This window comes from Macaca nemestrina, chromosome 18 (genome assembly GCF_043159975.1).
Source record: "Macaca nemestrina isolate mMacNem1 chromosome 18, mMacNem.hap1, whole genome shotgun sequence".
Taxonomy (NCBI): Eukaryota; Metazoa; Chordata; class Mammalia; order Primates; family Cercopithecidae; genus Macaca; species Macaca nemestrina.
This window is the reverse complement of record NC_092142.1, coordinates 8,180,574-8,252,662: the sequence shown is the minus strand read 5'-3', so window position 1 is coordinate 8,252,662 and position 72,089 is coordinate 8,180,574.

The following is a 72,089-nucleotide window of genomic DNA, read 5'->3' as shown; positions in this document are numbered from 1 at the left end:
ATAGATGCTGGATATTAGACCTTTTCAGATACACAGTTTGCAAATATTTTCTTCCAGTCTGTAGGTTGCCTGTCTATTCTATTGATAGTATCGTTGCGGCACTATTCACAATAGCAAGGACATAGAATCAACCTAAATGTCCATCAATGACAGATGAGGAAGATAAGGAAGATAATGACAGATGAGGACAGATAAGGAAAATGAGGTACATATACACTGTGGAATATTATGCAGCCATAAAAAAGAATGAGATTATGTCTTTTGCGGGAACATGGATGGAGCCAGAGATCATTATCCTAAGCAAACTAATGCAAGAACAGAAAACCAAATACCACATGTTCTCACTTATAAGTGGAAGCTAAACTGTGAGAACTCATGAACACAAAGAAGGGAACGATAGACACTGGAGTCTACATAAGGGTGGAGGGTGGGAGCAGGGAGAGAAAGGAGAAGAGCAGGAAAAATAAGTATGAAGTACTAGGCTTAGTACCTGGGTGATGAAATAATCTGTACAACAAACCCCCGTAACATGAGTTTATCTACATAACGAACCTGCATATATACCTCCAAACCTAAAATAAAAGTGGGGGGGGAAAAAAAGCAACATCTCCAGGACTGTGCTCAGGATTTAGTGTATTTTAAAAGTACCCTTCAGTTAATTCTAACACATATTCAGAGGCACTGGTTAAAAAGAAAAATCTTAGAAGGACAACCTCAGCTGAGTATCACATGAGTGAAAGAAACCAAGAGAAGGAAAGGTGGCAGGTAAAGAATATTCCCATTTACAAGACAAGAATGAAGACATTCCTGGATTATAAACCATCCAGTTCTCACACTTCTCTCTAGTAAGGTACACAATACTAATGTAGAGAAACATGGCTTGCCATCTTCGTGCAAGTTTTCTGGACAAACATAAATAAGCCGTTAAACTTCTATTGTCTTAAAATTCTCGTCTGTGAAATGCAGCCAGCACATGATCGGCCTGACTGACAGTGAGGCAGTGAGAGTGAAAGAAATCAACAAATGGGTGGGTTCTTTGCAAAGGCTAATGAGAGTCATGGCAAAACAAGGCACAGTTACTAATAACACTTTACCCTTGGGCAGGACAAGCTCTGCCAACCTGGAGAAGACTCCAAGGCAATTGCTGTAATTAAGGTTCAATTCTAAACACCTGTAATATGTAGTTTAGTTAAAAGCAAAACATTCATCAGATTTTATTTTTCTTATAAAGTAGGATAATTAAGAGAGACCTCAGACTATATTTGAGTATAGTGTTTTCCAGAATGTGACATTTACTTTTGATAAACAGAATGATTAGGGGTGATCTATCGATAAACTTAAAATTAATCATGTTTCAATATACATGAGACAAACATTGGTTTTTGGCGATTACATAAAATTGTGTTTGGGGATGCATTTATTTAAGTGAAAAGAGTGAAACAACTTAAACACCTTTATAATGCACTTTCTGTACTGTAACTTGAGTAGCAAATATAATTTAAGACATAAGTAATAAGTTGAGGAAGATGGATTGTAAATTGTTGCTTGTAGCTGGTGGAACATTGTTCCAATCCAGCATCTACAGTGGCCCAAGCACGCCCTCTCTACTTGGCTCCTTCCTCCAAATGTTGGACACAAATGCCCATACTTGCCTTCACGAGATCTGCACTTTTGGCAAGAAGATGTGATGTTTTTATGATTTTAGGACTAATACAGCAGAGGCTGGAAGGATGCACATCTGTTTTAAGAGGTGACTTTGGAAGGAGGTGTCCGTGGTGCTGCTTGTGAGTCCCAGCTCGGAACAAATTATCCTGCTTCAGGAACAGCTTCTTTTCTACAGTGAGCACGGGCAGATGCCTTCCAGTGCTAAAATGTGATGGTCCTTCCTTAGGACTGGGATTTATCCTTAGAGTTAGCAAGTCCAGTTTCAGAAACTTGCCCTAAGGAAAGAACCAATGAAACATGTAAACCCTAGCTACAAGAATGCACATTGACATTATTCTTATAGTAAGTATTTTATTAGGTTCAGGTGGGAGCAAGTGTGTTATTAAGTTGAACTGTATAAAACTGCCATGTTTGTAAATAAAAAATGGGTGAATATTAGCAGTCAGACGTGTAACAATAGGAGAGCTGTTACGCAAATTGGGGTATATTCTATGTACTAATACATTCTGCAACCATCTGCAATAACGCTATATTTAATGTATTTAATGACAGTGATTTTGCTCAAAATATAGTCTTTTGGATACAAGAGACAAACAAAAGAAATACGTTGGCAAACCGTATAAACAAGGTTATTTGTTTAGAATTTACTCCTGCAGAGAGAAAGGGTGTAACACTATGTCTTAGCCTTGTGTGCTTTCTAATTTGTAATCACTGGCTGTGACGGCTTCTTCTTCATTGAGTAAGATTTTTAAAGTTAATTTTAAGTAAAGTTCTGTTTTGTTTTGGAGATGACAACTTGCTCTCTCTCCCAGGCTGGAGTGCAGTGGCGCGATCTCGGCTCCCTGCAAACTCTGCCTCCTGAGTTCAAGTGATTCTCCTGCCTCAGCCTCCCAAGTAGCTAGGACTACAAGCGTGTGCCACCATGCCCAGCTAATTCTTAGTAGAGTTGGGGTTTCTCCATATTGGTCAGGCTGGTCTCGAACTCCTGACAACTACATCCAGTTCTTAGTTCTCCTTCTCTATCTCTCTTAACCATGTCAGGATACTAAGTAGTGCACTCACTGCTATCATTTTCTTTTACTCCATGAAGTTTATTATTCATGTTTTTGTTGTTGTTGTTCTCAAGTAGCCTCAGAATCCTTCTCAACAGATAGTTCCAGGCAGTCATTTCCAGTCAGTCAGAATTGTCATAAAAGGTATGCGAATTTTCTTACATTGCTCTAGACTCAGACAGTTAGATATTTACCCCCTGCTACAGCCTTACCTCTCAGTACAAATGGTTCTCTGTCTTTCTTGCCCATTAATTTCCCCCTCTGAGCCTTGCCTAGACTTACACAGCTACCATCTGAATTTCTTTCTTAGTCACTAGTGATAATTGAGGATCACCAGTGTGACCAGTGCATCCTGGTTTGTTGGGAATTCACTAGATTTAAAAACTTGAAAGTCTCATGAACCAGGAAGTCCATCAGTCTCAGGCAAGCTACGGTCTGGTTTCTCCAGTACTGATATGATTTAGGTAGGGTCATTGCAGACAAGAGGATGATTCACCTGCCAAGCTGCTTGTCACATAACTGAGCTGAGTCCAGGGGGATGATCTCCAGCTTACAGTCTATAGAAGGCTTTTGAGAAAAGAACTTGACTACTCTTACCTACAGGAATTCAGGCCACCTAGCTCAGAGCAAGTCCTTCAGCCTCCGGTCAGGTTACTTGGGACCTTTTGGTGATTATATAAAATTGTGTTTGGGGATGAATTTATTTAAATGAAAACAGTGAAACAACTTAGAGACCTTGGGACCTCTTAGCATGTCAATTCCAAGGAATCTCAGGCTTGCAAGTGTGATGTGAAACTGAACTCCTACACTCTGGAATGGTTTCTCTTGGCTCTCCTTCTTTGCAGTTTGGTTTTAACCTTCAGTCACTATCAAGCCATTCCTTTCCTCTATGAATTCAGGGCACTTTCTTTTGCAGAGAAGTAAGTAAGCACCAAAGTGAATGATGATTACATTGTAAGTTAATGATACTTTCCTCTATTCCGTATGCAAAAAATGAGAACTCTATGATCTCTTCTTCTGAGAGGCCATTAATAGAAATCTTGTAAAAGACAGTTTCTTCGCACTGGAAATATTAAGCTGTTATTATAGCAAATGAGCTTATTTTTACTTTCAAATGAAAATATAAATAAGTAATAAGTAAATATTAGCAATTTTGGTTCCATAATGAATAAGGACAGAACTGAGAGCTGAAAGAGTGTGTACCCATTAGAGAGGCTGGGAAATTAACAATTGTTGACATTTTCCTTCTCTTAGCTTTAATGTAAACTAGAAGCAGTTAAGTGATATTCAACATATTTCTCTTGTAAATATTTTCTGTTTCTCAATATAGTAACCAAGATGTCTTACAACAGTGCCATATTTGCAGGCCCCAAACTAGGGGGAAGCCTCACCTGTCATCTGCCAGTGTAAAAATAGAAAGCCCAAATGCTTGAATAATTCAGTATTCCTCCTCTTCTATTTCTTACCCACGTCATAACTATGCCATCCACCATTTGGCGATGATTTCTCTTATTTATTTTTGTACACAATTGATAGCTAGGTAGATCTATATATCCCCACACCGAAAAACATGAATTATCCAATGCTTGAGTGAAATGAAGACAAAAACAAGCTTGAATATTTAAACTTGCAGCAAGTATCTTTGATGATAGATCCTTTCCGACTCCAACTCATTTTTTTCTTTGATATCTACTACTGCTATAAAGTCCCAGTTTATCATATAACATTACAATTTATGGTGTAACCAGCTTGTGTACTGACTATAAACCCTTCATCAATGCCACTGTAAAGGGTTTATGCTCCATAAATAGAAGAGCAAGACTGTCTTTCCTCCTTGTTTTGGCCACGACACAGCACTTCAGACATGTCAGCCTAGTTATTTGTTTTACATGCTGGGTGAGTTACGGGAACATAAGTGGATGCACTGTTGTGCCTCTCCAAAATCCAGAGACAATTCAGGGTCACAGCGGAGATTAACCATGTAAGCCTGGCTGAAAGATGGAAGAGAACAAGTCTGTTCTTATTATATCATTAATCTGTAGGTAGGAAAGAAAAGAAAAGAAATCTCCAAATTTCAGAATTAGGAACATGCTCTTTCTTTTGGAACCAAGCACCCATGTAGTAATGTCACATCTGAAATTAATAACACATAATTCTACCCTATTTACTGTTTTTCAGTCACCTGTTTCATATGCTCTTCACTCCGTTTCAACTCTTTTTATAGGGAGAGCACACGTTAAAAGGTTGTTTCAAATTTAACTCTGGTTCTGATTGACTGTGTGTTACTGAGACAAGTCTCTGTGTCTGATCAATGCTTTTCTCACCTATAATTAATTAATTCATGCCAATGTAATTTTAATATTCTCAGTCTTCATTATTCTATGGAACTAATACTGATGTGATGGTGATAATCAGGGTGATCATGGTAATGATGATTGCGATGATAATGCTGATAACTAATAATTGTGATAACTAACGATAACTAACGGTTATATTGGCTTTATAACCAGGCACTTTTAAGTGCGTTTTGTACATTGTCTCATTTAATCACAACCTCATTTTACATATGAGTATGCTGAGACTCAGAATGACTAAATGGCTTGCCCGTAGCCACATAACTTGTGTTTTAAGTTGGAATTTGAACACAGTATTCTGCCTCGTTTGTGCTGTTCTAAACATGTCATATCACCTTTAATAAAGGCAGGGTTCAAATTAATGGTAATGATTCCAATTCTGTTTGCATTTCCCCTACTTGGATAATGACATTGTCAATCCCTCCAAAATCTTCCTAAAAATAATTTCAGGAGTCCAGAACACAGAATTTCTTCTCATTTGTATCTATTTAGCCTTGCTGCCTGCAAAGCCAGTGATCACGGTGCCTTGTGCCTAGAGCTGGAGCCTAGGATGAACTATTGATGTTTCCCTGCTAACAGGCAAGAACTGCAGCCCTCTTGAGACTGCAAATCCCTAAGGTTACAAAGCAAGGCTGTTCCCCGCATTCCTCACAATACCAAAGTCACAATGCAGCCTTAGCAAAAGTTAAGGAGAATGCCTTTCAGACCCAACTTAGTTTCCTAGACCCCAAATCCATACTTCTTATGTGTTCCAGTCTCACAGTGCTTTGTACCAATTGTTTCACTGGCTTCTGGCTAGAGTTCTTCTCTTCTGAGACCACAGGCACATTCACGGGACCACATCCAGGATAAAGCTAGGCCCTCCTCTGTCATGCAATCACTGTTCCATCTTTGCTATGATGAGTGGCATTGGGGCTTGAGATAGCCAAATATGTTACTGGCAGGAATTTAGAGTTTTGGAAGGTCTTTGAGTAACATTCCAGAATATTTCAGAATTAACAGAATTCAGAGAAAATCCCTTCTGGTCAATGGAAAGGCTCAGTGGGAAGCATCCTTGCATCATGAGATGCCAAAGGAGGGAGAAGGGACCAACTTTAATTATCAACACATTTGAATATCTTCATTCTGAACAAGACACAAGGAGGCTCAGGTGAACCCTGAGGGATTTCCAGCCAAAAGCTGGCTAATCTCCAGTTAAACAGGGCCATTATCTCTCACTCCCCGTGAGAAAGTCAAGCAGAACTGATTTGATTAACAGCAGATTAACCTCTGTAACACAGCCATCCTGGGTTTTACACCTGTCACTTTAGTATGACAAAGCCATGAGACAGTAAATTAAACATTGCCCTAATTAGAAAAGTGTCATATGTTACAGTGGGGAAGCCACCTGATCTAATTTTCCAACAGGCCCTGCGCAAAGAACATGTCATAGTGGCGTTAGTGAAAGCCCTGTAAACACCAACACTCTTGGGAGGAGAAAAATCTGGGCCACTGATGTTACATTTTCGTTTGTGAGAGGAGAGATTCAGCATTCAATCCAACAAGCATTGATTGCACCCCTGCAAAGCACCTGGCAATGTACTGTTAGATGGGGCTCAGCTGGAAACCAGAAGGGGCCCCAGCCCTGGAGAACCTCAGAATCTAGTAGGAGAGAAACTAGAACACAGGCAATTTTTATTCAGCTTGGGTGAGAAGTAAATATTCAGTGCTGAGAGGGCACAAAAGAGGTACACCTGATGAATGCAGTCTTGGGGCCAGGGTGACAGAGATTGTCTTACAAGGTAATTTTGTCTAAAGTGGCACATGAAGATGATGGCATATTTTTCCAGGCTGTAAGGAGCAGTGAGGAGGAGATGGGATGTGCAAAATTCTGATAGTGAGATAATACCTGATATATTCAAGCACTTACTGGTTAGTTTAGCAACATGTGAGCATTGAGGGAAGTAGTGTCAGCTCATGGAAAACCATGATGACCTACAAAAAGCACACTTAAAAATTAAGATGCAGCTTACAAACAGGAAACGGTATAAACCTAAGTGCATGGTTTGGTGCATTTGTATATATGGGTGCCTCCATAGAAATAACCCCTATATCATTGTATGGAATAATTCTACATACTTATTCTTGCTCTGGGTTATTCAGTATTGCCCCTATTGCCCCACCAAGGTAACTCATCTCATTTCTGTCACCAAGTATCATATTTGCCTATTTTTGAACTTTATATATGAAATAATGCAACACACACATTTTTATGTGTTTGACTTCTTTGCTTCAATATTTTCCATGTGATAATATGTTCTTGTTGTGTTTAGTTTTAATGCTTTGGAAGAGTAGCATCCCACTGTTAAATGCATCACAATTTATTGACCACATGCTAATGTTGATGAATATTACAGGTAAGAATTGGTTCAGACATGATGAATAAAGCTATGATTAACTTCCTTGAACACGTCTTTTGGAGGATATTGGTGTTCAATTCTGCTGAGTATATATTCGGGAGTGGAATTGTTGTATCAGAGGGTATTCTCAGCCTTAGTAAATACTTCCAATTTTCCGAAGTGGTTATATCACCAGCAATGTAAGAGGATTCCAGTTGTTTCATATACTTGCCAGTATTTAGCATTGCCAGTCTTTTAAATTTTAGCTATTCTGATGGGTATGTATTAATATCTTCTTACGGTAGTTTTTTTTTCTTTTGAGACAGGGTCTCAGTTTTTCACCCAGGCTGGAGTGCAGTGGCATGATCTCAGCTCATTGCAGCCTCAATCTCCTGGGCTCAAGTGATCCTCCCACCTCAGCCCCCAAGTAGCTGGGAATACAGGTGTGTGTCGCCATGCCCAGCTAATTTTTTTTTTTTTTTGTAGAGACAGGGTTTCAGCATATTGCCCAGGCTGCTCTCAAACTCCCGAGCTCAAGCGTTCTGCCCGCCTCAGCCTCCCAAAGTGCTAGGATTACAGGCGTGAGCCATCATGCCCAGCCCCTCATGGTATTATCTTGTGTTTATCTGATGACTAATGATGTTGACCATCTTTCCGTATGTTTACCGGCCATTTTGATATGCTATTTGGCGACACGTCTATTCAAATAGTTCGACCAGTTGTAACTGGATCTCCTTTTTTTTGTAATTGTACTTTTTTCTTACAGATTTGTAGTTCTTTATAGATTGTGCATGCAAGTTTTTTGTCAGAAAAGCATTTTGCTAAATATCTCCTTCCAGTCTGTGATTTGTCCCTTTTTTCTCTTCATGTGTCTTTTTATAAACTAAGAAGAAAGTTTCCAGTAGAACTACAGTGGATAAATCTGAGTTTAGAAAAGTCGCTTTGCTACAGTGTGGACTGGGGGATGTTTAGCTCACATTTACCACTTGCTCACCATGTTCCATGCCCTCATGTAAGCATCATATATTCAATTTGTAATTTAACCCATGAAACAACCATACGAGCAGAATAATACTGTTTTCCCCACCGTGCAATAAGAAAACGGAACCATAGGCCATGCGCGGTGGGTCATGCCTGTAATCCCAGCACTTTGGGAGGCCGAGGCGGGCGGATCATGAGGTCAGGAGATCGAGATCATCCTGGCTAACATGGTAAAGCTTCATCTCTACTAAAAAAAAAAGTTAGCCAGGCGTGGTGGTGGGCACCTGTAGTCCCAGCTACTCAGGAGGCTGAGGCAGGAGAATTGCTTGAACCCGAGAGGCGGAGGTTGCAGTGAGCCAAGATGGCACCACTGCACTCCAGCTTGGGTGACAGAGTGAGACTCTGTCTCAAAAAAAAAAAAAAATAAGGAACCATAGAGAAGGTAACTGAGGGGGCTGAAGTCACACAGTCACTATGGAAGCCAGAACTGGAGCCCAGAGCTGACTCTGATGTCCATGCTCTTAGTGACTGCATCTCGTGGCCTCTCAGCAAATGAGAGCTCCATGGGGCTTCTGCTGCTATTCAAGATTTTTTCTTTCTTTTATCAATCACTCCTGCTTTCAAGTTGTGCAAATTATTCTACAAAGTATCAGAGTCCAGGCAATGCTTCTCCTCAATCAATACATTGTAAATGGCTTAGAAAAATGATATGGGGATGAGTTTCACACTCCAAGAATGAAAAGGTGTCTCCGATGCGCAAAAACCGTTTGCAGCTAATAGACCAGCACACTTGTTTATTCCATGAAACACTTTGATTTAAAAAGAATAGGGCTGATGTGACCCCATAAAAGAACAAATTGGTAAATTGGACTTCATCGAAATTAAGAAATGAAAACACAAGCTACAGAACTAGGAGAAAATATTTGCATATCCCATGTCTGATGACAGCTTGTATCTAAACTGTGTCAACAATTTTTAAAACTCAACAATTAGAAAATAAACAATCTAACAGAGAATAGGCAGCTGATGACCCAACCCTGGAATTGCCTAACTCTTGATTTCTTGCTATAAAGGATTGTAAATTGCTAGTATTTAAGCCCTTTTCAGGCAGTTTTTCTTTTTTGTTCTAAAGCATCTCAACTTATGCCTTTCTCTCTGTGGTAAATAACCAATAAGCAGAAGCTGCCTCATTGTGGACCAAACTGTTATTATACTAAACCCGAACCACCTTGTTGTATTTGGAGAGAGAGAGATTGAGAACCTATTATAGACCAGATCTTCCTATAGAGAACATATTGAGGACATATGTATGAGTAAAACAGCCTGTTTTCAAAAGCTTACTTTCTAGTGATAGATATGGACAAACACATAAAATAGCAATGTGGTAGATACTCCAGTAGAGTCTACTGGTCTACTAGAGTAATGGAGGGTCTAAGTAATGGAGCACTGGAGGACCTAAAGGAAAGAAGTATTTTAACTCTGCCTGGAAGATCCAGGGAAAGTTTATTGGAGCAAGAACCCACTACATTTTGAAGGCTGAACAGCAGGTCAGTAGAGACACTAGTGCATCAGGACAGAGGACGTGGTGTGGGTAGCGGTGCTGCTACAAACAGATCCTAAGCTTTTCCAGGAAACTACAGGTGCATCTTGGGGTTAGAGGTCCATTGAGGTTGTGCTCACATATAGAAGTGAGGAGGAGAACACCAGCAGTCCTCCTGGCATGAGGCAATGAGGTAGAAATGTAGACAAAGGCCATGTCAAGAACGGCAGTGGTTTTGAATTTAGGGAACCATCGACAATTGGTAAGTCATGGAAGTAGTATTGTGTTTTTCCCCCTAAATGGAAGAAATAAGAAGATTCCTCCCCACTCTCAATAAAATAACCCAACCCCTCTCAACCTCTCGTAATAGATTATCTGGGTTCAACAAAATAAATAGTTTGAAATGAAGCAAAACACCTGGAAAATTTATTTTGTAGCTAATCAAAATAGAAATTCACTAAATACTGGTGAAGAGATTTCACTTGAAGCAAGATTAAGATTAAGTTCCATTACTAGTAAGAGGCCTACGGTGGTCACACCCAGGGCTGTGAGCTTCAGGTGGAGTGGTATAGTTGTTTGGGGGGATGATATTTCTGTGGAAAGTAGCAGCTTAGGATTTGCTTGACCCCATGAGCTACAGAAATGAATTGTTACTTGCCCAACTATTTCTGCAGAAAAAAGGGTTTTTTTTTTCATCTCCCACTTCCGATGGGCTCCTTTCACTGGAAGAGCGGACATCAGTGACATATCTTCAAAGATCGGTGTTTTCATGCAGTGTGTTCAGTAACTCCAGAGTTAAGGGATACTGAAGACCAGGAGAGTAGGCTTGACTTTTTTACATTGCAAGTGTGTGTGTGTGTGTGCGCGCGCGTGTATGTGTGTGTGTGTTTAGTTTGCTGACTTAATTTTTTTAAATTTATTTTTATTGACATATAATTTACATATCATAAAATCCACTACTTTAAGTGTATAAGTCAGCGTCTTTTAGTATAATCACAGAGTTATGCAAGCATCACCTTTATCTAATTCTAGAATACTTACTGGTTTACTTTTTTTCTACAAGCCTTTAGTATTTTCATGTTGTCCAATTTATTTGGTATTAAGAGGTGGAGGAGAATTATAAAGAAAATGGAGTAGAAGAAAGGTGCAGTGTTAGGTATTCATGAATTCAAGGTACTTTGCACATCTATCTCAGTTGATCATGTCTTCCAACAAGGGTGATAGCTGTTACTGTCCCACTTGACATATGACAAGAATCCAGGTGTCAGAGGTGTTTTGTGACGTACCCAAGGACACTAGCTCGTAAAGGCCAGAATCCAATCCAGGGTTTGTCTGACTGCAGAGTCAAAGCTTTGTTCACCATGAGGATCTTTCTTCTTTTTCCCTTTCAAAAATATCATGACCCCTTAGGACATGGCATGGACGATGTAGTCTCGTTTATATCCTGGAATGTGTCAGCCAAAAGTGGCTCTGGAGATGATCTTGCCCACAGGTCTTCCTTTCCACCTCCGTGATCTTGGAACTCATTAGCAATGGGTGAGTGGGTGGAAGGTGGAGACAAGAGAGGAAGTGGGAATAAAAAGGAAGGGCTTTGAGCCCCCAATCCAGTTTCAACCACAACAAAATAATGGCTCTCCAAATATGGCATGTCCTAATCCCATGAATCTGTGAATGTTGTGTAACAGGGCGAAAGGAACTCTGCAAAACTGAGTCGGTTGAGTCTTGAGATAGAAGAGTTATCTTGGATTATCCAGGTTAGCCCAATATAATCACAAGCGTCTTTAAAAGAGGAAGGTAGATGGCAGGTAGGTCAAATACACAGGTGATGTGATTACAGAAGGAGAGAGAGAAACACAAAGAGAAATTGGATGATGGAGGAAGGGGCTATCAGCCAAAGAATGCAGGTGGCCCTTGAAAACTGGAAAATACATTTTATCTTAGAACAAGGGTCCCCAGATCCCGTGTCATGGACTGGTACTTGTGCATGGCCTGTTAGAAACCGAGCCACACAGCAGGAGGTGAGTGGTGAGAAGGTGAGTGAAGCTTCATCTGTATTTACAGCTGCTCCCTATTGCTCACATTACTATTGCCTGAGCTCTGCCTTCTGTAAGATCAGCTGTAGCATTAGTTTCTTATAGGGGGGCAAACCCTACTGTGAACTGTATGTGGAAGGGATCTAGGGTGCGTGCTCTTTATGAGAATCTAAAGTCTGATGATCTGTCACTGTTTCCCATCACCCCCAGATAGGACCATCTAGTTGCAGGAAAACAAGCTCAGAGATCCCACTGATTCCGCATTATGGCAAGTTGTATAATTATTTCATTATATATTACAATGTAATCATAACAGAAGCAAAGTGCACAATAAAGGTAATGCACTTGAATCATCCCAAAACCACCCACCGCTCCCTGTCCATGGAAAAATTGTCTTCCACGAAACTAGTCCCTGGTGCAAAAAAGGTTGAGGACCACTGCCCTAGAACCTCCAGATGGGGCGCAGCTCTGTATTCCATTTTGGACTTCTGACTTCCAGAACTATTCAATAATTAGCATGTATTGTTTTAAGCCATTGGGTTTGTGGTAATTTGTTACCATAGCAATAAGAAAATACAATGGAGCATATATGTAATATTTGTTTTAAGGAAAAAATACGCTTCAAAATATGACTTTATGTCCAATGTTCTTTTCAGTAGTAATGATAATTATAGACAACTGTGGCGGCTAGCGCTGTGTTAAGGCTACTAAGAAACTTCACATGCTTTGTCTGATTCACTTGACATTTCTGGAATGCCCACCACATGCTGCGGGCACAGCAGTAGCCAGCACAAGGTGCTACCTACCCTCTAGGCATTTTCTTTCTGGGCTTTCTGTTATAACTTCACTGGACTATGTATGCCCTGAATCAGAGCTGAGGTAAATGTGCATCAGGGTGACTTCAAGAGTGGGAGAATGACAAAGAAAATTCTTGCAACTGACATTATGCCACCATCTGCCTGCCTGAACTATTTTTTTTTTTTTTTTTTTTTGAGAAGGCATCTCGCTCTGTCACCCAGGCTGGAGTGCAGTGGCACGATCTCGGCTCACTGCAACCTCTGCCTCCCAGGTTTAAGTGATTCTCCTGTCTCAGCCTCCTGAGTAGCTGGGAGTACAGGCATGAGCCACAACACCCAGCTAATTTTGCATTTTTAGTAGAGATGGGGTTTCACCATGTTGGTCAGGCTGGTCTCGAACTCCTGACTTCGGGTGATCTACTGGCCTCAGCCTCTCAAAGTGCTGGGATTACAGGCATGAGCCACTAAGCCTGGCCACCTGAACTCTTCAAGAAAAGTAAAGGAATGGAGAGATGAAGATTTATTACTAAACAATAGGAAGGAAAGACTTCAGTGGAAACATACTGCCCACCACCCTGCCCGTGGATTTGATGTGCAAATGGGCCAGCATGGCAGGAAGGGTGGCATCTGGTCCTCTCCTGATGGCTCAGCCACCTCAGTTGGGTGCAGCAGCTTCTCTTCGTATTGTCTCTCTTTTGTTCCCAGGCTGAAATCATCTTAGGGAGGCAGGACACTGGGCCAAGCCTAGGTCCTTATCCCTGAAGAAGGAGCTGGTTCTTCCAGTGTGCTTAGCACCCTGCCTGCATCCACCTAAAAGCGCACTCAACAAATCCTGATATTGAAGCTATTTTATCAGTTTTTGAAGGCTATTTCTATGCCTTGAAAATCAGCACAGATCAATGAGGGAAAGGAGAAATAATATCCTTGCTATTTAAAATAGAAAAACCAAAACAAGTTTATTTACATAATAAGCCAAATAAGAGCTTCCAAAGAGGTCTCCTAAATGTTAAGGGCTATGTAGGAACTTAAGAAAACTCTAAGCTTTTTGGCATTTCAGGAAAAGTCTAACTTATCACCACCCTTGACCTCCATCCATCAGAAAAATGGAGCAAAAACTAAAGTTATTCACCACAAACACCTTAATGATGCACTGAGAAACTGAAACATCTTTTACACTTTGATCTAATAATTCTACTTCTAAGATGTGTAAATATATAAAGATATTCACTGTAGCATTATTTATCATAGAAATAAATCCGGGGAGAATTATGTGTACACAAGAGGTGAATGGTTAAATAAATTATAATGTGTTAACATGATGGTATCTTACAGACCATTAAAATTATTTCATGAAGACTGTTTAATACATACGTATAATATAATTTTAATTGATGAAAAAGTAATATGCAGAACTTTATACACCAAGCATGGCAAATCAATTTCATTCTTCATGCCATCACCAATTGGTTGGTAACAGCTGCTCAGAATTCTGTGCTGAAAAGCATTTCTCAGGTCTTGTGTGCACCCAGCAGAAATGATTAGCAAGGTCTTTGTGGGCATAAGAAGGAGAACCATCACACCTGTGCTAGTAACTTGCCATGCCAGGTGTATTCAGAATAATTTCTACTATGACACATACAATATGTATTTATACACTTGAGTATTATAATGAAGCGGAGAGGGGAAATAAAAGAACTGAGTAAAACACAAAACTCTGTTCCAGCCAGGTGCAGTGGTTTGTGCCTGTAATTCTAGCATTTTGGGAGGCCGAGGCGGGCGGATCGCCTGAGGTCAGGGGTTCAAGACCAACCTGGCCAACACAGCAAAACTCCATCTCTACTAAAAATACAAAAATTAGCCGGGTGTGGTGGCACATGCCTGTAATCCCAACTACTCGGGAGGCTGAGGCAGGAAGATCACTTGAACACAGGAGGCAGAGGTTGCAGTGAGCCAAGATCGTGCCACTGCACTACAGGCTGGGTGACAGAGTGAGACCCATCGCAAAAAACAAAGGAACAAAAAACAACTCTGTTGCTATCATAAGCAAAAAAGCATGACTTGTTTCATTATGACTAAGGATTTCCGAGGCTTCCATCTAAATGGATTCCTTGGATTAAATGAGGTCACTTAAAGACACATATAGATTTCACACCCACTACAACAGCTATAATCCGCAAGGCAGACAATAACAAGTATTGGCGAGAAGGTGGAGAAACAGGAACCATCATACATTGCTGGTGGGAACGTAAAATAATTTAGCCACTTTGCAAAACAGTTTGATAATTTCCTAACAAGGTAAACATCAATGTATCCGATGACTCAGCAATTCCTAGGTATTTACTCCGGTGTATTTTAATCTAGAGAAATGAAAACACATGTCTGCACAAAGACTAACACATGAATAATCTCAGCAGCATAATTCATAACTCAAAATTGGAAATAACCCTGATGTCCATCAGTGGATCAACTAATAAGCAAAATATGGTACTGCCATACAATGGATTATTATTCAGCCATGAAAGGGAAGTAAGTTCTGGTACACGAACCCTAGTAACATTGTGCAAAGTAACCCAGACACAAAAGACCACTACTGTATTATACCATTTACATAAAATTCCTCATAAAAGACAATCAGAAATAGAAAATAGAGGAGTGGTTACCTGAAGCTAGAATGGAAGTGGGGATTAACAGAAGGATCTTATTGGGGTGATGAAAATGCTCTGAAACGGAATTATGGTGATGATTGTAAAATTCACTAAATTTTCTAAAAGCTATTGAGCTAGACAGCTTAAAAAGGTTATTTAACGGTATATAAGTATACCTCGATAAAGTTGTCAAAATATCTAAATGGGCCAGCTATGGTGGCTCACACCTGTAACCTCAGCACCTTGGGAGGCCGAGGCTAGGAGTTCAAGACCAGCCTGATTAACATGGTGAAACCCCTCTCTACTAAAAATACAAAAATTAGCCAAGTGTGATTTTGCATGCCTGTAATCCCAGCTACTCGGGAGGCTGAGGCAGGAGCATCCCTTGAACCCAGGAGTCGGAAGTTGCAGTGACCTGAAATCATGAGTGAGATCATGTCACTGTACTCCAGCCTGGGCAGCAGAACGAGACTACAATTCAAAAAACCAAACAAACAACAAATATATATATATATATGTGTGTGTGTGTGTGTGTGTGTGTGTACGGAGGGAGAAAGGGACAGAGAGAGAACACAACAGAATGTTGTTAATGCCTGTCAGTGACTGTTTCTTGGTGGTAGACCAGTGAAATGGGATTATAGAAGATCATTTCTTCTTTGTTTTCCTTGTTTCTATTTGAACATACTTTTTTTTTTAACTTTATTTTAAGTCCAGGGACACATGTGTAGGTTTGTTATACAGGTAAACTTGTGTCACAAGGATTTGTTGTACAGATTTATTTCAGCACCCAGGTATTAAACTTAATACCCATTAGTTATTTTTCCTGATCCTCTCCCTCCTCACACCTCTCATCCTCCAAAAGACCCCAGGGTGTGTTGTTCCCTCTCTATGTATCCGTGTGTTCTCATCATTTAACTCCCATTTATAAGTGAGAACATGCGGTATTTGGTTTTCTTGAACGCACTTTTTTTTTTTTTAATAGTCAGAGGGAAAACTGACATCATCTTCTATACCCCATCAAACCTCTGTTAGAATCAGCAAATCTCTGTGATAAGAATAATAACTTCCTACCCTCATCTTCATTCCCAAAGGGTGATACAATTAGACCAACCAGCCAAGGACACTTTGGTGTATGCCCTCAGTACATGCAAGTGAAGTTGAAGGTCCTATTCCTGGCATGTATCTCTCGCGACTCCCCTAATAATCAGATGAAGCATTTCACCTTTTGAATGCTTATTTTCCAAGCTTCCAATTTTCTAAGGCCATGGCCTCCAGGTCTTATACGAAGCGTGTAGTCATGCTTCATGCTTGAGAAAAATTGTGCTGTTGCTATGTAAGGTCAAGACTGTGCACCTGTTCGAATCCTCTAGAGCCCCCAGAGAAATAGCCCTGCCAAGGTTTTCTCGACATCTCAGACTTCATGTGTTAGAATTGCTCGTAGTGTCTGGCACAATATTTTAAAGCTGTTCTGAAGGTGAAGGCCCTTACTTAGAAAGAGGCCATTTTTCTACTTGCATTGGAAAAATGTCACACAATACGCTAGTTTCTCACCTTATTACATTTTCTGGAAACTGTAGAGAGGAGTTACATATCAATGAGGTGGGTGAAACTTAGGCCATTGAATAATAAAGCAAATAATAATAAGTGTTATCACTGAGTGCTTACTGCATGTCAGGCACTGTGTTAAATGTTTTACATGCTGTATCTTGCTTCATCTAACCCTCATTATAATTCATTATTAAGGAAATGGGCTCAGTCAGAAGAAACGACTCAGTGAGTAAAGTGCAGAGATGCCAAGTTTAGCATCTAGATCTCTTATCGTAAAGTCAGTGCTTTTGTTTTTATTTTAACCCTGCACTGCCATTATTATTTGCACTTAGACACATAGGCAGGGACTCACCTAAGTTAGAAATCAGATAAAATCAAGATAAGTAATAATCAACACAAAAATGTTAATTTAAATTCCTTTTGAGAAAATGACTCGAGGGATTATCTGCAAATGTGTGGTTAGCAGGAATTGAGAATGTTCTCATCCTAAGTGATCAGGTTTGCAAGACTTTTCTAGTGGAAAGCTTTTCATCAGAGTAAAACATCAACACTACATCCTGGTATGAAGGGTGGTCAAGGCCAGCAAGAGAAGGTTTATAAGGATATTGATGCTCTGGTATGAAAAAACCTAGAAGATTCTGGAATTCATGTATATGTGTGATTGTCCAGTGGTCACATAGTGAAATCATTCTTCAACGTCTTAACTTCTGATCTTTTGTTTGCTGAAATTAATGTTTGTTCCATTGTTTCGATACCCTTTGTTTACAGTAGACCAGATCTCCACTCCTGAGGAGAGAAAGCTCACCAAGAAAAAAATATTTGGGGATTTCATTCTATGCTTTGCAAAAGGAAAAGAATTCTTAGACCCCTAAAATCACTAAGGCAAAGGGAAGTCAAGCAGGGAACTGACTCAAGTAAACCTGCCTCCATTTTATTGCTAAATAAGATAGCCACAAAGCTACATACCTCCCTCACAATTTGCCCACAAGGAAATTCTGTTTGGACAAAAGACAGACAGAACTCAAAGTCATCCCTCTGCTCACCTGAACCAAATGCACATCTGATTGTTTCCTCTGCCCTGTTTTTTCACTAACCCAGACTAAGGCATAAGTGACTATTCCTCTACCTTCCTCTCACAGTTAAATTGTGTATTCAGTAAAACGTTCATCAGAGACTCAAAGGAATGCAACCATTTATCCCTTATTTACCTATGACCTGGAAACCCCTTCCCTGCCTTGAGTTGTCCCGCCCTTCCGGACCCAACTAATGGACATCATGTATTGATTGATGTCTCGTGTCTCCCTAAAATGTCTAAATCCAAGCTGTGACCCAACCATCTGTGCCTCAACCCAGACAGAGGAGGGGATTTGTTACAGGAAAAGGGTCCCGATCCAGACACCAAGTGAGAGTTCTTGGATATTGCACAAGAAAGAACTCAGGGTGAGTCCATAAAGTGAAGGCAAGCTTATTAGGAAAGTAAAGGAATAAGATAATGGCAACTCCATAGACAGAGCAGCCCTGAGGGCTGCTGGTTGCCCATTTTTAGTTATTTCTTGATGATATGCTAAAAAAGGGGTGGATTATTCATGCCTCCCCTTTTGGACCATATAGGGTAACTTCCTAATGTTGCCATGGCATCTGTAAAATGTCATGGTCCTGGTGGGAGTGTAGCGGTGAGGACGACCAGAGGTCATTCTTGTGGCTGTCTTGGTTTTGGTGGGTTCAGGCCAGCTTCTTTATTGCAACCTGTTTTATCAGCAAAGCCTTTATGACCTGTATCTTGTGCAGACCTCCTATCTCAGCCTGTGCCTTAAAATGCTTTAACTGTCTGGGAATGCAGCCCAATAGGTCTCAGCCTCATTGTACTCAGCCTCATTCAACAAGTTGTTCTGGTTCACATGCCTCTGATAGATTCAAGGGCAGAGACCACCTGGGGATTATTTCCTCGGTGAAACTGGGTGAGGTAGCTGGCCTCACACAGAGGTTCATATCATGGCCTCCTTTGACATCAGGAGAGGAGGAAATACACCAGAAAGGCTAAGAGAAGCCTATTGAGCTTGCTGTGGTCCCAAGAGAAGAGCAGAAAGAGCTGGGAGACAGATGCTCTAAGAGGCAGCAACTTTGGGACAGTCAAGGCACAAAGTAACCTGAAGCCTGTGGACCAGGTGGAAAATATCTACAGCGCAATTTCCAATTAAGGTCAGTGCATACAGGTGGCACTGGTAGGAGATGCATACAGTTGGTCAGTAGTAGTAACAATCATCCCAGCAAATTCTAGAGTGGATAGACAATGATAAATGCACAAGAAAAGTTATCTTTCCTAAGCAGTGTTAAAAATACCCTTTGCGACGTATATGAAACTCTATCAAGAACACATAGGAGCAATCCCTGAGTGAGTCTGAAAAAAAAATTGATTTAACTGAGGTTATCTTAAAGTGATTTACTTACTTGTTTATTTATTATTTATTTTTCAAGACAGGGTCTCACTCTGTCACCCAATCCTAGCTCACAGCAGTCTTAACCTCCTGGGCTCAAGCGATCCTACCATCTCAGCCTCCTGAGTAGATGGGACTACGAGTGCCCACTACCTTGCCCAGCTAATTAAAAAAAAAATTCTTTTGTATAGACGAAGCCTCTTTACATTGCTCAGTCTGGTCTCAAACTCTCGGGCTCAAGCAATCCTCCTGTCTTGGCTTCCCAAAGTGTAGGGCTTACGGGGTGAGCCACTACGCCCAGCTATCTTAAAGTGATTTACATTAAGATTCTGCTGCAAGGCAATTTGGAGACTTTTGACAAAAATTAATTTCCATTATTAGAAAAATTGAGATGTATATATTTCCTGCAAATGAATGTGCACTGACAATATTTAATTGTTAAACCTGTGAGATGATTTTCTTTCGGGTAAAAGGCTCTCCTTGGATGAACTTCCAGACAAATGACCACAATGAATGGGGTTTCTAGGAGGAAGGCAGCTCTTGCAGGGATCCTGGGGGAAATGGGGTTTCAAAATTGGGGTGACAATGAAGGCCCAATTTTGAGTTGTGGCCGTTTTTCTGAGACCTTATCTCCACCTCCTATACATTCCGGGAAGGAAGGCGGTAAGAAACCAGCTCTCTCCCACATTTGCCGTCATGTCTCTCCCTTTGCAACACCAGACAAATGGGCCAAGGCTGCATTTGAGACATTAGAAGGATTTTTCTCTTTGGATTTCTGCTTTGCTCTCTTGTATACAAGAAGGATAAATAATGTTGGAACATAATAAAAATGCTTTCAGTCCCCTGAAGCTAAGAAAGCATTTTAATGTAGTGAGTGATGTTGCAAAACCTTCTTTATCAAGAAACATGAAGAAAAAGCTTTTCAGATCTGGCTGCTTACCGGATCTCTGTGTTAGAGACACCTCCCCAGAGATGGCTGGGGAGAGGCTTGATTGGAAGGTACTGCTCTCATGCCATTTAGCAGCTGAGAGCTCAGGACACAGAGGCACCTGGCTTTTCATGAGCTGCTCCCATTCCCTCTTAAGCCTCATCTCTTGCCACAAATTTACCAGGCCCTCCCACCCCCTGCCCATACAGGCTAATAAAATTTCTGGTCCCCAAACACACTGTGCTTCTAATCTCCTCTGTATGTTGTCCATTTGGCTTTCTCTGCCTGATATTCCTTTCTCTTTTTTTTTCCATTTCTGATTTATATGTATGCTTCAAGACTCCTTTTAGATGTTGTCTTCCAGAGAAGTAATTCTCTGAACCCACAGTCTCAGAGTATGCCCCCTTTGTGTGTGTGTGTGTGTGTGTGTGTGTGTGTGTGTGATGGAGTTTTGCTCTTGTCGCCCAGGCTGGAGTGCAATGGCGTGATGTCCGCTCACTGCAACCTCCACCTCCTGGGTTCAAGTGATTCTCCTGCCTCAGCCTCCTGAGTAGTTGGGATTATAGGCATGCGCCACTTTACCCCTGGCTAATTTTTGCATTTTTAGTAGAGACGGGGTTTCACCATGTTGGCCAAGATGGTCTGGAACTCCTGACCTCAGGTGATCTGCCCGGCTCGGCCTCCCAAAGTGCTGGGATTACAGGCGTGAGGCACCACGCCTGGAGCCCTTTTCTAATATGTGTCCACAAGCACCTTGCTGAAAAAATATTATATATTCCTTTTTAAAGAACTCTCTACACTTCTCGCCTTTTCCCTGGGTAAGACCAGGAGCAATCCATATAAACTAAGATAAGGTGGAGAATTTTTACCTAAAATTATACCTTAATGAGAAAAGATACAGATATAAGTTGGATGACCCAAGCCAAGAAGTTTTCAGAAAATTCAAGCTGATTCTGATACGGCTCCAATCAGCGGAGCAACATCAGGGTCCTTAGTCTCCCGCGGAAATGGTAAGATGACACGTGGAGGCACGTGGAGTGGTGTTAAGGAGCGGAGAGTTTAATAGGCAAGAAAGAAGGAAGCAGTTCCCCTGTACAGAGACAGAGGGAGGGGTGCTCCAAAGCCAGAGAGGAAACCCCGTTTGCTTGTATAAGGAGGCTGGAGGAGGTGGTGTCTGGTTTGCATAGGGCTCAGGGGATTGGTTTGACCGTGTACCATTCACGTAGCCTGCGAAAAAACTGGCTCTCCCACCCCAGCCTTTTAATATGCAAATGCAGGGTGCCACGATGTTCCACACACGTGGGGAGACGTGGGGGCGGCCATGATGCTAGACACATGTTGGGGCAAGGGCAAGTAGAGGAGGGTGGGAATTGCCATGTTTGGGTGGACCCAGTTTCTAATGGCCAGTATTTACTTATCAAAGCTTGCTGCCAGGCTCCAAGTGCGGGGCTTTCCTGCTAGACAAGAAACGTTTCTGGAGCTGCTTTAAAAGAAAGAAAAACTTCCCAAGGACCCCTTTTCCTCTCTCTCTATCTACAATAATTTCTTAATAACCCCTATAACAATTCCAGCCCAAGCTTCTGATTTCAGAAACCAGATCTAGCATTCCAGAAGTCAGGTGATCACAGTGGAGCTTTAGGTGCTGGATGCCTTTACCTCTACTGGTGATAGGAATGACACATCCCCTAAGCCCTAGTTATGTGGGGATGTCATTTTGCTCTTCTTTCATGTTTAAAGAAAATAACATCTAACTTCCCATTCAGTGTAAGTTAGAAAACAGCACCCAATATTTCTCAGAATTCAGAGACTGGGTGTTGCAAACTTTTTCTTAAAAGTTTCTCATGTAAGCCCCATTTTTCCAATTAAATATCAAGCTTAACTACTGTCAATTCTCTTTTCATGGCTGTTGTCAGGAGGTCAAATAGTAACATGAAAAGAGAATGGGTTTTTGAAGTCAAAGTACTGAATCCAAGGCCGGGCAAATTAGGTCGTATGTTGGCTCTCCAAACTGAATGAGAAGTCAAGAAACAAAATGAAAAAGGAGCAAAATGATCATAGAATTGTACCTGTCCTCTAATGTGGTTGTGAAGATTAAATGAATTAATATACATGAAGTATTTAGAGCTGTGCTTGGGCATAGCATGCATTTAATATATATTATCTATGGGCACTATAGCTCAGTGCCAAGTATGGGGCTGGGCACAGGAGAACTCATGGAAAAAACATTATTAGAATATTGGGGATAATGGAGTTATATTTACTATTCCAGTATTTAAAGCTCAGCCCAAAGTACTATTGATGAAGTGACTCCCACGTAATGAGAATAATAAATACTAAAAAGAAAATGAGTTCAGAACATTCCTCCAAAAGAAAGGCAATTGCTTATTCAATTACTTTTAATTGCTTATCCAGTTTCTATAGATTATGAATGAAGTCTACTTTTCCAAGCAGAGTGTTATTCTCATGTTTGCACACATACAGAAGTATACGCGTTTGTATTGTTTTATTTTTAACTGAAGGTAATGATAGGGATAGTAATGTTCCTTGAATTAAGACTCTATTTCTTGATTAAGTGAAGAAAACTTCATGACTTGAAATACAGCAGAACTAGACACCTACCATCACAAAAAAACAGAGACAAGGATGACTTTTAACAGGTAGGTGATCTACCACCACAAATAACACTAGTAGGGTAAGTAAAGTCAGTGACTAGAGTCATTGTAGTAGTTGACTTTCACACGGCTATAAAGATACTACCAGAGACTGGGTAATTTATAAAGAAAAGAGGTTTAATTGACTCATAGTTTCGCATGGCTGGGGAGGCCTCAGGAAACTTACAATCATGGTGGAAGGCAAAGAGGAAGCAAGGCACATCTTACATGGCAGGAGGAGGGAGAGAAAGAGAGAGAGAGAGAGAGAGAGCAAGAGAGAGAGAGAGAACAGGGGAAACTGCCAAACACTTTCTAAGCATCAGGTCTCAGTGAGAACTCACTCACTATCATGAGAACACCATAGGGGAAACCACCCCCATGATCCAATCACCTCCCACCAGGTCCCTCCCTCAACATATGGGGATCACAATTCAGATTACAATTCAAGATGAGATTTGGGTGGGGACATGGAGTCAAACCATATTAGTCATCCAAGTCCTAAACTGAGTATAACCTGGCACTTAAACTAATCTGTTAATATAAAAAGTAATGACAATGACATAATTATGTTTAGTGAAAGTTGAGGAATTTTATTATTATTTCGAATTATGAAAACAACACCATTTTAAATCAAATGCATAAAATAAAAATAAGAAAGATTTTAAAAGAAAGAAATTTTTCCAAATCCTGTCACCCATGCAAAATAAGTTTTAATATTTGGTTCTGGATTATTTCTTTTCAGTTCTAACTTTAATTGTGTGTTTATGTGTATGTGTGTTTATGCATATGTGTAGTTATAGGTGCGTTTACTATGCATGAGATCAAATTTTGCATTATTTCAAATTCTGCTTCACTATGGATTGCTGAGCCATCATTCTGCATATCATGTTTATTCTTTGGGATGGAATTTACATGCATAAAATGCACCCATCTTAAGCTTACATTTCACGAGTTTTGCCTGTAACAACTACAATCTGTAGCAAGACATTTTTCATAAGCACAAAAATTCCATTGTGACTTTGCTCAGTAAACTCCCCTATTCCCACTCTCTGTCTCAGGCAACCACTGATCTACTTTCTGTCAGAAGAGATTGTCTGTTTTGGAGTTTTCTATAAATGAATTCATATAGTCGTAGTCTTTTTTGTCTTGATTGTTTCATTCAGGATAATATTTCTTTGTGTGCCAACAGTTCATTTCATTTTTATAGATGTGTAGTATTCCATTCCATGATATATCACTATTTATGTATCCATATACCTGTTGCTAGATCACTGGGTTGTTTCTAGTTTTAAGGTGTTATGATGAAGGTGTTACAAACATTCACATGCACAAGTCTTTTCATTTTTTCCTTTATCTCTCATTTCTTTTGAATGATTTTCCAGGAGTGGAGTTGTTGAGTCATATGGCAAGTTTATGTTTAATTTTATAAAAAACCTTAAAAATGTTTTCCAAATGTACCATTTTACATTATCTGGGAGTTCCAGTTGCTCCATATCCTTGCCATTGGTGTTATCCATCTTCTTAATTTTAGCCATTCTAACTGGTATGTAATGGTATTTTATTGTGGTTTGATTTTTTATTTCCCTAATAGCTAATGATCTTGAACATTTTTCATGTGCTTATTGGTAATTCTTACATCTTCTTCAGTGAAGGGTCAAATCTTACTAATATCTGTATATGTATTCTCTCTCTTTACACACACACACACATACATATCTGTATAGCTTATGACTATGTACTATACATGTTGGATGTATATATTTCAAATACTTTTCTGTTTGTAACTTGCCTTTTTATTCTGTTAACATTGTCTGTTAAAGAGCAGAATAATTCCATTTTTATTGTCTGATTTATCATTGTTTTGCATTTATAGTTCATGCTTTTTGTGTCCTAAAAAAATTCTGTCTACCCTAAAACTTTAAAATATTTTACCATTGAGTATAATGCTAGCTGTATTTGTTGACGGTCTTTATATGGTTATAGAAATCTTCTATTCCTAGTGTGTTAATAGTTCTTTTATTATGAATAAATGTAAAACTTTACCAGATGCTTTTATGAATCTACCAAGATGATTGTATAGGTTGATTACACTGATTAAATTCTGAATGCTCATTCTACCCTGCATCTTAGGATGAGACACACTTGGTCATGATGAATTATACTTTTATATAGTGCTGCATTTGATTTTCTGAAATTTTGTTAAGGTTTTTGCATTTATGTTCGTGACGGATACTGATAATCTATGGTTTTCTTTCCTTGTTTTATATAAGAGTAATGTTCAGCTCCTAGAATGAGTTGGAAAGTGTTCCATTCGCCTCCATTTTCAGAGGAAAAAAATGTGTAAGGTCAGTATTTTTTTTTCCTTAAATATTTTGTATTATTCACCAGTAAAAAGTTTTAAATTATGAATCCAACATTTTTATTAGAGATAGTACTATTATCTATTTATTCTTGAATCTGTTTTGATGATTTGTGTCTTTCAAACACAGTCCATTTCATCTGAGTGGTGAAATTTATAAATTGTTCATAATATATTCCTTTATTATAGTACTTGAATCTGTTTTGATGATTTGTGTCTTTCAAACACAGTCCATTTCATCTGAGTGGTGAAATTTATAAATTGTTCATAATATATTCCTTTATTATAGTACTACTATAGTAATATAGTAGGATATTTAGTATATCCCTTTTTTCCCATCTTGATGTTAGCAATTTGTTCCCTATCTATTTTTTTTTCTTGATTGTCTAGCTAAATGTTTAATCAGTTTTAGTGCTTTTTTTCCCAAAGAACCAGATTTTGGTTTCACTATTTCTCTTTATTATTTGCCTTGTTTGCAGTTTCATTAATTTCTGCTCTTATTTTTGATATCCTCCTCAAGTATTTCACTTACTGTGGGATTAATTTGTTCTTCTTTCCCTTTTTAAGATGAAAGCTAAGACATTTTTTCTTTCATAATATAAGCACATAAAACTACATATTTTCCTCTAAACACTAATTTAACTGCATCCTACAATATATGATAAGCTGTGTTTTTATGACTCAGATTATTTCAAAGTATGTTGTTTAATTTCAAAGTATTTGGGCATTTTCCAAATATCTTTCTGCTATTGATTTATAACCTAATTCCTTTATGGTTAGGAAACATTTTCTATATAATTGAAATCCCTTTAAATGTGTTGAGACTTGTTTTATCATTTAGCTTTTCTTGGGCAAATCTTGGAAAATCTTAACGTCAGAGGTACTTCAGCTTTATTCCTAAGTCAAGAGCATTTCAGAATCTCCACTGAATGCCCCCAGATCGTCCCCAAAGATTCTCAGTATTCTCTGACCACAGCTCAAGCACCTTCCCACCCTATATTATATTATATCCCACCCTATATTATATTAATTCTGAAAATTGTTTTGCTTACAATTAGCCTGGTATTCTTCAGCTCATCTTGAGGGCTTTCTCCTCTGCATAGGCAGTCTTGTGCTCAGCAAAGACCCAAAGGGATCCCTAGGAAGATTTGTGACTTTCTTTTCCAGTGCAGCTCCTTTCTTTCCAAACATGTCCTTTACAACCTCTAGGCTCATCAGCCTCCGCAGACATTTGATGATCTCCATCTGCTCTACTGGGGTATTTCTGGTTTTTCTCTCTCATGCACCTGATCTACATATTTCTTCCCTGGAGAAAGCTAGAACTCAATCATATTTTGTCCTTCTGTCAAAAATCCCAGATCTGTATAACCTGTTGTTTGACATCTGAACATGCTTGTGATATGTTCACACACATACACAGACACACGTGCACACGCACACACAATCATATTATAGTTTTCTTGTTGCTTCCAGTACAGTGGGAGGTTAAAGCTAGTTCTTGTTATATTCTCCTGTTCATAAAAGTAGAAGACGGTTTATTTTTACCATGTGATAAGATATTTAGGTTTATGCAGTCTGGGGCTAATATAACATGTCCCCAGTGTCATTAGGAGTAAGGCTACCTCTGCATTTCTCTTGTGCTTCCTTAGACTGTGGCTTTCCTCCTCTTGGTCATGAAACAACTGCTCTACCTCGAAGCATTCCAGCAGCATTGCAGAAAGGAAGAAATATGGTCCATATCACAAATATTGTTAAAAGCTCTAGAAGAGCTATGGAGTAAACTATGGAATATGTGTACCTTATTTTCATATATTTAGATAGGTCTCAATATTTCGTTATTTGTGAATTTCTTAAAAACTTCGATCCTTAAAATATCTTTTTCTAAATAGAATTCTTGCTATATCCCTTCTCCAAATAGATTATTTTTCCATCGAAGGGATAAGAGCATCCCCAAGATGTCATCAAGAAATTTAAATTACAACTTCTGAAAGGAGAACTTGACCTAGTTGTTTACATATTATTTTATTTTTATTTTTTTATTTTATTGCAGTAGTTTTGGGGGAACAAGTCGTTTTTTGTTTCATGGAAAAGTTCTTTAGTGGGGATTTCTGAGATTTTCGTGCACCCATCACCTGAGCAGTGTACGCTGTACCCAGTGTGTGGTCTTTTATCCCTCACCCGCCTCCCATCCTTCCCCCATAAAAAGGAACAAATATTATCTTAATGCAAGTAAATGTTCCTTAGAGTTTTTGTTTAAAAAGAAGACTCAAGGGATTCTTTCTCTTTCCCCCTCTTTTTCTGCTCAATTTGTTTTCTCTTTCAATTTTTTACTCGGTTATTTTCCTTTTAAAATTTTTCTTTTCTTTCCGTCTTCTAGCTCCTCCTGAGTTTTTTTCTCTTTCTTCTTCTTCCCTTTACTCTCTTTCTTTCCTCTTTTCCATCTTTCTCTTTTACCCTGTATCCATTTTTTCTTTACTGTACCACAGCATCGTATGACATTTCTAGATGGTCATAGTTCTTAAACTGAAAACATTTAAAAATTTTTAAATTTCATTTATCCTTTAATTTTGACTTTGGTTAAATGAAAATATTAAGGTCTTTAAACATATAATCTCTTAAAAAAACCCTAAAATATTTTTTCATAAATGTTTCTTCTGATTCTCAAAATATGTATTATGTTCATAAGAATGTAGCTGTTAAGACTACCTTGTGATTTTAATTTGGTATTGATCTGTATAACGTCAAAACTCGAAATAGATGACAGCGTTATTGATATACCATTTCAAAATGAAGGTGTGTGTATATTACATCACACCCAGGTGTTCTTTGCATGGTCCCCTGGGGGACTAATAATTTCATAAAACAAGTTCTCTTTTGGAGCCTGGCTTTCTTAAATAAAATTTTGCTGTTATTCTCATGTCAAGAGAAGAAGATAGATTTTCATTATGATAGCATGGAATCATTCATAACAAAGGGGTGGGGGGGGGAAATCCAGGAGATATAAATTAGTGGAAGGTGACCAATCAACCAGGTTTGCCCAGGACTATCCCAGTTTGAGTATGAACATCCCAAATCTGGAGATACCCCCTAGTCTTGGGCAAACTGGGATGGTTTGCCCAAGGTTGTTTGTTATCACTACATGTCCATGTCCCTTGGAACATTTCCATCTTAGACCAGCTAGGACAGCTGGTCACTCTAAAACAGTGGTCCCCAACCCTTTTGGCACCAGGGACCCATTTCATGGAAGACAGTTTTTCCACCCATGGGGGCTGGGGGATGGTTTTGGGATGATTTAAATGCATTACATTTATTATGTATTTTATTTCTACTAATATTACATTGTAACATGTAATGAAATTATTATACGACTCACCATAATATAGAATCAGTGGGAGCCCTGAGTTTGTTTTCCTGCAGCTAGACAGTCCCATCTGGGGGTGATGGGAGACAGTGGCAGATCTTCAGGTATTAGATTCTCATAAGGAGCACACAACCTAGGTTTTTTGCAGGCATAGTTCACAATAGGGTTCATGCTCCTATGAGAATCGAATGCTGCCACTGATGTGACAGGAGGCGGAGCTCAGGTGGTAATGTAAGCGATGGGGAGCGGCTGTAAATAGAGATGAAGCTTCACTCACTCACCCGCCACTCACCTTCTGCTGTGCAGCTGGGTTTCTAACAGGCCACGGAAAATACCAGTCCATGGCCCAGGGGTTGGGGACCCCTGTTTAATGAGTGCGAAAAAGAAGTCTAGTTGGCCGGGCGCGGTGGCTCACGCCTGTAATCCCAGCACTTTGGGAGGCTGAGGTGGGTGGATCACGAGGTCAGGAGATCGACACCATCCTGGCTAACATGGTGAAACCCCATCTCTACTAAAAATACAAAAAATTAGCTGGGCATGGTGGCGGGCGCCTGTAGTCTCAGCTACTGGGGAGGCTGAGGCAGGAGAATGGCGTGAACCCAGGAGGTGGAGCTTGCAGTGAGCGGAGATTGCACCACTGCACTCCAGCCCGGGCAATAGAGCAAAACCCCATCTCAAAAAAAAAAAAAAAAAAAGAGGTCTAGCAGGCCCAAAGTGTACGTAAAGTGTGTGAGAGCTGGGTTGTTTCAGCATAGGTAAAATTTTGTGTTGAGTATTTCACAGCTTTTTATGTCATTTAATCATCACAGTTATCTTACATTCTTTTTCTTCTCTTTTATAATATTCATTCTTAGCCCCACAAGAATGCTCAAAAAAGAGCATATTTACCCAAGCAGGGTTCACCCTCCCTGGTTCACCCTCACCAAACCTTCCTGGGAACATATCTGATGCTTTTAGAGGAAAGCAGCTTTTTGTCTTCTTGGTGCCCCAAAGCTCTGATATTATAAGCCTGGACCTCTCTTCAGCTCTTTGTAGAAGCCCTTTTAAAGCACAAGAAAGGAAAGACAGGACCGAGTGAGACACTCACCTGGGTAGAGGACAGGAAAGGACCAGAGTAGATGGGAAAAGAAGGAAGGAAACAGGAGAAAAGAAACTGATGAGACTGAATCTCTGAACTCCCTGAAGTCAGGGGCATGTCTGGAATTCCAATCACTCTCCCAGCTGATGTTGTCATTATGGCTTCCAGTTAGATTGAGTTGTTGTTTTTTTTTTCTGTTTTATCTTAGAGATCAATATTTCCCAAACAATTCACTATCTTTTTTGGGAGGAGATACGAGGTCTGCATCCCAAATCTCTCGTGTCTCATAAGTAGAATTTAAAGATACTGGCAACACTCTTGCGCATACGTGTGCATGTGCTTAACATTTCCATTCTGTTTAATCTATAATGATAATAATAATTGAGTATGGACATCAGAGGGGGCTGCTGTTAAGGTCTGGGATAAGCTTAGCAAGAGATTTGGCTTTCAAAACTTCACCCCAGCCCTTCTTCAGATTCGAGCCAAGCAGGCATGGTCTTTCCCTCGGATCTTTCTGTCTGAGTGGAGTGTTGGCAGAAGGGCCTCCAATTTGTTTGTTTTTGAGATTTGTTGTCTTGCCTGAGTAAGCGTTACACAGAAGGAAACCTCTCTCTCAAGGTGAAAAATTACTTTTAAATTTTCCACTTAGGAAAGCGCGTCTGGGCGCTTCCGCCGGAGAATAGCACCAAGGCTAACCTCGGGGCCTCTGTATGAAGCTAAGACAGCTTTGGGTTGGGCCTGTCTGCAGACAGACATGTCCCTCGTGTTTCTGCTACCTCTCCAACTTACCTCGTTTTTATCTCCCCCGCCCCCCGCCCTACCGCCCCCCTGAAGGTCTAAATGACTTTGAAAGCCTTGGGATAAACAGATATCCACTGCGATGCCAATTTGCACGGTCCTTTCCTATTGATTTAGCTTGTAATTTATTTCTTTATTTCTGACACATTTCACTTACATTCCCAGGTAAGGGCGAAGTGCTGAAGCTAGAGAAGCGTAATTAAATAATCAGGTGGTCTGGCAGGCCCAGGGAGGCTGCAGAGCTGCTGTGTGTTTCCCTCTTCCTGCGCGGAGTTATCCCTAAGAAGACAGAGATGGGAGTGGCAAGAGATGGGGAGGTAAAGTACTTCTCTTAGAGGCATGGGCAGGCTTTATTTCTGTAAATAATAATCAAAGCAGCTTTTCTTGCTGAATTATGGCAGTTCCCTCAAAGTGCCATGAAATGGTCTATTATTACTCCTTGCATGAGCGCTTCCCTCAGCTGGGAGCTGGGGAGAAACAGGCCCACTGTGTCATCCATAGCAAAGTCTTTAATGAGATGATGGGACATGCAAACTGCACATTGCGCAATATTTTTCTTCCCGACTCAATCTATATTAAGTCGATAGCCCGCTGAAACCCGAGGTTTGGTGCATTTTTTCAATTTAGTTGCTGTCGATGTCTCTGAAAGTGCTGATTCCATCAAACCACCCCTCTCCCACACAGATTTCAATAACTGGAGAAAGAGAAATTCCATTAGCAGGCGATGGCGCTTTAAACAAACAGCATGGCTTTCCTTTTCATCCACTTTACCTCTGATCAGCCTGTCTGCTTGTCAGGAATTATAACAATATGTGAAGCCACCTTCCCAAGGAAAGCTGTGAGAGGGCCTTTATGCACTCATGAAACAGTGGGTGGAATAATTGATGACAGTGATTATTTATGAAGCAGATAAGTTGTGTTGTAAAAACAAAATACAAAAATATCCCCTAACAGACAAATAACAACGACAAAAAAAAAAAAAAAAAAAAAAAAAAAAAGACAGAAGAGTGGGTTGCCTTGGGTAACACCAAGTCAGGGGTCCTAAAACTTTTCCTGTAAAGGGCCAGATAGCAAAGATTTTTTTGCAGGCAGGATCAATTACATGTTTGTTAGATATTCTTTTCTGTTCTTTTTGTTGTTATTCTTGCTGTTATTTTACAATCCCTTAAACACATAAAAAACAAAGCATTCTTAGCTCAAGGACCATCAGAAAAAAAAAATGGCTGTGATTCTGTTTGTCCTTCTCCAAATGACGTTTGGTTGGACTTGAGCCTTGCCATTAAGTTTCAGGGCGGTGTAAAAAGTGGTTGTGTGTCATTGAGAAATCCCCAGGTTTAAAGGTAGTCTGCTCTGAGCTCAAACTCAACTCTGAGTGTTATTGGTAGGATCATCTTGGATTCGTTATTGACTTCTCTGAACTATATTTTTCTCATCTAAAATATGCAAATAACACCACTTTAGTGGATGGCAATTAGTCTTAAAGGCAGTAATCTTGTGTATGTGTGTGCGTGTTTTAGTTCAAAGCTACAATCTTAATGCTTACACCAGTAGACATTCAATAAATGCTTAAGGAATAAGAGGGATGCTAATAAAACATTACCTATGGAGAGAAACATGGGAAAAAATCATTACATACAATTTAGAAAATGTGGACAATTAAAACAATAGAAGAAGCAAAGGCATTGCTTAGGCCAGGGCAAAAAGAGGGCATTTGTTTCAAGAAGTTACAGAAATAATGTCATAAGAATATAACAATGACTGAATCCCCAGAAAGATTAAATGGTAGCCACAAAGGGCATTTGAATGTTGCCAGTCTTTCTGGTTTGATTCAACCTGGGTTTTCAGAATGCTGTGAGCAGAGGGCATTTTCTTCATTCCTGAAAAATGAGATGTAGAATAAATGGGAGTAAATAAATGGGAATAAGAGGAAAGGATGAAGCTGGCTGGACATGCGTTGGGTAGACCAAGAGCCTACCCTTGGTCTAATATAACTACGTGCACATACATACATTCTGGAGTGCAGTTATTTTATACACACACACACACACACACACACACACACAGATTCAGAAGTAATTTTTTTTTTTTTTTTTTCCTGAGATGGAGTTTTGCTCTCGTTGCCCGGGCTGGAGTGTAATGGTGTGATCTTGGCTCACTGCAAGCTCTGCCTCCCGGGTTCAAGCGATTCTCCTGCCTTAGCCTCCCTTGTAGCTGGGATTACAGGCACACGCCACCATGCCTGGCTAATTTTGTATTTTTAGTAGAGACGGGGTTTCTCCATGTTGGTCAGGCTGGTCTCGAACTCCCAACCTCAGGTGATCTGCCCACCTCAGCCTCCCAAAGCGCTGGGATTACAGGCATGAGCCCCCATGCCCGGCCTAGAAGTAAGTTTTAAATTCCTTTTTGGTCTTCTCTATAGGAAGGTGACTTCTTTGAGGCCAGAAGTATCTGTATCACTGTATCATCATATACACATAACAAGTACTCAGTTAATGCTTAAGGAATTAAAAGATGGTGACACTTTTATTTCTTCTTGTTAAGAAAAAAATTGATTTATGAAAAAATAGCGAATGAAGCTTCAGTTGACCTTATAGATAGTAAAACAGGTTATATTAGAGAGGAAGGAGCAACAGAAGTATCATGTATAATGACCAAATGGACAGAAACAGAAACAGTGAAAGGACTGTGGTCATGTTTACATTAGTTACGTTATTTTAAAGATGCTGAGAGGCCGGGTGTGGTGGCTTATGCCTGTAATGCCAGCACTTGGGAAGGCCGAGGCAGGTGGTTCACCTGAGGTTGGGAGTTTAAGACTAGCCTGGCCAACATGATAAAACCACATCTCTACTAAAAATATAAAAATAGCTGGGCATTGGGAGGCTGAGGCGGGTGGATCATAAAGTCAGGAGTTTGAGATCAGCCTGGCCAAGAGACCAGCCTGGCCAATATGGTGAAACCCCATCTCTACTGAAAATACAAAAATTAGCCGGGTGTGGTGGTGCATGCCTCTAATCCCAGCTACTCGGGAGACTGACGCAGAAGAATTGCTTGAACCTGGGAGGCGGAGGTTGCGGTGAGCTGAGATTGCACCACTGCAGTCCAGGCTGGATGACAGAGAGAGACTCCATATAATAAAATAAAAAATAAATAAAAAATAAAGATGCTGACAAAGCTCTGCATATTTCTGAAAGCACCAGAATTATACAAACAGCTATCTGACTTGATGACATGCGCAAAAGCCTTATTAATAGTAAATCTTTTTGTTTGGGTGTGGTAGAAAGAATATGGAATTTATAGCTCCTAATATGTGTTTCATCCTCTAGTGCTAGGATAAAGCAATTGTGAGAAAATATTTATTATAGAATCTAGGTGATACACACATAAAATTCACTGTGCAATTCTTTTTAACTTTATCATGCACTTTACATTTTTCTCATTAAATGTATAAAAAAAACTTCCTCCTCTACTTTTAACCGTGTGTATTGTTTTCTCTAAAACTTAATTTCATCACTTATGAAATGGAATAACGAGACCTATCTGGCAGGGTCCTCATGAGGATCATCTAAACATTCCACCTTCATGTTCTTGTAAAGGGAAAATCCCTGTGCAAATACTGTTCACAAAATCTGCACTTAGGCAAATCTTTTGTATTAGCTCTACTTTGTAATAGAGAATGCACACACTTAACAGTACAAAAAGGATCTTCTTTTATATTAACTCTATTTTTTAATAGAAAATGTACACATTTGAGAGTACAAAAAGGTTTACAGTAAAGAGAAATTCTCCCTCTGCCTCCAGACTCCCACCATTTCCCTTCCTAGGGGTGATCATAATCTCTCCAAATAGTAGTATAGTAAACTCCTCTTGCGTCTGTAGTGATGTCTCTTTTCTTTTAATTTCTAGTATTATGTACTTGTAATGTGGTTTTTTCTTTCTTCTTAATCAGTTTTGCACGAGTTTTTATTAGTCTTTCTTAAAAACATCAGTTTTTATCTTTGTGATCCTCTCTACTGTAATTTTGATTTCTATTTCTTTAATTTTGGCTTTTATCTTATTTATCTCCTTTTTGTATATCTTCTTTGGGATTATTCTGTTGATGTAGAGTACATTTATTTTATTTACATACACATATACACACATGCATACATATACAGGTTTAGAAGTGATTTTTAAAATTTCTAAATCTGTATTTATTTTAACCAAGTTTAGTAACAGATTTGTAATTTAATTACATTGTAGTTTGAAAAATGTGGTCTGTACAACACCCATTACTTTAAATGTAGTAATGCTGGCTTCATAGCCAGCGCCTAATTACTTACATTGTACCTGTTTCCTGTGTGTCAAGATATAGTACATATTCTCCAGTTGCTCTATATATCATTAGGTCAAAAGCCTCATCTAGGAATATGGACATGATGACACCTATTGTCTCAGATCTTCACCTAAGAATAAGACGAAACTGTTTAACATCTTGTTACGCATGCAATGGCTCTTAACACAGAGATGAGTGAAAAACACATATGCAATAAATGCTTGCTGTGATCTTTTTTTGGATGTGATTTTGATGAATTGATTACTTTTTAGACTTCTCCATTGGAAGGTGCCTGCTTTGAGGTCCGGAGTGTCAGTATCACTGTGTCATCATATATACATGACAAGTGCTCAGTCAATGCTTGAGGAATTAAAGGAGGGTGACACTTTTATTTCTTCCTGATAAGAAAAAAATTGATTTGTGGAAAAAGAGAGATTGAAGCTTTAGCTGACTTTATAGGTGGTAAAATAGGTTATATTAGAATGATCCTAAAATTCTCTTTTACTGAATTTCTTTACATATCGTAATGAATGGCCCACTCTCAGGTTTGATATATATGAGAACTCCCTGGGATTTTTGTGAGTGGAAAAGATGTTGGTGGGAAGACCCGATATCCTCTGGATGTGTCTGTAAGTTGTGCCAGTACTTTTTGTAGAGATGGGGGCATGGAAATATGTTAGGTCTTCAGCAGAATAGAATAAAGCATTTTACTACCCATTGGTTGTGAAATGTCTTAACCTACTGATTAATGAATCAGGTTATCAGAATAAATAAGAGTAGGGGGTCTCTGAGATCTGGAAACCTTATGGCACCCATGGATTTCCCTGCCCACTCAGCTGATGTCACATCTGAGGGTAAACCCAGCCATAAAACCTCATCCTTCCACAACTCAGAGCTACTGCGATAGGGAATAGTGAGGGATGGAAAAAGACACCATGTGTTCTGCCTGTATCTGCCCTTCAGTGGAGGAAAAAGAATACAGGATTTGGAATGAGATTACTCTCAGTTTTCCATGCTTCTCATGTGAAATGTTTTAATATAATACAGATAATTGCCTAGGTGCCGTGGCTCACGCCTGTAATCCCAGTGCTTTGGGAGGCCAGACTGGAAAAATTACTTAAGGCTAAGAGTTTAAGAAAAATCTGCACAAATAGAAAGATCCCATCTCTACAAAAAGTAAACATAAAAATAAATAAAAATTATTAGTCAGGGGAGTTGGTGCGCACCTGTAGGGTCAGCTATTTGGGAGGCTGAAGTGGGAGGATCACTTGAGCCCAGTAATTAGAGGCTGCAATTAGCTATGATCACATCACTGCCACTGCATTTCAGCCTAGGCAAAAGAGCAAGGCCCTGGCTCAAGAAAGAAAGAAAAAAAAGGATAATAGCTGAAATATACAGTATTACATATATCAACTTATTTAATCCTATTAATAACCTCATGCAGTAAGTATTGTCATTTGCCCTAGTTGGTATGTGAAATAAATGAACACAGAGATGTCGAGTGATTTGCCAACGGATATCGCAGGTGTTGAATAAACTTTAGCTATTGTCACTACAATTGTAACAACTCTGATATAACATCCCTGCTGAAGAGAGGTCTCTTTAATATTTAGTGGGTCGGGGGAGCAGGGGAGACTCTGTCCATGGTATGCAAATAGTTCTGTAGCTGAAGATGCTATCTTCCACAGCAGAGTTAACCCAAGGTGGAACTCATCACATTTTGGGGCTGAGTTACTCCTCTTCATTTTATTGGTTGTCTTGGGAAGTGTGCTGGGATCTTGCATGGTTCCTCTTTCCTTACAAAACAATGTGCTCACAGACTTGTCGACTGGAAGGGAACTTAGAGACTGGCAGTTACGGGGTTCTGAAATCGTGGCTGACCAGTGCCCTATTCATTATAAATGCAGATTCTCTTCGAGGTTGGAGAACATAAGGGTCTCTGCAGAGGAGAAGCAGAGAAAAATCGTGGCTCTATTACAACCCAAATCCCATTTAAAACATGCACCAATTGAGGCCCAAGTGGGGGAAATTGTTTTCTCAAGGTCGTTTAGTTTGCACTGGCTGATACCAGAATTGCAGCTGACACCTAATGAAAGCTGAATTTATACTTGAAGTACAAATCCTCAATTCACCCATCAATTTCAATGGTGCATCCCAATAAATTATGAATTTAAAACTTCTAAAGATAAAAGCCACAGTAAAGTAGTTGCTGCTAACTTTGCTTCCTAACTAACTTCTGTTATATGCAGGTTTGTTTTAAAATATTTAGAAGTACAAAAAGAGAGAGAGAAAAAGTTTGTTCTATGTAACGTATTTTCAAAAGGAACCTTGAGAAGACTATCGGGTGAGAAAAAAAGAATTAGACAAACCCAAACTCAAGGAAAAAAGCGGGTGATGAAGACCCAAATAGGAACTGAAATTATTTTCACACTTATTTATAATCATGAGGTGGTTAAGTGCCATGCACCGAGTAAACAACAACAAAAAAGTCATGTGGAATAAAATTATGTGGCAGAGAGGATTTCTCTGTGTTGACTTTGTGCTGTGCAAGATGAGATATAAAACTGAGAAATAGGCCGGGCACAGTGGCTCATGCCTATAATCCCAGCAGTTTGGGAGGCCGAGGTAGGTGGATCACCTGAGGTCAGGAGTTCAAGACCAGCCTGGCCAACATGGTGAAACCCCGTCTCTACTAAAAATATAAAATTTAGCTGGATGTGGTGGCATGTGCCTGTAATCCCAGCTCCTCAGGAGGCTGAGGCAGGAGAATCGCTTGAACCCTGGGGGCAGATGTTGCAGTGAGCTTACATCGTGCCACTATATTCCAGCCTGAGCAACAGAGCAAGACTCCATTTCAAAAAAGTGATCTTCCCACCTCAACCCCCCAGGTAGCTAGGACTACAGGTGCATACCACCATAGCCAGCTAATTTTTATTCTTTTTTTTGTGTAGAGACAGGGTCTCATTATACTGCCCAGGCTGCTCTAGAACTACTGAGCTCAAGCAATCCTCCTGCCTCGGCCTCCCAAAGTGCTAGGATAACAGGTGTGAGCCACTGTGCCCAGCCTAATTCCTTTTTTTTCTAGTGACTACAGTATACCATTCAAGGTCCTAAGCGCTTTATGTATTTTTACTGATTTAATTAGCCCAATAACCCTGGGGTAGGTATTATGATAATTCCCATGTTAAAGATGAGGCCACTGAGGCATAGAAGCTGAGTAAGCTGTTTAAGGTCACACAGCTCATAAGGGCTGTGCCGGGAAGGCAATGGTGGCAGCCTAGCTCTGTAACCCATGTTCTCAATCACTAATTGAAATATTTGGATGTGTATCATGAAAATGAGCAGCAAAAACATGAAAATCAACATCAATGACTGCTAATATTTATACTCAGTACTATTCCGTGGAATGCACCATACTAGTTCCTATCTATTGTCTTTAATTCAAGACAATCCTATAAGGATTTTTTTTATTTTTGTTTATTATTTTTATTTTACAGAAGAGAACGAGAAAACTCAAGAGAAAGTAGTAGATCATCCATCATCACTCAGACTCTGGCAGAGAGAGGATATCGTATCAGTTATCTGTTGCTGAGCAATAAACCACCCAACACTTATTAATTTGGAACAACAGCCATTAATTTAGCTCATTACTGTGAGTCAAGTTAGGCTGAGTTCAGTGGGGTGGTTCTTCAAACATTTGCTGGGCTTCCGCATGAGTCTGTCATGAGCTCCATTAGCATTGGTGGCTCTGCATGTGAGGGATGACTGGCTGCTGGGTGGAGCACTTTGGTTCTCCTCCACAAGGTGTCATTCTCCAAGAGGCTAGCTTGGACTTGTTCTCATGGTGGAGGCACAGGTCCAAGACCAAGACCCATGTAAAGCATCTCTTTTACCACATTCTATTAGCCAAAAGCCAATCACGAGGCCAGCCCAGATTCAAGGAGTGAAGACTCAAACTCCATCTCTTGATAAGAGAATCGGAAAAGTAACACAGTAAATAGAGTGCCTTTAGCAAAAGGAAGAAGAATGGGACCATTTTTGCAATGAAGCTACCAAAAGCACAAAACCAGCTTTGAGTAATTTGAGAGAGATTGCATACCTTTCCATCATTTTCATTTCTAATGCAGATTTAGCTTACTTTCTTTTTTACCAACTTGGTCTGAACTTATCTAAATCAGAATTCTCCATCCAGCTAAATTTTAAGTGCTGAGCCAGTGAGTACTAGAGCAAGATACCAAAGGTTTGCTGCTGTGACTTGCCAGAGGATAGAATTACACCCTAGGACAGCAGTAGACTGGATGTCATGGGAAGGAAGAGCATCAGCCAAAAGCCCCAGTTACCAGGTAATGAGAGATTTTGACAAGTAACAACAGCCATGCAGCCATAATAGAATTTCAATGAGATAAATTCCACTTTCTGCCCAAGTTTAGCCACTCAGGGAAGAAACAATTACCTTGTGAAAATGGAGCACTCTCCTTATATTATCCCTTCATTAAAATATTCAAATGAAGGTAACAACACCGTTATAAGCTCATTTATAAAGAAAAATAACATTAATGCATTTAACACTAATGCTTTTACCTCAGAGTGTTTTCCAGAGATGTTAAAATGTGAAGTTTATAAAATGTTCAGTGATGTTGAACTTGAATTGCAACCTAATGCTTGAATTGCTATGTTTAACATTAAAAACATGTTATTAATCTTCAATTTAGGGAAGAATAATTTTCGCTCACTGTGTAGGGAAAAAAAGTCATGATGGGATTTCATTCAGATCAAATTTGCTTTAATTGCAATTCTATTAAATTAGAAATAAACGTTTTATCCTGATATGATTCTTTGATGTCTTTAGTCTTAATGCTAATAAAAAGCATTATCACCACAGGTGTAGCTGCATTCTGTACAATAATTAGTGCTTAAATTAAAGATGTGTCAAGCTACCCAAAAGTAATTTGAAAAACTAATGCAAAAGAAGTAAAACAGGTGAAATTCTGGGGGTATTTTAGTTTCCCACACCTTTGCCAACATCAGTGTCTCATTATTTCATTTTATGTTAATAACAATAATATCATTAAGAATAATACCTCCAAGCCATGGTTAAATAAAGTAGTGTAAAGCAACTGAGTGAAACAATTTATAGACAAAAAAGGCATTGTAGAGGAATATCTAATAAAATGAAAAAATATAAACATGCATATTAAGTAAAGAAAAAGCTGTAAATTTGTGTGTATATTCATCACATTTGCAAAATATATATAGAAAAATCTCGGAGGAAATGCAACCAAATGTTAACCAGTTATTATTAATCTTTACGAGGGAAATTATAGTGGATTTTTATTTTAATGTTTTGACTCTATTTTATAATCATCTTTTCAATTAGCAATATTGTTTTCTTTTAGGAGAAAGTCATATGAAAGAACAAAATGTATTCAGCATGACTGAGCTTGTCATAATCAAAGACTGTGCTGTGTTTCTTTGTCAGATTTAAGTAGTGAGATGAGTTCAGGCAGAAAACTATCTGGAGGATGAATGAATGAATGAATTCGTGAATGGATATACGAATTAATGATTGAATGAATTCTAGGAGTTGGTATTTAATATATAGCTAACAACAAGGTAGCCAGGAATTATGGCTTTGCATTTTGTTTTTCCTCTGAAGATCTCTCTTTGGGATCTAAATCTCTTTATTTTACATAGTAGAGGAAAGACAACCATTATGACCCAATAATGCTGTTCTCTGAAGTAAGCCAAATTTGGGGACAGAACTAGAAAATGTAAACTCAGCCTCAATACCTTAGGTTAGAGATAAAAATGTCCCTCTGTTCACACAAAAATGAACTGACCTAGATATGGCAATGCAACATTAGACTTTTGAATTTCTTTCTTTGCTAACCTTTGTTAAATATTTTATCAATGTTCACACCCACTGTGTGTCAGGAAAGAGACCATATGCTGTTGGAAAGGCAAAGATAAATGAAGACATGTTTTCTGCCCTTGGGGTAGCTGGAGTAGAGGAAAGAAAATCGGCTTTTTAATCCAACATTCCTCGGGCCCAGTCCAAGTGCCACCATTGACTGGCTGAGTGGTGAGTCCCTTGTCCTCCTTAAACTCCAAGATCTCTTCTCTAAAATGAAAAAAATAATAGCAGTCCATTAGGTTTTATGAAAATTAAACCAGATAATCTCTAAATGAGCTGGCGCATAGTAAGTTCTCAAAAAAAAGGTAGCCATCCTCATGAATAAAGATATACAATAAAACATGACGAAAATGCAAACTAAGTATTTGTAACATACAGTGCACTTGATTTAGGTTCGATTGAACTGATTTTCACATCTATCTGGTCTTGTCTTCCCTAATTTCTGGAGCAAAAAAAGAGCTTCTGTGCTTATAGTATTTTGATTATCTCAAGAGTAGTTTACAATTGCTGGAAGTGAGATGTTGGTGCAATTGTGATCATATTATGCCAGAGATTCAGAAATTTCTAACTGTTGTCGTGCCAATAAGCCTTATTCTGTCTGCATCTTTAAAATAATTCTCTAATAGAGAAGGGTATATTAGTTATCTATTGCTGCATAACAAGTTATTCAATACTTGAGGTTCAAAACAACCCACATTTATTGGCTGACAGTTTCTGTGGGTCAGGAATTAGGGGCTAGCTAACCTGGGTCCTCTTACTCAGTTCTTTTTTTTAATTTTTTATTTCTAAAGGTTTTGGGGGAACAGGTGGTATTTAGTTACATGAGTAAGCCCTTTAGTGGTGATTTGTGAGATTTTGGTGCACCCATCTTCTGAGCAGTATACGCTGCACCCAATTTGTAGTCTTTTATCCCTCACCCCCTTGCCACCCTTTCCCCCAAAGTCCATTGTGTCATTCTTATGCCTTTGCATCTTCATAGCTATTATTCTAAGTGAACTAACTCAGGAATGGCAAACCAAACATCATATGTTCTCACTTTTACTCGGTTCTTGCAGACTGCAAGGAAAGCATTAGCCAGGGACTGGGGTCTCCTCTCAAGGTTCAACTAGGGAGGCATCCACTTTCAAGCTCACTTACTCACTCAGAGTTCTGGGCAGGATTCAGCTCCTTGTGGGTTTTGGGTGGCAGGCCACCTTCAGTTTCTTATCATGTGGGCTCTCCATAAGGCAGCTCACAACAGGGCAATTGGCCTTATCAGAGTGAGAGAGAGAGAAAACCAGAGAGAGATGTCACACTCTCTTCGCAACCTAAGCTTAGAAGTGACATGTATCATGTTGTTATATTTTGTGCAATAGAAGCAGGCCGGGTGCGGTGGCTCACTCCTGTAATCTCAGCACTTTGGGAAGCCAAGGCAGGTGGATCACCAGAGGTCAGGAGTTCGTGACCAGTCTGGCCAACATGGTGAAACCCCATCTCTACTAAAAATACAACAATTAGTCAGGTGTGGTGGCGTATGCCTGTAATTACAGCTGCTCAAGAGGCTGAGGCATGAGAATTGCTCGAACCCAGGAGGCGGAGGTTGCAGTGAGCTGAGATTGCACTACTGCACTCCAGCCTGGGTGACAGAACGAGACCCCATCTCAAAACAAACAAACAAAAAAAGCCCAGCCCACCCTTGGGAGTGAGATTGGGCAGGCAGTGAAAGAGCAGATTTCACAAGGACATAAATACTTGTAAGCAAATATCACTGGGGGGCATCTTAGATAGCTGCCTTCCACAAAGGGGGCCCAAAGAATTACTCAGCTAATATTTGAGCCTATGCCTTAAAGCCTTAGTGTTGTAACCTTAAGAAAAGTGTAGGTTGGATTCTGAGGTATAAACAGTGACTCTATATTCATTCTTGTGATCCCTCAGGCATACTGAAGGAAAAAGAAGAGAGAAATAAGTCTAGATCATCCAGGATGACTTTGACAGGTCAACCCACCAACTACATGTTCAGCAAACGGTGGAAAAGTGTGAAGAGCTGATCTTGACTCAGTATTCTCAGTGTTCACAGAATGCAGGAACACACACGTGCACACACACATACATACACACATACACACACACGTTTACTGTGGCCATTTCTATGTGCTTTACAGCAATTCTATGAAGCCATTTATATTATTATCATCACCCCTATCTTACAGATGAGGAAACTGCTACAGTAGCAGATTGACTTGTATGATCCAAACTCACACTGCTAATAAATTATAGAATTAGGATATAAACTGAGACCCTTTATTGATTGATATGGCATAAAAATTCCTTAAAACCCAGTAATTCTACCCAACATTCAGTAAATGTGCTGAACTCTGACTCATAAAATTCGTAGCTTTCAGAGAACTAAAAAGTGACCAGGGAGGGACAGAGGCACCGGGGGAAGAGGGAGATACTATCTATGCCTGCAACCTGCCACCACTTGTATTGCCCTTAAAATATTTGAGGACTATACAATAGGATTCTTTTGTCTTTTTCTTGCCTCATAATATCTTGCACAGTACGTAGGACACAGAAAGCTCAATATGTGACAATTCACTGAATACACTTTTTTTTTAACTTACGTTGGCTAGTAGTTTAGACCCTACAACCTTGCATGTCTGAGCTGGGCAGTCATGATGAGTATCAACTTTGGTATCAGATATACCTGAGTTCAGATTCTGGCATTCCTACTTAATTTGTATTACCTTGACCTTTCCTATCAGGTTCTGAGCTTCCCCATGATAAGAATGAGATAAGAATATCTTCTTGTGCAGTTGTCGTGAGGATTGCATAAAATTGTGTGCCAAGTGTCTACAAAGGCACCATGCATCCCACAAATGGTAGCTGGTTTTTTTTATGATCGACTGTTATCCAATTTCTAAACAGAGAACTTTGCTTTCCCTTCAAATCCAACCTTTGAGGTATGATCTACAAAATGTCACTATCTCCCATGTTAAAATGGGCTGGCCATAGTGACTTATGCCTATCATCCCAGCACTTTGGGAGGCTGAGGTGGGAGGACTGTCTGAGGCAAGCAGTTAGAGGCCGCAGTGAGCTATGATCACATCACTGTATTCCAGCCTGGGTGACAGAGCATGACCTTGTCTCCAAAAATAATAAAAAAGAAAAAAAAAGGAAAAGAAAAGGAACTACAATATATTAGTCAAAGTAAGTGTACTAGTCCGTTTTCACACTGCTGATAAACACATACCCGAGACTGGGCAATTTACAAAAGAAAGAGGTTTATTAGACTTGCAGTTCCACATGGCTTGGGAGGCCTCGCAATCATGGTGGAAGGCAAGGAGGAGCAAGTCACATCTTACGTGGATGGCAGCAGGCAAAGAGAGAGCTTGTGCTGAGAAATTCCCATTTTAAAAACTATTGGATCTCATGAGACCCATTCACTAACACAAGAACAGCATGGGAACAACACTGACCCCATAATTAAATCATTTCCCACCCAGTCCCGTGCACAACACGTGGGAATTACATGAGTGACAACATGGGAATTGGGTGGTGACACAGCCAAACCATATCCGTAAGTAAACATTCACTACTTCAATAACCTCCCTTACCCCAAATCTCAGTACTTAATGCAACATTCTTTTAAAGTTTCCTGGCCGTGCACAGCAGCTCATGCCTGTAATCCTAGCTCTTCGGGAGGCTGAGGCGGGTGGATCACCTGAGGTCAGGAGTTTGAGACCAGCCCGGCCAAAATGGTGAAACCGTATCTCTACTAGAAATACAAAAATTTAGCTGGGTGTGGTGATGCATGCCTGTAATCCCAGCTACCCAGGAGGCTGAGGCAGGAGAATTGCTGGAACCCGGGAGGCAGAGGCTGCAGTGAGTTGAGGTCGTGCCATTGCACTCCAGCCTGGGCTGGAGTGCAATTCATCTCCAAAAAAAAAAAAAAAAAAAAAAAAAAAAAAAATTCTTGTATATCAGAAATACAAAGAAGGCCTTTCTGAGCAACTGTCTGGTCAATAGCCACACAGGAACCCAGCTTCCTTCCAGGCTGTGGCTTCCTCACTGTGGGGTTTCTTGCTTCTGGCCACGTGGATGGGAAAGAGCGGACTCAGCAGATCACATCAGATGTTTTAGCAGCCAGGCCTCAAAGTCATTTACAGTCATTCTGCTCATATTTCTTCCATGAAAACTAGTCACATGGTCTTACTTAGATGCAAGGGGGCTAAGAAACACGGTTTTTATGGATGGCTAGTGTATTAGGGTTCTCTAGAGGGACAGAACTAATGGAATCGATATATATATAGAGGGGAGTTTATTTAGTATTAACTCACACAATCACAAGGTCCCACAGTAGGCCATCTGCAGGCTGAGGAATAAGGAGAGCCAGTCTGAGTTCCAAAACTGAAGAACTTGGAGTCCAATGTTCGAGGGCAGGAAACATCTAGCATGGGAGAAAGATGTAGGCAGGGAGTCTAGGCCTGTCTCTCCTTTCACATTTTTCTGCCTGCTTATATTTTAGCTATGCTGGCAACTGTTCAGATGGTATCCACCCAGATTAGGGGTGGGTCTGCCTTTCCCAGCCCACTGACTCAAATGTTAATCTTTTTTGGCAACACCCTCACAGACACACCAAGGATCAATACTTTGTATCCTTGAAACCAATCAAGATGACATTTAGTATTAACCATCACACCTAGGAACCAAATAAAGATGGCATTGTCCCTAGCATCCTACACTGGGCCCTAACTGGGTGGATAGAAGGTATGAAAAAGTACAAAGGACTATTACCTTAACATTTAGACTGTGTGCAAACAGCCACATTTAGCGTTTCTTTTTTCATTCTTAGTATGTGGTCTTATGACCATCATTTTAAATGCTACATAAATAATCTAGGCTGTTGTATGATTTTTCTTAATCATGCCCCTCTCATTGCGCAAATATTTAGGATTATTCTAATTCTCTTCCCCAGTATATTACAACTTCATACAACAAACACTGATCATGTTGAAGTGCTTACCGTCAACTTAGGTCCATTGCCGGGAAGTTACGAGCTGAATGCCACAATCAGCCAATGTAACTCTCATGCTTCCTTAAGCAAAGGAATATTCACAGTCCCAGAGACCAGCCTGACAGCTCTTACCCTAGGTTCATTGCCTCTGCATTAGAAGGGGGGAGTTAGATATGTGCCTGAGTCAAATTAGACTTGACTTGGATTATATTTTCTCCCAAAGAAGCGAACCATCTATATCATAATGTTCAGTGGCCATTGTCAGGAGAGAACAGCCACAGTTTCAAATGATTGCATGGCTGAAAATCAAAGTATGATAATGCTTCCCAGCAAAAGTCTCCCTTTTCGGCAGTGTTGCTTTGCACAGAACGTAACTGCAGTGTGGATGGTATGGAATTGCAGAGAGAGTGCAAATAAAATGCAGATTTGTTTCCATTTCATTCCATCCCAACAGCAGTTATTCATAACAGCTTAATGTGCAGCCACTGCATTTCCCAGATGCAATGTGCTGAGGGTTTTGTGCAGTTAAAATTGGTTTTATAGGCAAGGGAAATGCCACCAACACTGCAAAATTGTTTCTATACTTTTGCTCTCATGGATTTAGCCCTCTAGAATGAGTATTCAGATGCTAGAATATTGGTTGCCTCCATAATGCAAAATCCAAACCACCAGTCAGGATTATGCTGGCGCGTGTGCACAAACACACACACACACACACACACACACACAGAGAGAGAGAGAGAGAGAGAGAGAGAGAAGCAGCAGCAGCAGCAGCAGCAGTAGCTTATATAACACTATAAATTAAATATGAAGCCTCTTTGTGCTTTCAAAAAAAATCAGAGAATCAAAGGCTTGTACAAATTCTTTCTTACTCTGCTTGGAGACATCCTTGCCCTTATAAGCTTCTGCACCCGGAATCCTGATGCAATTCACATTCTCTTAAATTCTTTACGGTTTTCCACATGCAAATGGTTAACGACAATTTACCCAAATGGCTTTTTCAGCTGTGATTTATGGCACTTTAAGACAGACCTGTGCACCAAAATCTTACAACGTGACTAGTCGTTCTTCAGGAAAGGAAGGGGTGGGGTGCAATACTACATTTTTTTTTTAACTCAGTGTGCCTTTTCAAAAGCAATTCATGTTTGTGATTGCTGCAATTTATAGTGTTGGAAAAATGGGGGACAGACAGCGAGACAAGTGTAGTCATTCCCCAGCAGCATTGAAGACTCACTGGCATGCAAAGAAAAAAAATACACACACACACATATACATATACTGTTGTTCAGGTATAAAGATTACATTCCGATCCACAGAGCTTGGCATTGGTTTTCTAGGATTGTGACCAGATTTGGTCTGATCCATTCTTACTAATCTGTATTCCCTTCAGAGCAATGGCCCCTGTTGGCCTTTGGTTTATTTCGTAGTTTAATTTTCAGAGTTTGGGGTATGGTTGTGTTTCACTGACATAGTCTCTGTCATACAGAAAGCACTTTAGAATTCAACACTACTTTAAACTAAAATTTCCCAATGAAACCTCCACCCTATGATGAGTGGATAGGTGTAACAAACCACCACGGCACACATTTACCTATGCAACAAACCTGCACATCCTGCACATGTATTCCAGAACTTAAAATTAAAAAGAAAAAAGCTCCGCCCTAAATTGATTGATGAACAGAGGGTCTTTCACAAACAAGGCGCAATGCACCCCAGCACAGCAGTACCATGGGGACTCAGGAGACTGGGATGGAGACAGACAAGGCCCACCATCCCCTCAGTTCCACAGAGTCAGTCTTGCTCAAAGCAGCTCTGTCCCCCAGTGGCAGCTCCCTGTTGTTCTCTGGAGCAGGACATTAAGGGGAGACGTGCATAATCAAGTAATTTTGATTCATTTTTGGGGAAGTGATGGCATTTAGTGAAATCCAGTAAATTGTTCCTTTCAACAGTAATAACATGTTCTGAGCTTTCCCCAACAGACGTTGTGTAATGGTAATATAATAGGATTGCTATGGCAATTAAGTGATTGCATATTTTCGGGCAATGGAGGGCATCCACCGGGGCACAAACCGTTAGTAAAGTGGAAACATTGTTGCGGGATTGGTTAGGATCTGGCTCAGGAGTTGAGGACATGTGCCACTCCATCTATTTTACTTTATTTTATTTCAGAAAATTGGGGGGTGGGATTATAATATCATTAGGCTCCACTACTCACACTGGAGTTATACTGGGAAGAGTCCAATAGGTCTCTACATAGCAAATAATCATCTCCATTAAAGCATTTAACAAACACTAATCAGTACAGTGATACTAGACAAAATGGATTATGAAATTTGCTTTCCGATGGCAGGAGGGCAGCACGGAGGAGGATATTCAGTACCTTGCAGACATCAGCGACCGTTTCTCATTTGTACCGTTTATGGTTTTCATGCAGGACAGTGACTTGGAATCTTGCTGCACCCCACCTCTCTCACACACACCAATTACTTATGTGAGATTAAAGGAAGCCAAAATGTTATTTCCATTTCATAACTGAGAATATTGACTTCTGATGGCCAGTTACAGTCCAGTTTAGGTCTACAGAACTTTGCAGGACTTGGAGAGGTGGCATTTTGATTTCAAAAATCTGGACAATCAGATCTTCTCCCGCAACCCCAGGCCTCCTGGAATCGGGGACCCTCTGTTCTTTCAGAGCTCTTGTTGTTGTTGTTCTTCTGGGGTTTTGTTGCTGTTGTTGTTGTTGTTGTTTTGAGATGGTGTCTCCCTCTGTCACCCAGGTTGGAGTGCAGTGGCGCAATCTCAAGCTCATAGCAACCCCTGCCTCCCAGGTTCAAGCAATTTTCCTGCCTCAGTCTCTCAAGTAGCTGGGATTACAGGTACCCACCACCATGCCTGGCTAATTTTTGTATTTTTAGAAGAGGCAGGGTTTCATCATGTTGGCCAGGTTGGTCTCAAACTGCCGACCTCAAATGATCTGCCCACCTCGGCCTCCCAAAGTGCTGCCATTACAGGCGTGAGCCACCACGCCTGGCCTGTTCTTTCTATTTCTTTTCTAAACTGGCTTTACTAGCATTAATTAAAGCTGGATGTAAGTACATGGGTCATTGCTATACATTGTTCTGTATTCTTTACTATGTTTGAAGTATTTCATGATGACAAATAACAAAACAAAAAGTAATTGCTTGATTGAAGCGGGGGATAGTAACCTCAAAGTATCTTCTGGGGGTGTTAACTTGAGAATACAAATAGTATTATATTATAACACTTAGTAAGAATTCATTTCTGTGTCTCCACTTTTGTTATTATTGCTCATATTATGATTATTGGAGAAGTGGTAGTAAGGGCAGTAGTCATGGGATCTCTGCAACTTGACTTGTACCACTAAGGCATAGTGCCATCAGGATAATTAGAGCCTTATAAAGAGGACTTAAAAAGGGCACTTGTAATTGTGATGCAAAGTAGGGCAAGGAAGAGGTCTTTGCATAGGGCATTCGTTCCACACAGAGCCCTCCTTCTCCATCATCAGCCACCTACCCAAGGTACCTGTGCTTTTTCTCTAAGACAGTTCAGCAAGTTCACAACTAGCTAGGAATGGCTCAAGCCTTACTACTCAACGATTACACTATGCACCTCACTAAGTTGGGTCTTCTTTTGTGTTCTAAATGTGTCTTATGCCTTTTATTTTATTGTGATAAAGCATACATTATGTAAAATGTACCACTTTAACCATTTTCAAGAGAACAAATTCAGTGGTATTTAGTGCAACCATCACCACTATCTAGTGCTAGAATTTAACAGCCCCAAAAGGAAACCTCAAGCCTCAAGCATTCACTCTAGTCCCTGGCAACCACTAATCTGCTTTCTCTCTCTATGAATTTGCCTATGCTAGATATTTCCATTTCAATGAAATCATACAATATGCGGCCTTTTATGTCTTGCTTCTTTCACTTAGGATAATGTTTTCAAGAGTTGTCCACGTTGTACCATGTGTTAGTACATCATTCCTTCCAAAGGACACTAAAAGGGAAGAAGATAGGGCAAGGCATGGTGGCTCACATCTGTAATCCCAGCACTTTGGGAAGCTGAGGCAGGAAGATCACTTGAAGTCAGGAGTTCGAGACCAGCCTGGCCAACATGGGGAAACCCCGTCTGTATTAAAAATACAAAAATTAGCCAGGTGTAGTGGTGCATGCCATCTACTTGGGACTTTGAGGCAGGAGAATTGCTTGGAACCAGGAGGTGTAGGTTGCAGTGAGCCAAGATGGTGCCACTGCACTCCAGCCTGGGTGACAGAGCAAGACTCCATTTTGAATAAAAACAAAAATAAATTTAAAAAAAGAAAGGGAGAAGATAATTTTCAGAATTGGAAAAATATTTGCAATGATATAACTGATAAGGATCTAGCATCCACAATAGATAAAGAACTTTTACAACTCAACAACAAGAAAGAAAAACAACCCAGTTAAAAAATGTGCAAAGGATATGGATGGAGATTTCCCCAAAGAAGACATACAATGGCCAAGAAACACATGAAGAGATGCTAACATCATTACTCACTGAGGAAATGCAAACCAAATCCTTTTTTAGAATGCTCATCACATCCTTTATTGATAGATTGATTTATTATTCTTCTTTGATTCATATCTCTACCCTCCACTAAACTGAAATTTCCAAGAGATCAGGACTGTTCCTTTTCTTTTTTTTTTTTTTTTTTCCTTTATGGTTGTAATCCCAGTAGCTGGCACAGCATTTGACACATAAGTCTTCAATAAATATTTGTTGAATGAACAAAGAATGGCCAAGGAGAAACAAAATACATTAGAGAGTCAAAAAAGGGAAGAATGTCAATTCTTTCAAATGATGAACATTTTGCATATAGTTGATGTATCTCATGATCACATACAAAGAAAACAACTGTTTTTCTCTGACTTTCTCTCTTAGATTGCATCTCTAGACTGCAAGACATTGTGGTGATATTGCTGTTGTGGTTTGTAGTTGTAGCATTTCTTCCCTTTGTTTATTGACTACTGTGAGTCAGGTATTATTCTGGGTGCTGAAGACATAACTGACAATTAATAAAGGTACGGCTAAAGCCTCACATAAACCCTTTAGCACAGATTTCTCTCTCCCAGTTTGCATATGAAGGAACTGAAGCCGGGAAAATCCTTAAAATAAGTGATTCAAGGACACTCAGATAGGAACCAAGCAGCGATACATTCAATCTCCCTTAGCTCACTACCCTGGACTCCTGGACTAGTTCTCCATTGCCTCTAGATTCCCCACATCAAAGAGCCCAAGGAATGGGAGATGTCAAAAGATATTTAATAATGAACAGTTGAGGCTGGGCACGGTGGTTCACACCTGTAATTCCAGCATTTTGGGAGGCCAAGGTGGGTGAATCACCTGAGGTCAGGAGTTCAAGACCAGCCTGGCCAACGTGGCGAAACCCCATTTCTACTAAAACATACAGAAATTAGCCGGCATGGTGGCACATGCCTGTAATCCCAGCTACTAGGGAGGTTGAGGCAGGAGAATCACTTAGAACCCGGGAGGCAGAGGTTGCAGTGAGCTGAGATCATGCCACTGCACTCCAGCCTGGGCAACAGAGCAAGACTCTGTCTCTAAATAAATAAATAAATAAATAAATGAATAACAGATGACAGTTATGAAGGAAGGAATGAAGGAAAAGGATTAAAGTCTGGACTTGCATTTCTTCTTAGGACAAATAAAGTAACAAGAGCAGCTGAATTTATTGAGTTCTTAAGGTGTTCTAAGCACTATGCTAAGCCATCTGTCTCCTTGAATGTAAAGAGCTATCTCTATTTTGAGGAGAAGGAAACCGAGGCACAGAAAGGCTGATTAAGTGGCTTAGTGCTACATGAATGTCAATTAATAGAAGCAGGATTTGAACCCAGGAGTTCCGAATTCAGTGATTGTGTCCCTAGCCACTAGGCCATAAGTGCTTCCAAAATCAGGCACACTCCCGAGGCTCAGATAAAAATATCGTGGATTCCTGCTCCTTAATTCACGTACCTTAGAGAGTAATGTTTTTGTAGAAACAAGTATTTAGTGGTCCCAGTGTCTTTGGTACAAATTGTCTGCAGCACTTGGGGAGGTAGAGGCTGCCCTTGTCCCAGAGAGCTGGCAGGGAGAAAACTCAGCTCACTGAGAATTCCCTACAATCCCAATGAGAAAGAAGCAAAATATCATGTGCATCCTCCACAGACTGCTCAGACCAAGCTATGAACCCAAGAGAATGCTGTCACTGGAGAGTGGACAACAGCAGGCACTGCAGAGATCTTTAAATGAGATGCTGCCTAGGAGAGCAGAAAGAACACAGAGCAAGAAAAATGGATGCTAAGACAATTCTGTACCTAGATCAGAGACTGGCCCCACTGCGTGTTACAAGCTGACACCCTCCTCCAGGCCCTGTTTTTGCCCTTGCCAGTGGGGGGATGTGCTTTTCTCTTCCCCCAGGTCATTGAGTGCATGGCTGGTCCTTCTCATCCCCCAGACCAGCACTGAAATATCCTACCCTCCTAGAGGCCTTCCCATGCCATTAGATCAACAGTTCCTCCCTCCTCCATCACTCAACGTTACATTAACTTACTTTGTTTTTCATAGCACTCAACATTATCCAAAATTATCAGTTTTATTCTCTTGTTAATTGTTCACTGGCTTTCTCCTGTCCATGTAACCTCTGTGGTTGCAAGTAATTTTTTTATGGCCATTGCTGTAGCCCTGGTACCTAAAAAAATATTTGGTATGTCCTGAAAAAAGGAAAAAGGAAAGGAGGGAGAGAGGAAGGGAGGGAGTGAGGGAGGGAGGGAAGGAAAGAAGGAAGGAAGGAAAGAAGGAAGGAGGGAGGGAGGAAGGTAGGGAGGGAGGGAGGGAGGGAGGAAGGAAGGAAGGAAGGAAGGAAGGAAGGAAAGAAGGAAGAGGGGAGGCACCTTAGTGATCACTAGCTCTTCATTGTTTGGAGGAGGAAATTGAGGCACCGAGAGGTTAACTGGCATTCAGAAAGGCACACAGCAAGTGAGTAGGAGAGCCAGGTTTTAAATTCATATGTGGCTCAACAAATGTGTAATTTTTCTTGTGGTATCTCTATGTCTTGATGGTTATCTTGTTCACATGTGTGAAAGTTCCCTGAAATAACATTCATGCTTTCTATATTGAAAGTGATCTACCCATTCCTTTGACTTGCACCCTTCTTTGTTTTGTCAACTTGAGCCTTGTGTGTGTCCATAGGTAGCTTATTCTACAAGCGTTTGAAACTAACAGAAGAGAGACATATGTTGCTCTAACCTATCCCATACCCCACACCCAAAGCAGTCTTTGCGGAAAAAATAATGAATAACTTGGGTTCTTACTCTACACAAGTGCTCTCTGAAATTTGTTTCACAAATGTATGCTGTTATTTTTAAGATATCAAGTAAAAGCAGAAAAGTGATGTCATTTTAGGATAGTTAACATCTACACGTCTCTGTCTTAAGAGGAATTTTTGCTTTATGCCAGACACCGAAAACATTCAAGTAAAAAAAGCATTCCACTTTGATAATTTTTAAGTACTCAGTAAAAACAAAACAAAGAAACACAAACAAACAAGAAAACTTAATTGAAGGGGAAACATGAAGCCCTCTTGATCGCTGTGAAAACATAGCTAATTATCAAGACAATTTCCAAATAACTCAAAAGCTGGTATAAATGTCTTTTAGCACTGGGAGAGTAAAACTAAATATTTATTACATGTTAAACAAAATTAAGATATATTTGGCACCAAAGGAAAAAAGAGGAAGCTACTTCTGTGTGCTGAAATCCCACTGCTACAAAGAGAAGCAGAGCCTTTTGAAAGAAAAACGTTTTAACTGTGTTTACAAGGGTCATTTCAATGTTTTTGAAACTCTGCTGCTAAATAATGCATGTTACTCAAGTGTAAAAATAAAGCAGCAAAGTACCTTCTTATTGACAAAACCCTGGATGTCCAGGTGGAAGAGAAGGCTCAGCAAACTGGGGCGGTGTGATTCATATCTTCCCAAGAGAGGTTGGTGAGGTGCAGAGCGCAGAGGCTTGGGGTCATGTACATGACCCATAGCTACTCTCTGTCTCATCAGAAAATTGAACTGAAGGTGGGAGGGCTGGGGATATAGGGCAGGAAGAGTGTGGGCTTGGAAGTGGGACAGCGTAGGATCAAATCCCAGCTCAGTCTTTTCCTTATGGGGCACATTTTAAAAATTTAGTTACCAGTTAAATAGGAACAGTTGCTTAGCTCTCAGAGACTTTAGGGAAGATTGAATTTAATAGCGTGTGTAAAACACAGTTCTTGGTACATGGCCACCACTCAATGAACTACTATTATTAATAGTGGTAGTAGCAATAATAGCAGCAGTATTGGCAAAAACAGCAATGACCCCCCACCCCCGGAAAAAAAAAAAACTACCTATGTGCCCCTCTGTATTTCTCAGCTACCCTTGCAGTTAGATCAAGGTTATGTAACCCATTCTAGCCAATGGGCTGCAGGCAGAAGTGATGTGGATCACTTTCAGGCAGAGGTGTTAGGAGAGAATGTGAGTTCCTAAATCTCTCTTCTCTCCTGCTGTGACCCCCTGGGAGCCATGCTGATACGGTGGCTTCATGAGATGTTCCCTCGCCTAGAATCATCTCTCTCTTCTTGCCTGGAGAATCATAGTCATGCTTCACGTGTTGTCAGCTTGGATGTCACCCCTCTAGGAAACCTTCTTGGATGTCACTTTCTTCTGCTCTGGGTTGGGAACCTTCCTATTCCACATGGTTGTCTCAACTCTCAAATACATCTTCATGTGATGCCTCTTATGTCTCTGCAGAGCCTGGCGTGAAGCAAGTGTGCAGCTCATTCTTGGTAGAAAAAGAAAGGATGGCTGCTTGCTGCTCAGGAGGCCAGCATTCATACTTGGAGCCAAGATAGGAGCAACCTCCTTCATTCTAATTCTAATGATAAACATGGCAAAGATGGGTCGGTCATGTGGCTCACACCTGTAATCCCAGCACTTAGGGAGGCTGAGGCGGGCAGATCACCTGAGGTCAGAGGTTTGAGACCAGCTTGACCAACATGGTGAAACCCCATCTCTACCAAAATTACAAAAATTAGCCGGGCATGGTGGTGCATGCCTGTAGTCCTAGCTACTCGGGAGGCTGAGGTAGGAGAATCACTTGAACCCAGGAGGCAAAGGTTGCAGTGAGCTCAGATCATGCCACTGAACTCCAGGCTGGGCAACAGAATGACTCTCCATCTCAAAAAACAAAACAAACAAACAAACAAAAAAGGCAATGATGATTCATCACTTACACACACGCCACCTTTGATGTCACCAGTCTGTACAGCATGAACCCACTTAACCTCCAAAACACTGTTATTAGGTGGATATTAATTTCCCTTTGTACATGTGAGCAAAATACTCAATTTTTTTTCAAACATGTTCACAGTCACCCAACTGGTGCTTAGTACATGCATGAGAACATGGGTACTTAGTTCTCAAGTTTACAAATTAACCACTGTGAGGGCTCAGAACATGATACCCCAAAGTATGGCACGTTGGTATGCTGTGTACTTTGAGCTGAAGGAGATTGCAAGGGCCTCAGAAACAAGGTCTTTCTAACCTTCTCTCGTCCTCCTGTCTCTCGCCTCTCTTTCTCCCCAGAAGGGAGTCGTAGAAACCAGAATTTCTCTTCTCCAAGGTGAGTCACAGCAACTAGAGTTCCTCTTCCCCAATGCAAGCCAGTAAAACCTAGAAGGTCAGTCTCTGACCTTCTCCCTTGAAAACCCCCTGTTACAGGCATCCTGTCCTATACCCAGAGGAGAAGAATGTCACACCGGGGACAGGAAGAATCAGAATAGACAGACCTTGCTGTGTCCCCTCTGCCTCAGTCTACTGCCAGTAGATCAAACATGTTTTATCCAATCACATTTCCACACTGTGGCCTATTCCTCAGCAAATCTAAGCATAAAGTTAGACAGTTGCCCCTGAGTCTTCATTTCTGACCATTTCCATGTCACATTAAACTGTGTTTAAAAAAAAAAAACAAAAGAAAAGAAAGAAAAGAAAGAAAAGAAAAACTTGTTATGCTTTTTTTTTTTTTTTTTTTTTGAGACGGAGTCTTGCTCTGTCCCCCAGGCTGGAGTGCAGTGGGGCACGATCTCAGCCCACTGCAACCTCTGCCTCCCAGGCTCAGGCGATTCTCCTGCCTCAGCCTCCCGAGTAGCTGGTATTACAGGTGCCTACCACCACGCCTGGCTAATTTTTGTATTTGTAGTAGAGGCAGGGTTTCACCATGTTGGCAAGGCTGGTCTCAAACTCCTGACGTCGTGATCCACCCCCCCTCGGCTTCCCAAAGTGTTGGGATTACAGGTGTGAGCCACTGCACCCGGCCAAAAATCTACTGTTTTCATCATTTTCTATTTGTTTTAATTTTATTGAAAGTGAAATTGGGACAGTAGCACAGGGATTAAAGGCCCGGATTCTGGAATTGAACAGGCCTGAATTTGCTACTCAGCTTCGCCACATGCTGGGTGTTTGATCTCGGGCCAGTTACTTAACCTTCTGAAAATGTGGGGAAATTACACCTACCTCCCAGGGCTGTTGTAAATTATATGCTGGGGCACACATACAGTTCTTAACAGAGTTTCTGGCATGTCGTAAGGATTCAATCAGTGGTGGCTATTATTTTTAATGAGAGTGCTATTATTTTTATTTTACTGTGACCATTTTGCCCATGTTATTCAATATTCTTTAAAAAACTAGCTTTTTAGCTGCCTAGTCTGTCTTATTGATATGCCATAATTTATTTAGCCAGTTGCTAATTAGGTCATAGATCTCCAACAAATAAAATAATATTGCAATTTCCTTATTACTCTTAAGACAGCTTAATGTTGATGTTAATATCCTCTGAATTTCTCCATTATTATCTGAGTCTGGAATATCCCCACCCAACATGGTGCCATATGTCCTGGTGGGAAAAGACAAGCTACTTAAGCCACCTCACTTCCCCAGACACAAACTCTCCAATGTTAACAAACACCAACGATCTCTTGCTAACCAGAAGTCTCGGTGTTTGCCCACTCGGCAGTCCTTCGCGAGCGTAGGGGTAATTTGTAGCTTGAAAGATTGAGACAAACGCTTGGCGTGAGACAGAAAGAAGTAGGATGCATCTGTAATTGGAATATTTTGTCTCATTTATTCTTGATAATGTGCCATATTCCACTCCATCAGCCAGAGGTGATTGTTCACAGAATGTCTTACACCTGTTCTTGGTGCTTATGACAACCAGATGCAGTTCACTGTTAGAAGCTATTTCAAAGAGAGGGGGAGGACATCTCCCTCTAACGCTCCCCACTCCCTTTCTCATTCTCTATTTTTTCCTACAATATTTTTTCCCTCCCTGGGGCTCTAGTTGCACTTTTGGAGTCCAGTGATGCTGGCCCATTTTTTTTTTTTTTGCCAAGTCTCAGGGTAATTTATTCGAAAATCCCTGCAGGTAGTGTAGAGGAGGGGGGAAGACGGGCAGAAGGCAGGGAAGCCCAGAATGAGAGCAGGCACTCATCTCTCTGTGGTCAAGGGGTTGCAAATCAAGGCAGCTGCTCTGTTCTTTCTAATTTACAGAACTACAGTTTTTGTCTAAGCACCTTTGTTTGTCTGGGCCTGTGCAGGTTTAAAAGGAAGCAAAGGAGAGCATGGGGTGGTTTCCCTAGAGAGTGCTGTCAAAATGAAATCCCGCAACTTAGACGTTTATTTGAACCAACTGAACAACCTATTAAAAACACACATTCCTAGTCCCCACCCAAATACTCCTGCGTCAGAATTTCCAGGGGAAGGGTTTGGGTATCTGCATGTTAAACAAGGCTCCTTGATGTTCCTGATAGGGTTAAATAGAGAAACATTCCCAGGGAGCAGTGCAGCTCAGTCTTTAATGTGCATCACCTGGGGACCTTTAGCGGCAAATTCTGATCCTATAGGTCTGGGTGCGACGTGAGATGCTGCTTTTGTGAAAATTTCCCAGGTGATGGTGGTGCAGCTGTCCATGCACCACACTTAGAGTAGCATGGGTGAAGAGCAGGGGTCAGTAAACTTCACTCACTACTTGTTTTTGTATTGACTTAAGAATGGTTAAATATATATATATCTCAGGCTGGACACGGTGGCTCAATGCCTATAATCCCAGCACTTTGGGAGGCTGGGACGGGCGGATCACCTAAGGTCAGTGGTTCGAGACCAGCCTGGCCAACATGGCAAAACCCTGTCTCTACTAAAAACACAAAAATTAGCTGGGAGTGGTGGCAGGTGCCTGTAATTCCCGCTACTTGGGAGTCTGAGGCAGGAGAATCGCTTGAACCTGGGAGGCGGAGGTTGCAGTGAGCCAAGATTGTGCCACTGCACTCCAGCCTGGCGACAGAGCGAGACTCCGTCTCAAAAAGAAAAAGAAAAAGAAAATCACGAGAAGAAAAATGTTTCATTATGCATAAACATTTTATTAAATTTAAGTGCCAGAGTCTATATAGGAAGTTGAATTGGCATCTATTTGTCTGCATATTGCCTGTGGCACTATATGGTAGAGTTGTGTCGTTGTGACAGAGAATCATGACCCCAAAAGCCTAATATATTTACTTCCTGGCTGTTGATAGAAAATGTTTGCCAATCCCTGGTCTAGATCTGGAAGTAAAAAAAAAACAGGTGTTTTTTTAAGGAAATGTATTACTCAGTACAGCTGGAATGTGAGAGATAAGACCGATCCTCCTGTATGTTGACTTTGAATATCAATAATCATTTAGAAAATTAATATTATAACAAAACAGGAATGAACTCTGACAAAAAAAGAATTCTCCCAGTCTTTATTCTTCCCATCCTCCCCCTCCTGACCCCAATTTCTGACTTTGAATGGCCATATCTGTTCATAATGGCTTTCCTTTGTTCTTTTTTATTGCCAACTAATTCAATTAGAATGGCTAAAAAAAAAAAAAAAAAAAAAAAAAAAAGTACCTTCAGAGTCAGACCCTGTTACAAACTTCTGTAAATAAGGGTATAAGTGAAAAAGGTGAAGAGGGTGTTTCTCGTTATTAGGCAGAGGTAATGTAGAATCGAGGCTTCTGTCTTTGTTTTGTTCTTTAGATTTAGCTTATGGACATTAAGGTAGTCAGTTGCTAGAATTTAGATAAATGAGTCTTTTCAGAGAAAAGAGTCAAAATTCAGCCTGGGCCAGCACTGCCATGGCTCACACCTGTGATTCCAGTACTTTGGGAGGCTAAGGCAGGGGGTTTGTTTGAGGCCAAGAGTTACCTGGCTAACATAGCAAGTCTCTATTATCCCCTTCTACCTCTCTCTAGCCTATGACCTTATGCTTTGTGAGCTGGGTGGAAGTGCCTCAGAAAGTTTCATGAGTTCGTACATTACAGAATCTTTTAGAAGACTTCTCATGGAGAAAACCTGGAGAAGGGTTTTCTGTCAGTAAATTGATTTCTACTTAATTGGTTGCCTCAGGATCCTAGTGAGGAAGTTTAAAGACACATGCAGGTGGAAGAGCTTACGCTCTACCTAAACGCAGTAAGTAAACGGTGTACATTTACAATGAAGAGAATATGGTGATCTAACTTTCCCTAGCCAGTTTTGACTCTTGCCTCCTGGACCAATGAAAGGATGCTTGGAATTGGAAGGAAATTGGGGCATCTTTAATTTATCAGACTTGTCATGGGTAAAGGGCATATTTTCTCGTGTAAGACATTTAATTTCCTCAGCACAAAGGATTATATCTTATATTGGTTTAATTCTACTCATGTTCAGTGTCATGCCAGAGCTCAGAACTCGTAAGAGCCTAGTGCCAAACACTGGCACAGCCAACATCCTTTCCTGCAATTGTGCTCCACTCTCCCAGGCTCTTCCTTGCTCTTGAAACTGCCATTGCAAAATTTTAACTGAGACCATGTTGACGAAGAGTCAAACCCTGTACATTATTTGAAGAGATTTATTCTGAGCCAAATAGCCCGTGACACAGCCCTCAGGAGGTCCTGAGAACATGTGTCTGAGGTGGTTGGGGTGTAGCTTGGTTTTATGTATTTCAGGAAGGCATGAGACATTAATCAAATACATTTAAGAAATACATTGGTTTGCTTTAGAAAGGTGGGACAATTCAAAGCTGGGGCTTCCAGGGTACAGGTAAATTTAAACATTTTCTGGTTGACAATTGGTTGAGGTTATCTTAACACCTGGGATTGATAAAGGAATGTTCAGGTTAAAGATAAAGGATTGTGGAAACCAAGTTTTATTGTGCAGAGGAAGCTGTTAGATAGCTGACTTTAGAGAGAGCAGGTTGTGAAATGTTTCTAATGGGACCTTAAAAGGAGCCTGGCTCTTAGTTGATTATCTCCTGGATCTGGGAAGGAAGGAAAGAAAAAGGGGGAAGGGGATTCTCTATAGAATGTGAATTTTTCCCACAAGAGCTTTGCAGGGCAATTTCAAAGTATGGCAAGGAAATATATTTTGAGGATTTTTTTTTTTTCCCTTGTCTCATGTTATACCAGAGTCAGATTGAAAAGCAAGTCACAATATTTAGGGTCAAATAAAACCCATCTGATGAGAATTCATGGTTTGTGGGGCATGACTCCCTAGACCCCTTAGGTAGGAATTTGGGTAAGATTAAAAAAAAAAAAAAATCAGAGCTAAGCCCTCACCAGTGACAGAGATCTAACCTAACTAACTTCATCTTGCTTCCAACCTCTAAGCTGTCTGTGTTCATTCCTGAACTCCTGTAGGCTGAACTAGCTATGGGAGAAACTTAGTTTCCAGTTTACAGCTTGAAACAATGATGATAACAGCCCTTTCCCCTTTTTGCCTGGGGACGAGATTGCCTTTGTAGGACTAACAAATTAGTCAAAAGATTAGAAATTATGGTTTAGGAGTCATGCAGCTCCAGGCTACAAGATTCTGACCTTCCTCAAATTGCTCCTGGGCACAACATCGTTATTGTAAAGCTGAAGATCAGTGCTGGAGATATTTTGCAGAGCAAGCACTTGATGGATCAGCTGGCACCAATCAGACTAATAATCTGGCTCAGCTGATCTTGTGGCAGCCCCACCCAAGAGCTGACTCAGCGCAAGACACCCTTGATTCCCCATGATTTCATCTGTGACCCCACCAATCAGCACTCTCGATGCACGGCCTGGCCCACCCACCAAGTTTTCTTTAAAAGCTCTTTAGCCGCTTGCTCTGTGAGAGTGACTTGAGCAATAACAGAAGTGCAGTATCTGGTGTAGCTGGCCGTGCATAACTTTTTCTATTGAAATTCATTTTTCTTGATAAATCGCCCTTTCTGGGTAGTGGGCAAGGTGAATCCACCAGGCGGTTACTTTTTTTTTTTTTTTTTGCCATGCTCCAGGAGAAGACAAAAAGCAAAGATAAAAAACCAACAGAAAAGCAAATTCTTCTTAAAACTTAGGATAACTGACTCTGTTAAATCTCCGAAGTTAGACGAGATGTAAACCCTAAAACCTCATACTTTCTCCACCAAATCTCTCTTTTTTTCCTTCACCTTGCCAGACTTGAGCTGTATTTGCTTCTTCCTGCAAACTGCTTGCTGCCTATGCTTCTTGCTTGGGGTCTAGGTGAGACTTCAGTCACGAAAGGAATTAGAGGTGCAGCCACTTATCTTAGAGCACAGTCTCTCAAAGCAGAGGTGACATATTTTAGCAAGGACTAAATCTTTGCACTTCCCAGTAATGCTCCCTGACACCTTGAACTGAAATATATTGCTGAAAAATCTATTGCTTTTCTCTCTTGCCTCTCTCTCGCTTGTTATGGGAACAAAAACTTCTTAAAAAGTCAGAAGGGTTCTTAAGTTTTGTGTATTGAGCCCAGAATCCTGATAGGGTGGGGTTAATGGCTTCTGGAATGGGATATAGTGCCTAGAAGCTGCTGCCATCAGATGATAGTAATTTTTAGGAGAAAGAAACCTGTCGCCTCTAATTACATTCATGGTTCTTACTGAATGCTACCTAAGAAATGCAATACTTTGATGTGACGAAATAACTTCACCTTTTCCCATTTACACCAATACAATAACTGGAAAAAGTCAAACTGGGCTTTGAAATGGAATTACTTCAGTTTCCCCAAGAAATTATGTAAAGGACACGTTCCTCCATTAGCTAGGTTTTCCATAACTTTCATAATAAAGGGAAAAATGTGATTAATTTGAAGGATTCAGTTTCCTATTGCTGCTGTCACTAGTCACAAACCTAGTGACTTGAAACTATTAGTGACTTCTCTGAGCTGGGGGAAAATGACTTATTCTTGCTATATTGTTTCATGTAAAAAGCAAACATTCTTCTAGTAAGTCAGGAAAAACAATGGGGGCATGGTAAGGTCGTCTTAAATAAATGCAACTTAGGTGTGTCTGATACCTTCATTTGCTATCCCCAGCAGATTCACCTGCAAGCTAGGCAGCGTTTGTAATCACTTTACTAATTGGATTGGATCATGGGCGGTTTGCCTCGTGCTATTCTCGTGATAGTGAACTTTCCCAAGATCTGGCTGTTCAAAAGTATGTGGCAGGTTCCCCACCTAGCCACCGTAGTAAGACGTGCCCGCTTGTTCTTTGCCAAGGTTGAGTTTTCTTGAGCCTCCCTCGGTTGTGCTTCCTGCTAAGCCGGCAGAACTGTGAGTCAAATCGATCTGTTTTTTTCATAAATTAGTCTCGGAGTTCTTTATAGTAGTGTGAGAGTGAACTAATGCTTTACGTGTCAGGCCTACACTAGGCTTTGGGAATGGGGCTATATTGTGATCAAAACAAGTATACTGCCCTCAAACTTGAAGTAAATTACAAACGTGTAGTGCTAAGACGGCAGTAAGTGCTATAAAAAGTGCAGGAGCCTAAAGGAACAGACTAGAGGCTTTTCCAAAGACATTGAAATGACCAACAGGTGTGTGAAAAGCTGCTCAGCATCCCTCATTACCAGAGAAATGCAAATTGAAAACCATAGTGAGATAGCACCTCACACCTGCTACATATGGCAATCATTAAAAATAAGTGTTGCTGGCCAGACGTGGTGGCTCACGCCTGTAATCCCAGGACTTTGGGAGAATGAGGGTGGGTGTCGATCATGGAGGGGGGGGGGTCAAAAGAGCAAGACCAGCCTGGCCAACATAGTGAAACCCCATCTCTACTAAAAATATAAAAACTAGTTGGGTGTGGTGGTGCGTGCCTTGTTTCAGCTACTCAGGAGGCTGAGGCAGGAGAATTGCTTGAACCTGGGAGGCAGAGGTTGCAGTGAGCCGAGGTCGCACCACTGCATTCCAGCCTGGTAACAGGACAAGATTCCATCTCAGAAAAAGTGTTGCTGAGGGATGGTGGGGGAAAAGGGAACTCTTGCACTGCGTAGGTGGGAATGTAAGTTGGTACAGCTATCATGGAAAACAGCCAGAAGGTCCCTCAAACTAAAAGTAGAATGATTCAGCAACCCCAATCTTGGGTATATATCCAAGAGTTGAAATTGGTATCTAAAAAAGCTACCTGTACCCCGGTATTCATCACAGCATTTATTTTTGAGTTGCTCTGTGGTCCAGGCTGGAGTGCAGAGGTGCCATCTTGGCTCACTGCCACCTATGCCTCCAGGGTTCAAGCGATTCTCATGCCTTAGCCTCCCAAGTAGCTGGAGTTGCAGGCACAGGCCACCTCGCCTGGCTAACTTGTATTTTCAGTAGAGAATACAGGGTTTTACCACGTTGTCCAGGCTGGTCTCAAACTCGAACTCGTGTAGTCTGCCTGCCTCGCCCTCCCGTAGTGCTGGGATAACGGGCATGAGCCACCACATCCGGCCTTTGCAGCATTATTTACAAATAGCTAATACATGGAAACAAATGAGGTTCATCTACAGATTTCAAAATATCAGGTGTGTGTGTGTATGTATATATCGCTTTATCACTTCATATATGTATAATGAAACATTCAGACTTAAATCCTGCCATTTTGTCAGTGTGAATAAACTTGGAGGACATTATGCTAAGGAAATGAGACAAGGAAATACTTCATGATCTCTTTTATGGCGTCTAAAGAGTTGAGCTCAGTAGAAAGGTGGTTGCCGGGGCTGGGGGAAGAGGAGGGATTACTTTTAACGGTAAAATGATGATCTTTGCACCAACCTGATATATGACTCGGGGTCTAATGTATAGCATGGTGATTGTAGTTAATGTATTTGAAGTTAAGAGCAGATGTTAAGTGACCTCATCCCAGATACACTCACAAATAGTAACTGTAGGTGGTGATGTCAATCTGATAGTAGTAATCGGTATGCAACATATCAAGTATTGTATACCTCAAATTTTTATACATTAAATACTTTAAAATTTTTAAAGAAATTAACTTTTAAAAGAGTAGCATTAGGCCTTGGACTTGTGCTGAAATAAGAATTAAAGAAATTTACTTGGAAAGATCATGAGCAAGTACTTTTTAAGCTTGAGGTGGACGTGGTTGACTCATGCTTATAATCCTAAATCTTTGGGAGGCCGAGGTTGAGAAGGGATGCTTAAGCCCAGGAGTTTGAGACCTGCCTTCGCAACATAGTGAGATCCCATCTATACCAAATCTTTTTAAAAGCCCCAGGCATCATGGTGGTGTGGCCCTGTAGTTCTAGCCACTCTGGAAGGCTGAGGTGGGAGGATGGCTTGAGCTTGGGAGGTGGAGGCTGTGGTGAGCTGAGGTCATGCCACTGCACTCCAGCCTTGGGGAGCCCAGAGTAAGACCCCTGTCTCAGTAACAACAAAAATAATGTGATTGTGCTCTTTCCATTCGTCAGTGGAACTTTCTCACCTCATGGTTAATTTCTAAAACGACAGAGGAACACTAGCCAATATCCTCTAAGATTTTTGATCTCCTTTGTTCTCTAAAGGGCATATACATTTTCCTGCAAGTGATTCTTGAAAAGAACAGGAAAAATCCAAATTCTTTGCTTTATTAAAAAGCAGAGCAAAAAAAACGAACAAAATGCTAATATGTTTGCAATATGGCCTAAGGAATGTTGTATTTTCTCGGAACCAATTTCCCCATTTGTAAGAGCCTTCAGAACCTGGTGGGATGGCCCACAGCCCTGCCTACTCCTGAATTCCTACAATTACACCCGATTCCATCAGGTCTGCACTTGCATGCTAGTTATTTTCCCTTTTAAAAATGAATATCGGCCAAGGTGGCCCCTGGAGCCAAGGCAGTTCAGTCTGAGAACAGACCCACGGGCCTGCACCACTATTAAAATGCATTCTCGTTGGGAAGGAGGCAGCTGAGGTCTGAGACCTTCAGCTGAGAGGGCTTCTCTGTGGAAATGTGTCAGGAATGGAGAGGCTGAAAAGTTCACCCAGCCAAGCGATTTGCAACATTCTGTTCCCAAGTCGCAGTTAAAATCCAGTTGTCTAAATTTGATTTAATTCAATAGAGTGAGAATTCTCAAGCAGTTGAAGCGATTCGACTCCATTATTCTTCCCCAGCAAAGTGGGCACGCCAGGTTTGGTTGGAAACTTTTTTGAACTGTGTCCTCGACACTCAAAATTCAATTTCATTTGTTTTTATGGGGGAGGATAAAACTAGGACCAAAGGTGCTGCCTATGGTAAGGCCAGGAGGATGTTTGTCGTGTGTGTGTGTGTGTGTATATATATATATATAAAAATGGGGTGTGTGTATATATACCCACAAATGAGTATTTAAAATGCAGAGTTCCTAAACATGTTAAGTTACTGAATTGTAAGAAACATGGTGACTTGTTTCACCGGAGTAACCAGACTTGGAATTGTTTCCCTCCTGAACAGGTTCCTAGCTTTCTCTGCTTTTCATGTTAACATGCCACTCATGCAATTCTGAATTTTCCCCTTCCTGGTATGTTTGACTTGTTTCCACAATTTAATGATGAATGTGATGTTATGCAGTAAGCAAAGTTCAGGAAGGCTGCACACACTCCAGGAGTGCTCAATCTTGCGGCCTTTGGTCTTGATTTGAGCGGCACAGGTGTGCTTGGTTGCCTTTGCATCCAGCTAGATCCCTTTAAGTTCCTTCAGTGATTCCCTTTTCCTTGTCTTGACTCAGCCCTGGGTTGTCTCCTACACACACACGTGTAGTCTGAGTCACATGTGTACATCCAGTCTGAGATCTGCTTGCATATGCCAGGAATCCTGCAAATTCTCAGCCCATCCGAAACCAAAATTTTCACCTCAATGTATAGATTGTTTAGTAATCTCTAGATACTATTTTAATGTTTTTTAAAATTATTTTTGGGAAATTGTATATGTTGGATACAATGTCATGGTTTGATACATGTTTACATTTTGGAATGTTTTATAAATCCACCTCACATTCTTATTTTTAAATATTTTTAGGTCATTTGCATAGTCAGGTCTTCCCAGACTATTTAACATCCGGGTATTCCATGATCTGGATGTGTCAGCAAGTCCTATTTCTAGAGATTTTTATAGATTACTAAACATTTCTACCATTACAAAGATGAAATGGTTTGGGAAAGAAGGAAAAACTTAAACCACAGTAAATTAAGATCATAGGTGAGAGATAATAGACCTTACTGGCTGTACTACAGCCAACATCAGAGGGTTCAAAATATTGTACCATAGGTTCTGGCCTGTTGGGATGTTTACTATGCAGCTAATGAAATTTTAATAAGTAACATAAAAAACATACAACCAAAAGCCATCTATATCTGAAAAGAACTCAGTATTTTACCACCTTCACTGCAAGGGAGTTAACTGTTACATTTTAAGGCAGGAGAAGGGTTCGAATCCCTGAACACTTGTGTTGAGAACTTGACACATTTGTTCCTTCTCTCCACGCAGTTTAAATGACTAGTTATCCCTGTGAATTTCCTTCTTGCCTACAGGCCCCTAATCGGTTGCAGATGTTTTTTAACCCTGTAGTAGATATTAGACACCTTGACATAAGATGCTGAGTGACACATTGCAGAAGTTTCTGGAGGTGCATTTTAATGCCAGACAATTAGACATTAGTGATTTGCGTCATCTTTGAGACCCTGAGTCAAAATGTGCCCCTTTGTGACATCTCACTAATCTGTCCTATAAAGTCTTTTATAGCGTACTTGGGAATCCACCAAAGACATACACATAAACTACCTCAATTATCGTTCACGTAAGGAATAGAGGCATAAGTCGATAGAGCTTAATAAGCGGTAGAGATGGAATTCAAATACACATTGAATCCCAAATTTTAGTAACTGTACTACAAATTGTATCTCATTTCTATTCTTACTGGCATAACTTCATTCGGAGACATCTATTTCTTACGTAGATCATAAGTCTGTTGTCATCCTCCCCAAAATCTCTATTTACTAGGAACACCGCTTTCCCTCCCCCCTCACCAGATGCTGGCACTGCTAATCTGCCTTTTGTCTATGGATTTACCTATTCTGGATGTGACCTTTTTTGCATGTCTTTCATTTTGCATAATGTTTTTTAGAGGCTCATTCATGTTTCAGCATATACCATTACTTTTTATGGCTACATAAGGACCCATACAGTATCCATCGTGTGGATAAAGCCACATTTCATTTATCCATCCATATGGACACTGGGGCAGTTTCCACACTGAAGAGTGCTGGTATGAACATTCGTAAACAGGCTTCTTCGAATACCTGTCCTTGGTTATTTTGGGTATATACCTACTTGGGTCAGGTTGGAATTGCTGATGGGGTTGCTATGCCATGTGGTAACCCTACGTTTAACCTACTGAGGGGACTGCCTGTTTTTCATGGCATTGATCATTTTAGATTCCCACTGGCAATGAACTGCAAATATCTAGATCCTCAACTTCTTTGTCATTGTTTATAACGTAGGGTTGCGTTAACCAAATACTGTACCACTACCGGGGGTGACTCACGACTTTGGGTAAGTCCCTTTCTTCCTCATGAGCCAATGACGGATAGAAGCCACTTCCTCATTAGGCCAGTGTGCTGTAGAAATATTTTTCACGTTATACATGAGATGCCTGAAAAGCCCATGCTATTGGAAGGCAGTATAGTCCAGTTGGAAGAAAGTTCTTCTGGACCCAAACAAGTCTTATTTTTGTACATAGTACTCTCTCCAAGTGTCAGCTTGAACTGTTTGGGGTTTCTACTTATCCTTTAGGACCCTGAATCAGTGAGTCTGGTCGGGAAAGAGAATCCACATCAGTTATCTTAACAGAAGGAAATTAATACAAAGAATTATTAACTAGGTATTGAACTAAAGAGGCAACCACTGAAATATCACAGGTAGAAAGCAGTTACCACCCCTAGGGCTGCGGGAATGAAAGAGTTGGAATTATTAAAATTTAAAGGTTTGGAGGGAAGGGGTCCTGCTGAGCTGACAATGGGACTCAGATCTGTATAAAGGCTATTTTTTTTTTCTGAAGTCTGAGGTTAAAAGAGAAGGGAACTTCTTACCCAAGGAGAAGGCACATGGACAGCTGAGGTTTATATCTCTGAGGGGCCATAATGAGGCTGGTCTTGTGAGTCTTAGAGAAATTGAACTGGGATAATTGCTGCTACTGGAACCAATGTCTACAGCCAGAGCAAAAGGGAAAGGCTAGGGTGCTGCTGCATAGAGAAACCCAAAGCAAAGAAGCAGCCAACCGTAAACAGACAAGAAGTAGATACCTTCCTCTTCCAGCTCTGCAAGACTCCTGCTGGGACCACCAGTAGCAGAACCTAATGGGAAGCCACTTGGAAAAGGAGTAATGTGGCTTCTCCAACCTCAGCATCATGACACTGAGTATAAAAGTAACTTTGAAATGCAGAAGGCAGTAGCTTTATTAACTGGTACAACAGTTCCACACCTTTAATGTGTTTCCTTTGCTGAATGAGTCTGCTTTCTGCTCCTGTGGCCCTTCACGTCATGCTGTTAATTTGTGTTTGTTTTTCCCTTTAGATAATGCACCCTTTGAGAGCAAGGGTTGTACTTTATCTCTCCTCAAATATTGCAGCGTCCATATAAAAGATGGTTGCTAAATGTTCGTTGAATGACTGCATGGATGAATGAATGAAAAGCAAACAAGGAAGCCCAAGAGAATGGCTCCTTATCCAGAGCTTGCAAAGGAAGCATTGGAGTGAAGCCAAGATGAAAGATGGCAAATGAGACTCATGACAACACTATTTCGATATCTTGGATCCACTCTTGATCTTCCCAGTTGGATTTTTGTAACTTGTGGCAAAAGGAATTGTGCTTCCACAGCGAGCAATTGGCTAGGCAGGGAAGGCAGAGCTGCCTACACACAAATCCATTGTGGGTGGGAGGGTAATTGGACACCTGCCCAGGAGTAAGGTGCTGAGAAAATTGGCAATGGTGAGGTGCATTACCAGACCTGCCAACGAAGGTACTAGGGTCAAGGGTAGAAGGAAGCACCCCTTAGCCTGGAATATGAAGCATGTCATAGCCACAGCTCTGCCTATTCCTTCAACTCCATTGCTTAACAGTCAAATGCTGCAGGCTCTGCCCGTACGTCACTCCCTACAGCTTAACTCTACCTCAGCCTCTAACCACCTGATTCTTAGCCAGAAAAGCTCAAACCATTTGTCTCCTTTTCCAGTTATTTTGCTTCCCAAGCTTCCCTTTTATTGCATGCATGTGTGAATCCCTGGTCTCTTCCCCACCGCCCCCACCCCACCCCACCCCAAAGACAGCAGACTTCTCTAACTGGATCCCAAAAGCAAGGTCTGGTATCATTCAGCTGGGCATATTTAACTCTGCGTGGTTTCTGTATTTTGTAAAGTTATCATGATGCTCACTACTCAACAGGGTTTTTGTAACCTCAACTACAGCTCTGAGATGGTTTCAATGCTTTATCGTCCTAATCCCACGTGGAAATGTAACCTCCAATGTTGGAAGGATATGACCTGGTGGGGAGCTGTCTGGGTCCTGGAGACAGATGCCTCATGGATGTCTTGGTGCCATCCTTCTAACGAGTAAGTTACTTGCTAATTAACATGGGTGGTGGTGGTTGAAAGGAGGCTGGCACCCTGCCTCTTGCTCCCTCTTACCATGTGACATATGTTTCCCCCTCCACCTTGTGCCATGAGCAAAAGCTTCCTTGAGGGCTCGCTAGAAGCTAAGCAGATGCTGGTGTCATGCTTTTTATGCAGCCTGAACAGCTATGAGCCAAATCTTATGAATTGCCCATCCTCAGGGATTTCTTTATACCAATACAAGAAAAGACTAACACACAACTTGTACCAAGGAGTGGGGCATTGCTTATAAAAGTACCAGAAAATGAAGTAACTTGGGAACTGGTGTAACAGGCAGAGGTTTAGAAGACTTTGAAGGGCTTTGGAAGTAGGAAGACTAGGGAACGCTTGGCACTTTAGAGGCTGGTTAAATGGTTGTGGTTGAAATACTGATTTAGAAACAGACACTGAAGGGCCAGGCTGACAAGGTCTCAGATTGAAATAGTTATTTGAAACTGGAGCCTAAGGGGTCACCCATGTTATAGTTCAGCAAATAAGTTGGCTGTACTGCTTATGTCCTAGGGATTTTTTGGAATGTAGAACTTAAGAGTAAATGACCTAGGGAAGCTGGCAGAAAAATTTCTAAGCAGTGAAGTATTCAATAGGTGGGCTGCTTCAACAACCTATGGAGTCAGATGTGAGAGCGAAGAAATGATTTAAAGCTGGAACTTCTGTTTAAAAGGGAAGCAGAGTGTAAAAGTTTGGAAAATTTGCAGCCTAGCCATGTGATAGAGAACAAAAACATTTTCAAGAGAGGAATTGAAGGGCATAGAACAACCACTTGCTAATGAGTTTCGCCGTGACTAAAGGGAGCTAAGTGCTGCTAGTCAAGACAGTGGGAACAGATCCTCCTACTTCAGAGGTATTTAGGACAGTTCCTCCCATCACAGGCCTGAGGTCTAGGATCTCTGATTTCAGGGCCGGGCCTGGGGTGGCCTGTGCCACCTCTAAGCTGCTCCAGCTCCATCCATGGCTTAAAGGGCACCAGGTAGAGATTAAGCTGCCACTTTGGAGAGTGTAAGCTGTCATAATCCTTGCTGGTTTGCATGTGGTGGTAAGCCCGTGGGTACACAGAACGCAAGAAAAGGGATGGCAGCTTCCACTTAAATCTCAGGAGATTATATATATATATGTGTGTATATGTGTGTGTGTGTGTGTATGTGTGTGTGTGTATGTATGTATGTATGCCTGGATGCCCAGGCAAAAAAACCCTATAGGTGTGGATCTCACATACTCTACTAGGGTAGTGCCAGGGAAATGTAGGGTTAGGAGTCCTCACACAGGGGTCCCTTCCTGGGTACCGTCTAGTGCAGCTGTAGAAATGGGGGCTTCCCTCCACACCCCCAGAATGGTGGAGCCATAAGCAGCACAGCTTGCAACCTCAGTCTGGAAGAACCACAGAGGCAGGGATACCCAAGACCTTAGGAGCCCAACCCCTGTACCAGTGTGTGTAGGAGGTGTGGGACATGGAGTCTTAAAACTCCCAATCTTTAAGGTATAATTTCTGCCCTGCTGGGTTTCGGACTTGTATGGGTCCCTGTTCACCCCCTTTCTTTGTAAATGTTCTTTCAGAATGGTAACGTTAACCCAATGCCTGTACTATTGTATGTTGGAAGTAAATAACTCGTTTTGATAGTCTCAACGTGGAAACAACTTTGAGTCTAAAGTGAGTCTTTGGACTTCTGTTGAGTTGAGATTTCTGGAGACCGTTGGGAAAGGGTGACTATTGTGCAATGTGAGGAGCACATGAGATTTGGGGACCAAGGGTGAAATGACTTGGATGTTTGACCCCTCCAAATCTCACGTTGAAATGTAACCTCCAATGTTGGAGATGGGCCTAGTGGCGGGAGGTATTTGGGTCATAGGGGTGGATACCTCCTTAAATGACTTCGGTGCTCTTCCTGTGATAGTGAGTCCTTACTCCACTGGCTCACATGAGGTCTGGTTATTTTAAGGAGCCTGGCATCTCCCACTACATGACGTGCTGGCTCTTTCCCTCCCACCATGACTGAAAGCTTTCTGATGTCTCGCCAGGAGCTGAGCAGATGCTGGTACTGTGCTTATACAGCTTGCAGAACCATGAGTCAAAGTTTTCTTTATAGGTTACCCAGCCTATGGTATTCAGAACAACACAAAACAGACTAACACAACACAAAGCATTTTAACAGCTTTAGAACATTGGCTAGCACATAGAATGTGATAAGCATTAATTAGTACTGCTTTTACTCTGTAGTAGTTAAAGAAATTTTCTAAGTCTTGGAAAGA